Below are 66,541 nucleotides of genomic sequence, written 5' to 3' on the forward strand. Positions count from 1 at the left end.
GATACTGGCAGTCGGGTTGCAACTGAGCTGAACTAATGTTAGACCGTGGAACACACTGCAGGTCAGGTAGCATCCATGGAGGGAAACGGACAGATGATGTTTTGGGTCAGTACATTTCAGTCTCAACTTACAACAGCTGCTTTACAGCTCTAGTGATCCATCACCCTGAGCCGGGGGGGGGGGGGGGGGGTGGTATTGTCTGTGTGAAGTTTGCACGTTCTCCCTGCGACTGTGTGGGTTTCCTCCAGTGTTCCAACCCAGTTGTGTGAATACGGATTTTGCTAACTTCAAGTAACCCTTGCATCCCCTCTCTCTCCGTCCCTTCCACACCCTGTTTGTATCACTCTTTATCACCTTCCCCACAGCCAACAATGGACCATTGTGGGCTCCACCTTTCCTTGATCGTGGTTGATGGCGTTGAATTGTCCTTATCTATTTGTTCTGTGCCCCTTTTCATATCTCTCGTTACCCACTCCCCTGACTCTGTATGAAGAAGGGTCTCGACCCGAAACACAACCTATTCTTCTCTCCAGAGATGCTGCCTGACTCGCAAAGTTACTCCAGCTTTTTGTCCTTTTCCAATTTGGTTAGTTTAGTCTTTTGTCGCGTGTACCGAGGTACAGAGAAAAATTTTTGTTGTGTGCTAACCAGTCAACTTGGAAAGACTATCCATGATTACAATCAAGCCATCCAGTGTACAGATACAGGATAAAAGGAATAACGTTTAGTGCAAGATAAAGTCCAGTAATATCTGATTAAATATAGTCAGAGGGTCTCTAATGAGATAGCTGGGAGGTCAGGACCACCCTCTAGTTATTGATAGGATGTTTCAGTTGTCTGATAACAGTCCATTCCCAAAAGCGAGCTGGTTAGAAGTTTAATTGGCCACTGTAAATTGTCCTTAGTGTGTTGATGAATGTGCAGAGAATAAAATGGGATCAATGCAGGATGGATAATCGATGATCAGTATGAACCCGAAGGGCTGAAGGGCCCATGGCTCTCTGATTTTAAAACACTTGCTTGCTCACTTCAATAGACAATAGGTGGAGTAGGCCATTCGGCCCTTCTAGCCAGCACCGCCATTCACTGAGATCATCGCTGATCATCCACAATCAGTACCCCGTTCCTGCCTACTCCCCATATCCCTCGACTCCGCTATCTTTAAGAGCTCTATCTAACTCTCTCTTGAAAGCATCTAGAGAATTGGCCTCCATTGTCTTTGGAGGCAGAAAATTCCACAGATTCACAACTCTCTGGGTGAAAAAGTTTTTCCTCATCTCCATTCGAAATGGCCTACCCCTTATTCTTATACTGTGGCCCCTGGTTCTGGTCTCCCCCAACATTGGGAGCATGCCTCTCGCGTGTCCAATTCTTTAATAATCTTATATGTTTCAATAGGATCCCCTCTCATCCTAAACTCCACTGTATACAAGCCCAGTCACTCCATTCTATCAACATATGACAGTCCCGCCATCCCGGGAATTAACCTCGCGAACCTACGCTGCACCCCCTCAATAGCAAGAATGTCCTTCCTCAAATTTGGAGACCAAAACTGCACACAGTACTCCAGGTGCGGTTTCACCAGGGCCCTGTACAACTGCAGAAGGACCTCTTTGCTCCTATACTCAACTCTTGTCATGAAGACCATCATGCCATTCGCTTTCTTCACTGCCTACTGCACCTGCATGCTTACTTTCAGTGACTGATGAACAAGGACCCCCAGATCCCGTTGTACTTCCCCTTTAGAAACTGTAGAAACAAGGGTCAGCAGATGCTGTTTTAGTTGCTGTGATGCGGTGTTTAATTGGCTTCTGTAAATTGTCCCGAGAGTGTATGATGCAAAAGTGGGATAATTAGTGTGAACGGATGATCGATGGTCGGCAAAAACTCGGTGGGCCGAAGGGCCTGTTTCCATGCTGTGACACTAAACTAAAACAATCAAATTAGATATACCACACGTAGATATAATCAGTTCAAACTCAAGTGTAATAGATAGAGCAAAGGGGAAGATACAGAGTGCAGAGCAAAGAGATTTAGAAGAGTACAGCGACTGTATTGGATGGTAGTAGATCCCTCTCTGGAAAGAGCACAAAAATAAGTCGCCATGCTCCAGCGACATCTTTAAAGAAGTTATCTAAGGTTACAACAGGTTATTAATTAACTGGGAAAGGGGTCAAAGGAGTAATAGAAGGAATTTAACTTGGACAAGTATGAAGCGGTGCCCTTTGGGACGTTAAACCAGGCCACGACAGAGTGAATAGCCTGGCCCAAGGAAGAACAGAGACACCGGTTCCCGAAGGGTGTATAACTGCCTGAAAGTGGCAACACAGGTAGGTAAGGTAATGAATATGGCATATGCCATGCTTGCTTTCATCAGCCGTAGTGCTGAGTACAAGAGTGGGACCGAGTTACCGTTATACAAATTGTTAGTTAGATCTGCAGTTGGGAAATATTGTGTGCAGTTCCGAAAACTAGAGGCAGGATGTGATTAAGCTATAGATAATGCAAACGTTTCCCAAGGATATTGCCAGGAAGACTTGAATTTATAAGGAGAGGGTGGATCGACTATGAATGCTTTACCTGGAACTAAGGAAGCTGAGAGTGACCTTATAGAGTTGCATAAAAGTATGAGGGGCATAGATAAGGTAGATACACACAGTAATTCTACTGGGGAGTCTAGAGGATAGGTACAGGGAAAGATTTAAAGGTGTAGGAAGGAACTGCAGGTGCTGGTTTAGACTGATAGTCAATTTGTGCCTTCCACCACAGTGAAGAATGCTGTGGTGGATCTTTGTGTTAAATCTTATTGTGTATTGTGTGTTCTTTTTTAATGATACCGCTGCTGGCAAATTCATTTCACTGCATTTTTATGTATATGTGACGAAAAAAATTGACTATTGACTAAACACAAAATTCTGGAGTAACTCAGCGGACAGACAGCATCTCTGGAGAATAACCATATAACAATTACAGCACGGAAACAGGCCAACTCGGCCCTTCTAGTCCGTGCCGAACACTTATTCTCCCCTAGTCCCATCTACCTGCGCTCAGACCATAACCCTCCATTCCTTTCCCATCCATATACCTATCCAATTTATTTTTAAATGATAAAATCGAACCTGCCCCCACCATTTCCACTGGAAGCTCATTCCACACAGCTACCACTCTCTGAGTAAAGAAGTTCCCCCTCATGTTACCCCTAATCTTCTGATGGGTGACTTTTCGAGTCGAGACCCTTTGAGGGGCAGGCCACACACACACATGGTGGGGCATACAAAGGGTACTACATTTATAAAACTATGATTGTTACAGTCTTTTTTCCAGAGTAGTGGAGTTTACGACGAGCATTGGCAAAGGGAAAGATTTAAAGGGATCTGAGGGCAGATGTAAATTTCCCCACATAGTGGGCGGTGCGTGCACAGGGTGCTACACATAAGTATTTGAGGCAGGTACAATATACATTTGAAGGACATTTGAACAGGTAGATAGATAGGAAAGGTTTAGAGGGATATGGGCCAAATACAGGCAAATGGGATACGCTTAGATGGACATTTTGGCAGGCATGAAAGGGACATTTTCTGTGCTGTATGTATGACCATGGATCTAAAAATCAAATGCAGATGATGCATGCTGCAAGCATTACAATATACACCAAATATGCGTGAAACTCACCCGATTTCCCCACCCCTCTCCCAACAAATCTTCGTCAAAGTTTTTGTTATCTTTCACAAGATCATTCTATCTCCCAACAGCAACTCATTTCTACAATCACAGATCTCCACATAAATCATTATCAATGTACTAGAAAACTAAAAATCTAGACAGGGCAACGCTCATATTATTGAATACGACAAAATATTGAATTTTCCACTCACTGTGATTGCCATTACTAGCAATTTTGGGCTTTGGAGGTAAACAACAGCTTAGTTTTGCACGGGCATGCAGAAAAATTATAGCATAGTACTAGGTAGCTCCAACTTCAAAACTTGTAAAACTAAAAATATTGCGTTTAAAAAATTCAACTATTAAAATGACACTGAGCTGACTGTGTTGGTTAAAAAGACTGGAATGTCAGACTTCAGGACTCTGCATCAACCAACAGAATGTGTAGGAAGGAACTGCAGATGCTGGTTTAAACCAAAGATAGACACATAAAGCTGGAGTAACTCAGCGTGTCAGACAGCATCTCTGGAGAAAAGGAATAGGTAACAGTTTGGGTCGAGACCCTTGTTAGATCCTTCTCCAGACTCTTCTGAAGAAGCGTCTCGACCCGAAAGACCACCAGAGATTCTGTCTGACATGCTGAGTTACTCCAGCTTTTATACATAGTCCCCCCATTTCAGGGCACATAAACATTTGCGACATGGCTTCACAACCATTGTTATAAAGGTTATAAAGATGCGTCCGAGATGGTGCTGGTGCATAGCAACTCGTTGCGTGCTGGTCCCAGAACACGGTCTACTGTCATCTGATACAATGGCCCCACTTTTAAATATCTTTCCCATCTGAGAAACTATATTCTGTACTCTGGCCACACACTCGTTTCACTTCTGTCACTGGGGAGAAGGTGCAGGAGCCTGAAATCGGTAACGTCCAGGTTCAGGAGCAGCGTCTTCCCAACAACCTTCAAATAAGCTCCAAACTACACAGACTTGGGGGGCATTGTTTTTTAATCTTTGCACTATTATTGCTTGGTTTAACACTAAATCTGTGTGTGTGCGTGTGTGTGTGTGGTGCACATACATTACCCTCCATAATGTTTAAGACAAAGACCCATCATTTATTTATTTGACTCTGTACTCCACAATTTGAGATTTGTGGTAGAAAACATCACATGTGGTTAAAGTGCACATTGTCAGATTTTAATAAAGGCCATTTTTATACATTTTGGTCTCACCATGTAGAACTTACAGCAGTGTTTATACATAGCCCCCCCCATTTCAGGGCACCATAATGTTTGGGACACAACAACGTCCTGTAAATGAAAATAATCATGTTTAGTATTTTGTTGCATACCTGTGATGTATATGTAAATGCCAGTGCCCCTTCAATATAAAGGGCTGTGCCTCGTGATCGAGAGCAGGTGACATAGAAACATAGAAATTAGGTGCAGGAGTAGGCCATTCGGCCCTTCGAGCCTGCACCGCCATTCAATATGATCATGGCTGATCATCCAACTCAGTATCCCGTACCTGTCTTCTCTCCATACCCTCTGATCCCCTTAGCCACAAGGGCCACATCTAACTCCCTCTTAAATATAGCCAATGAACTGGCCTCGACTACCCTCTGTGGCAGAGAGTTCCAGAGATTCACCACTCTCTGTGTGAAAAAATTTCTTCTCATCTCGGTTTTAAAGGATTTCCCCCTTATCCTTAAGCTGTGACCCCTTGTCCTGGACTTCCCCAACATCGGGAACAATCTTCCTGCATCTAGCATGTCCAACCCCTTAAGAATTTTGTAAGTTTCTATAAGATCCCCTCTCAATCTCCTAAATTCTAGAGAGTATAAACCAAGTCTATCCAGTCTTTCTTCATAAGACAGTCCTGACATCCCAGGAATCAGTCTGGTGAACCTTCTCTGCACTCCCTCTATGGCAATAATGTCCTTCCTCAGATTTGGAGACCAAAACTGTACGCAATACTCCTGGTGTGGTCTCACCAAGACCCTGTACAACTGCAGTAGAACCTCCCTGCTCCTATACTCAAATCCTTTTGCTATGAAAGCTAACTTACCATTCGCTTTCTTCACTGCCTGCTGCACCTGCATGCCTACTTTCAATGACTGGTGTACCATGACACCCAGGTCTCGCTGCATCTCCCCTTTTCCTAATCGGCCACCATTTAGATAATAGTCTGCTTTCCTGTTTTTGCCACCAAAATGGATAACCTCACATTTATCCACATTATATTGCATCAGCCAAACATTTGCCCACTCACCCAGCCTATCCAAGTCACCTTGCAGTCTCCTAGCATCCTCCTCACAGCTAACCCTGCCCCCCAGCTTAGTGTCATCCGCAAACTTGGAGATATTGCCTTCAATTCCCTCATCCAGATCATTAATATATATTGTAAATAGCTGGGGTCCCAGCACTGAGCCTTGCGGTACCCCACTAGTCCCTGCCTGCCATTGTGAAAAGGACCCGTTTACTCCTACTCTTTGCTTCCTGTTTGTCAGCCAGTTCTCTATCCACATCAATACTGAACCCCCAATGCCGTGTGCTTTAAGTTTGTATACTAATCTCTTATGTGGGACCTTGTCGAAAGCCTTCTGGAAGTCCAGATACACCACATCCACTGGTTCTCCCCTATCCGCGCTACTAGTTACATCCTCGAAGAATTCTATAAGATTTGTCAGACATGATTTACCTTTTGTAAATCCATGCTGACTTTGTCCAATGATTTCACCACTTTCCAAATGTGCTGCTATCCCATCTTTAATAACTGACTCTAGCAGTTTCCCCACTACCGATGTTAGACTAACTGGTCTGTAATTCCCCGTTTTCTCTCTCCCTCCCTTCTTAAAAAGTGGGGTTACGTTTGCTACCCGCCAATCCTCAGGAACTACTCCAGAATCTAAAGAGTTTTGAAAGATTATTACTAATGCATCCACTATTTCTGGAGCTACTTCCTTAAGTACTCTGGGATGCAGCCTATCTGGCCCTGGGGATTTATCGGCCTTTAATCCATTCAATTTACCCAACACTACTTCCCGGCTAACCTGGATTTCACTCAATTCCTCCAACTCCTTTGACCCACGGTCCCCTGCTATTTCCGGCAGATTATTTATGTCTTCCTTAGTGAAGACGGAACCAAAGTAGTTATTCAGTTGGTCCGCCATATCCTTGTTCCCCATGATCAACTCACCTGTCTCTGACTGCAAGGGACCTACATTTGTTTTAACTAATCTCTTTCTTTTCACATATCTTCTCTTTCTTTTCACATATCTTGGACCTTGGAGAAGTGTCCGTGGGTGGGGCAGAATAATTTATACTTACAAGATATCGGACGTGTTTTCCTTCTGCTTGTGCTAGTCACAACAGGGCCTTACGTCGTCTAAAATATTACATGGTGTCAGAAGTGGGATGCTTCAATGTGAAGGCAAGCGTCGAGCCGCTGCCGCGCCTGGAACAACAACAACAGGTATGGTTTCATGCCAAACCAACTGAGTGGCAATGCGGCCGTATTGCAAGAGAAAACCTGTCCCCTCGGAGCTACGTCATCTCTACACCGTGTGGTACTGAGTTCCGCAGGAACAGGAAGGACATACGACCTGCGCACGAAGCAGCTGAGCCATGCCCTGGCAACACGCAGCAGACAAGTGCGAACACTCTCCCACAAGGAGGAACCCCTCACCCAGAAGGAGCTAGTCTCCCAAACTCAAGCGAACTATCACAAGCCGCATCACAAGGGTCTGTGGTGGGGGAATCGGCTCAAAGCGAGCCAAGCCACACTCGCACACAACAGAAATACCACACAGAATGAGTTGGAAAGACGACTTGCACGAGAAGTGGGCGATTGTCACAACCCCCAACTCGACTTGTTATGTAAAATTGTTGGGCAATTTTTTTTATAGTTTTGTAGTATGACGAGCACTGTGTTATTTGTGGTACTTTATCCACATTAAATTCATTAAGGTTCAAGTTATTAATTTTGACCAACGTTGAAGGGGGGGGGGGATGTAAGGTAGTTTAAGGGAAGGGGGAGAATTGTAATTAAAGTAATGGGGGAGATGTGATGTATATGTAAATGCCAGTGCCCCTTTAATATAAAGGGCTGTGCCTCGTGATCGAGAGCAGGTGACCTTGGAGAAGTGTCCGTGGGTGGGGCAAAATAAATCATACTTACAAGAGGTTGGACGTGTTTTCCTTCTGCTTGTGCTAGCCACAACAGGGCCTTACGTGGTCTCAAACATTACAATACCCTTTGCATGCAACGACTGCGTGAAGTTTGCGATTCATGGACATCACCAGTTGCTGGGTGTCTTCTCTGGTAATGCCTGCCAGTCCCTTTGTGATTAGTAAGCTCACCAGTGCTCTCTTTCTTCTTAATGATGTTCAAAACGTTTGATTTTGGTAAGCCTAAGGTTTGGTTGATGTCTCTAACAGTTTAATTCTTGTTTCTCAGCTCATAATGGCTTCTTTGACTTTAATTGGAACAACTTTGGTCCTCATGTTGATACATGATAAACAGCCATAAAAGGTTCCAACGGTGACGGAAAGACGGGAGGAAAGACTAGGTGCTGAAAGCTCTCTTATACCTGCATTAAGGAGGCAATTAAACACACCTCAGCAATTACAAATGCTTGTGAAGCCATGTTGCAAACATTATGGTGCCCTGTAATGGGGGGGACTATGTATAAACACAGCTGTAATTTCTACATGGCGAAACCAAAATGTATATAAATGGCCTTTAATGAAACCTGACAATGTGCACTTTAACCATATGTGATTTTTTTACTATTGCAAATCTCAAATTGTGGATTAGAGAGGCAAATAAATAAATGATGGGTCTTTGTCCCAAACATTATGAAGGGCACTGTACATTTATCTCTATGTACACACATTTATCTCTATATACACGTACACACATCTATATACACACACGCATGTCTTTATATACACACATGTGCACATACACACTAATATATACAGTGAAAAGACAAAATCCATGCCCCCTAAGTCTATGTAGTGAGGAGCTTACAATTTTGTACTTGCGTTTGGCTTGATTGTATTCATGTACAGCACTATCTGATTTGTTTGGAGCATGTAAACATGTTTTCATTGTACCTCAGTACACGTGACAGCAGTAAACATAAGCCGTAACACCGTCCATATGCAACATTTGCACGCGAGCCAATTATCACTATTTTCTGGCTAATACAATCTGAAATATTAACTTTCTCGATCTTGCCACAGATGTGTGGTCTGACTTAGAAGAACTTAAGTATGAAATCATTGAAAAGCACGATTTTGTTTACGTACATACACAGTCAATATTTCTACATAACTGGAAGGGACTAAATCGACTAAAATAACTTGAGCAAAACACAAAGTTCTGGAGTAACATGACAGGTCAGGCAGTATAACGGAACGGAAAGGCAATGTTCCAGGTCAGAATCCTACTTCAGTCTAAAGGGACCTGACCCGAAACGGCACCTATCTATGCTGAATTACTCCAGCACTGTGTGTTCTGCTGGAGATTCCAACAACTGTACTTCCTCGTGTATCATTAGGCTATGGAGACACTTGCAAGGAACTGCAGACATTGGAAATTGACAAAATGTAATTGAACTGAAACATTTTCTCCCCAGATGGTTGGAATCTTGAGCAAAACACACAAAATGCTGGAGTGACTAAGGTGGCATCTGACCTGCTGAACTACATCACTTTGTGTTTCTCATTATATTATAATCGGTTCATAAATCGATTACACAGAGAAAAGAGAGTCACTTTAAACAAAAGTTTGATGAAATGACACAGATCTGAAGCATTTTCTCCACAGATTTTGTCTGTCCTGCTGAGTTTCCAACATTTTGTTCTAATTTCAGAATCATATCTGAAATATTTTATTTTTTTTAGAAAGTTAACCGTCTGGTGGGAAACACGCAACTGACGAAAGGCGGTCATGACCTCGGATAAAGCAATCAAGGGGTGGAGAAGAACACGAGGGAGGTTAAAATGAGATAAATAGAAAGGAACACAAAAATAAAATTGCCCGTATTCTTCTAAAACTTTCCTGTTTCTAAAAATGTTGGAAACCCTTCAGCTGGTCAGGCGGATGGGGAAATAATAACAGCAACGTTAATGGGATAAGTAAGAGGTGGCCAGGGATTGAGGGCAGAGCCATGATCACATTGAATGGCGGTGCTGGCTCGAAGGGCTGAATGGCCTACTTTCGTGGCTATGTGCCGAGGGAGGGGGGGGGGAAGAAGCGGGGAGCCCGAGGCGAGCGGGATAGAGGGTTGAGGGAGCGGGGAGGCGGGTTTGTGAACGGTGAGAAGAGGAGAGCGGGAAGCCCGGGAGCCGGATCCCGGGGGGGGGGGGAGAGATCGGGAGCCGGTGTCGAGGCAGAGGACAGCGGGGAGAGCCCGAGGCCGGGCCTCGAGAGGAGCCCGGGCCGGGGGAGAGGGCAGCCTGAGGCGGGCCGGGCTGGGCTGGGCCGGGGGAGAGGGCAGCCTGAAGCGGGCCGGGCCGGGGGAGAGGGCAGCTTGAGCCGGGCCGGGGGAGAGGGAGGGCCGCCGCGCTCCCCACACGAGGGTCGGTGGATCAGCCTCCCCGCCGCCGCCATCTCCCTCCTCCCCTCAGCTTCACACCGCCCGCGTCTCCCCCCTTACTCTTCCTGCGCCGCGGTGGCCACCAGGCGCTCGTTGCGGCTCCAGTCGGCCTCGGTCGCCGCCGCCTCCTGCTCCTGGCTCTCAACGTCCGCCATTTCGCCGGGGCTGCGCTCTGACCCTCGCTCCGGTCCTCCACGATCCCAGCCTGCAGCGCGGCGCCTCAACCCGGCCCGGCCGAGCTGCCAGCCAGCGGGAGCACTGCGCATGCTCCGTATGGCGGGCGGGCGGGCGGTGGGGGGGCCGGAGCAACAGGCGTACTACGCATGCTCCGCACGGCCGGCTCGATGAGAGCCGGCGCACTGCGCATGCTCCTCACGGCGGGCGGTTGGGGAAGCAACCGGCGCACTGCGCATGCTCCACACGGCCGGCACGATGAGAGCCGTCCCACTGCGCGTGCTCCGCACCGACCACGCTGAAGAGCCGTCGCACTGCGCATGCTCCAATTGAGCTGCAGGGAACCGACGAACCCGCGGGGGGGCGGGGGGGTGGGCATCGCACTGCGCATGCTCCAGTTGTGCTGAAGGAACGTTTCACTGCGCATGCTCCTATTGGGCTGCAGGCGACGACGCACTGCGCATGCTCCAGGTGTGCAATCAGTCCAAAGTATAATCTTTGGTCCAAAGGCCAGGTATTGTGCTCTATTGAGGATGCAGTTTAATGTAGAGATACCACAAATGTACACGCCATCCCCTACTCACAATTCCTCCATCTTCGCCGCAACTGCTCCGAACACAACAAAAAATTGCAGAGAGTTGTGGATGCAGCCCAGACAATCAAAAAGGTTTCAAATGTTCAAGAAGGAACTGGAGATGATGCAAAATTGAAGGTAGACAAAAGTGCTGGAGAAACTCAGTGGGTGAGGCAGCATCGATGGAGCGTAGGAAATAGGCAACGTTTCGGGCCGAAACCCTTCTTCAGACCTTCTTAAGAAGGGTTTCGGCCCGAAACGTTGCCTATTTCCTTCGCTCCATAGATGCTGCTGCACCCGCTGAGTTTCTCCAGCACTTTTGTCTCCCAAAGGTTTAAACGATCTGTTTATTGTCACGTGTACCAATTAAGGTACAGTGAAACTCGAATTACCATACACCCATACGGAAAAAAAGCAACTAGACACACAACTAAATTAAAGTTACCATAAACATTCACTACAGCAGATTCCCCACATTCCTCACTGTGATGGAAGGCAATAAAGTCTTATCTTCTTCCCTCTTTATTCTCCTGTCGTCAGGGCAGTCGAACCATCCGCAGTCGGGGCGATCTAAGCTCCTGCGGCTTGGAGCTCCCGAAGTCGCTCCCTAACCAGCTACAATCCAACATAGAAAACATAGAAAAATAGGTGCAGGAGTAGGCCATTCGGCCCTTCAGGCCAGCACCACCATTCAATATGATCATGGCTGATCATCTAAAATCAGTACCCCATTCCTGCTTTCTTTCAATCAATCAATCATTTAGAAATACATCGATATATGATTATTTGATTATATGATTGATTGATTGATTGATTATTGATATATGCAATTCTAAACGAGATTCCGTTGCATTTGGCTCCCCGTGCAACACAAAAATAAACAAGGATAAAATGATAAAATGGATTAAAAGATAAAATAGATAATGGTGGCGGCCCATTACACGGCATTCAAGAGTCTGATGGCTCGTGGGAAGAAGCTGTTGCAAAACCTTGAGGTTCTGTTCCTTATGCTACGATATCTTTTGCCCGAGGGCAGCAGAGTGAACAGTCCATGATGGAGATGTGTGGGGTCCTTTATAATACTGCTGGCCTTGGACAAGCAACGTTTGCTCGCAATGTTCCCGATTGAGGGGAGAGAAATCCCAATGATTTTTTTCAGCCGTCCTCACCACTCTCTGCACGGACTTCCAGTCGGAGGCTTTACAGTCCCCAAACCAGACAGAGATGCAGCTGGTCAAAATGCTCTCTATGGTTCTCCTGTAGAAAGTGGTGAGGATGGGATGGGGGAGGTGAGCTCTTCTCATCCGGCGCAGAAAGTGCAACCGCTGCTGCGCTCTCTTAACTATTGATGTGATGTTATTTGGCCAGGTCAGACTGTCAGTGATCTGCACCCCCAGGAACTTAGTGCTACTGACCAACTCCACATCGCTGTCATTAATGTGTAGTGGTGTGTGACTGTGCCGGTTTTTCCTGAAGTCGACGATGACCTTTGTTTTTTCAACATTCAGGATCAGATTGTTCGTATTGCACCAGTCCACCAGTTGTTTCACCTCCTCCCTGTAAGCCAGTTCATTGTCGTCCCGGATAAGGCCCACCACTGCTGTGTCATCTGTGTACTTCATGATGTGGTTTATACTAAACCAGGAACAACAGTCGTGGGTCATCAGGGTAAACAGCAGTGGACTCAGGACGCAGCCCTGAGGGGAACCGGTGCTCAGAGAGATGATGTTGGAGGTGTTGTTTCAGGCCAGCACCACCATTCAATATGATCATGGCTGATCATCTAAAATCAGTACCCCATTCCTGCTTTCTCCCCATATCCCTTGATTCCTTTAGCCATAAGAGCTAAATCTAACTCTCTCTTGAAAACATCCAGTGAATTGGCCTCCACTACCTTCTGTGGCAGAGAATTCACAACTCTCTGGGTGAAGAAGTTTTTCCTCATCTCAGTCCTAAATGGCCTACCCCTTATTCTTAAACTGTGACCCCTGGTTCTGGACTTCCCCAATATCGGGAAATTTTTTCCTACATCTACCCTGTCCAATCCTTTAAGAATTGTATATGTTTCTAAAAGATCCGCTCTCATGCTTCTAAACTCCAGTGAATACAAACCCAGTCGACCCATTCTTTCATCATACGTCAGTCCCGCCATCCCGGGAATTAACCTGGTGAACCTACGTTGCACTCCATCAATAGCAATAACGTTGTTTCTCAAATTAGGAGAACAAAACTGCACACAATACTCCAGGTGTGGTCTCACCAGGGCCCTGTACAACTGGAGTAGGACCTCCTTGCTCCTAAACTCCTCTCGCAATGAAGGCCAACATGCTTGTTGGAGAATGCTGGAGAAACTCAGTGGGTGAGGCAGCATCAATGGAGCGAAGGAAATAGGCAACGTTTTGGGTCAAAACCCTTCCTCAAACCTGAAACGTTGCCTATTTCCTTCGCTCCATAGATGCTGCCTCACCCGCTGACCTTCTCCAGCATTTTTGTCTACCTTCGATTTTCCAGCATCTGCAGTTCCTTCTTTTGATACCATTAGCTTCATTCACTGCCTACTCTATCTGCATGATTACTTTCAGTGACTGATGTATAGAGCCAGGATGTTCAGGCGCTAAAAATCTGATAGGCAGGCAAAAAGGCATAATAAAATTGCAAAAAAGGCACACAAAAGGCATTTATTGACAAAAAGGGCATAAAAAGGCATTTATTTCCACCATCAAAATATGATTAAAAATGATAATTATAAAGGTATACTACATTAAATGACCAAAGTTCCCTGGGTACACATAATTACTAGCATTTCTTTCAAATAATCTGGTGTTAAAATATGCCGTCTATCAGACAGAATATGCTTCAGATGTGAAAAACTTCTTTCTACCCCAGCTGAGGTCACTGGTGCATACCCAAAACAAGCTACAAACTCTATATTCATGTTGATATCTTGTGCATAACAACAACCTTTGAGAACTTTAGCTATGTTTTGTATTTTTTCAAGTCAGCTAAAATCACTCTCTCACATTTTCCTTGTATGTCTTTACCTACATCGGCAGGATCTTTACGAATATCGTCAGTTACTTTGTTGGAAACCTGCAAGTTATTCACTGTTTCGCCGCGTTTCTCAAGGGAAGTAATAGCTTGTGGGAAGTTTGCAAAGTTGGAAGTAATAAACACAAGAGGGACTTTTGCTGCATGATTTCACTGACTGTAGCAGATTCTTCTTCTTCAAAACAGTTGACGATTTATTTTATCTTTTCAAAATTTGCAGCATAGTAGATTAAATGACCAGTTAAGAGCCAAGTACCCCACCTAGTCAAAACAGGCCGAGGAGGTAGCGGAATCTCAGGTGCAAATTCCTTGAACAATTGCACACGTGACGGTGCTTTGAGGAAGATTTTCTTGACATTGGAAACTAGGCGATCGACATTTGGAAACAAGCTACGTATGTACTCAGCAATTCTATGGAGTCCGTGAGCTAAGAATGTCAAATGCAACATTTTGGGAATAAAGGTTCTTTAGTAACTTGTCAGTTTCTTTGTTGAACTAAATTAAGGCGCATGTTGCAATCAAAAGCGCTTGAACAATTGGTTTTTTCATGTGCGGAGCTGCATCAGTCACAAACAGAAGAACATTCTTGTGTTTTATACCTTCTGGACAATGTACAGCAAGTGAAGATGTAAACAACTGAGCAATAGTTGAGCTATTTGACTTCTCCAATACTTCCAACGTCAACAAATAGTTCTTTGATGGTTGACCTGTCTCCAGTGTACCGATGACCACATTGGCAACATATCTCCCCACAGCATTGGTTGTCTCGTCTATTGAGATCCATATTTTGTTGCGTGCAACTTCATCTCTAATTTTCTGCATAACAATGTTGAAGTTGCTGTCAACATAATTTTTCCGTAATGATGACTCGCTCGGTATATGTTCCTCTGTGTATTTCTCTAAAAAAACCTCTGAGAGATTTGTTTTCCAATTTCCACAGTGGAATTCCAGCATCAATGAATGCTTTGCACAGATCACTCGAAAACTCAAATTTGCGACTGGAGCCAGCAGTAAATGTTGTGAGGAGACAAGCTTGCGTATTTCCTTCCTTCAGTTTCTCTGCCGCCGACTTATGTTTAAGTGTCTGTACATGCTGGGAGACTAAATATTTCTTCTCCTGATTCACTGCTTTCTCACATGCTTTGTAAATCAGCACACAGTTGGCTGTAGAGAATATATCACTCCCTTACACTCTGACCAAATCGTTCATTTTTTTACAAGGCGTTGACTCGACTTTAGGCATTTTGACGTTTGCAGGGGTAGATCCCACAGGAGCAGGGATGCAGATCTCTACAGGCAGGCCAAGAACAAGCTGAGAAGAGGAATCAGAGCTGCCAAGGAAAGGTACTCTGAGAAGTTGAGGAGCACGTTCTCAGCAATGCCCTTCAGTGTGGAAGGGCTTGCAAGTAATCATAAGCTACAAGAGGAACCCCCCCCCCCCCCTTCCTTGGACAATCATCAGCTGACCAATGACCTGAACGAGTTCTACTGCAGTTTCGATAAACAGAAACTTAACCCAGGTACCCCCATACCCCATCCCCAACCAACACTTCACACCTACTCACAGCCTGACCAGTTTGAAAAGACTAGATCCTTCCCCACCTACACCTCCCCAATCACCACTTCACACCTACTTAAAGCATGACTCTAGTCTGCAAAGACTGGACACCCACTCACAGCCGGGTTTTGCCCAGGTAGTGTAAATTTTCTTGTAAGTTACGTTAAAATGGCAAAGAAAGGCTGATTTAGGCACTCAATCGTGAAAAAGGCATTATCTTCCTGAAATCATCAAAAAAAAGGCATGAAAAGGCACATGGCATTCATGGCAAAATCCTGGCTCTACTGATGTACAAGTACACCCAGGTCTCGTTGAACCTCCCCTTTTCCTAATCTGACACCATTCAGATAATTATCTGCCTTCCTGTTCTCGCCAAAGATCCTATAGCGGAGCCTGCTATAAGATCTTTGGTTCTCGCCACCAAAGTGGATAACCTCACATTTATCCACATTATAATGCATCTGCCATGCATCTTGGCTATTTCACGGTTCTACCCATACCAATTCTCCGTAATTCCAACTATATCATATCCCTTAACTACTAACAGCGCGTTCAATTCATCCACCTTATTACGAATACTCCTCACATTAAGACACAAATCTTTCAGATTTGTTTTTCTTATCTCCCTTCTACCTTTTGCTTCTGTCCTCCCCTCCTCTGTCTCCTTGCATTGGTTCCCATCCCCCTGCCCTGTTAGTTTAAACGTGACCTTTCCTACAATCTCTTTTCCGTTAACTGCACGCACACGCTTCCACATTGTTGACACCACCCCCCCACTGTTCCGTTTAAACCCACCCGTGTAGCACTGTGGAGGAATAGAAACATAGAAACATAGAAATTAGGTGCAGGAGTAGGCCATTCGGCCCTTCGAGCCTGCACCGCCATTCAATATAATCATGGCTGAATGAACTACAGATGCTGGTTTAAACCAAAGATAGACACAAAATACTGAAGTAATTCAGCGGGTCAGACAGCATCTCAGAAGAAAATGAATAGGTGACATTTCGGGTCGGGTCTGAAGAAGGGTCTCAGCCCGAATCGTCACCCATTCCTTCTCTCCAGAGATGCTGCCTGTCCCGCTGAGTTACTACATTCGTGTCAATCTTCCACACAAACCAACCAACTTTCCATTGACTCCATCGACACCTCACGCTGCCTCGGCAAGGCCAGCAGCATAATCATGGATGAGTCGCACCCCGGTCACTCCCTCTTCTCCCGTTTCCCATCGGGCAAGAGGTACAGAAGTGTGAAAACGCACACCTCCAGATTCAGGGACAGTTTCTTCCCAGCTGTTATCAGGCAACTGAACCATACTATCACCAACTAGAGAGCGGTCAATAGACAATAGGTGCAGGAGTAGGCCATTCGGCCCTTCGAGCCAGCACCGCCATTCACCATGATCATGGCTGATCATCTCCAATCAGTACCAATCAGTACAGACGACAGATGGCACAATGGGCTAAGTGTTCGGCTGGCAACCGGAAGGTAGCTGTTTCGAATCCCGCTTGGAGTGCATACTGTCGTTGTGTCCTTGGGCAAGACACTTCACCCACCTTTGCCTGTGTGTGTCCTTGGGCAAGACACTTCACCCACCTTTGCCTGTGTGTGTGGATGTAATTATGTGAAGCACTTTGGGGTCAATGCAAGTTGACTAAAAATGTGCTATATAAATAAAGAAATTTAATTTAATTTAATTTACCTCATTCCTGCCTTCTCCCCATATCCTCTGACTCCGCTATCTTCAAGAGCCCTATCAAGCTCTCTCTTGAAAGCGTCCAGAGAACCTGCCTCCACCGCCCTCTGAGGCAGAGAATTCCACAGACTCACAACTCTCTGTGAGAAAAAGTGTTTCCTCGTCTCCGTTCTAAATGGCTTACTCCTTATTCTTAAACTGTGGCCCCTGGTTCTGGACTCCCCCAACATCGGGAACCTACCACATTGACCTCCCAACTAGCTCATTGGAGGACCCTTGGACGATCTTTAATCGGACTTTACTGGACTTTATCTTACATTAAAATGTATTCCCATTATCCAGTGTCTGTATCATATGTCATGTACAGTCTTTTCTCTGAATGGAAAGCTCACAAACAAAAGCCTTACGGTATACGTCACAATAATAAAGCAAACAAAACTAAACTAAACTAAAATTAAATACCAGTCATTGGAGATGTCCTCATTCTTTAGGGAACATGGGTTGCTCCATTCTCTCAAAGATGGGGCCCTCACACGTGTCTTTTCTGTGTCCTTAGTTTCTCTCTTGCTCCCCGTCCCATAGAAACATAGTGCAGGAGTAGGCCATTCGGCCCTTCAAGCCAGCACCGCCATTCAAAGAGGTCCTTCTGCAGTTGTACAGGGCCCTAGTGAGACCACACCTGGAGTATTGTGTACAGTTTTGGTCCCCTAATTTGAGGAAGGACATTCTTGCTATTGAGGGAGTGCAGCGTAGGTTCACAAGGTTAAATCCCGGGATAGCGGGACTGTCATATGCTGAGAGAATGGAGCGGCTGGGCTTGTACACTCTGGAGTTTAGATGGATGAGAGGGAATCTCATTGAAACATATAAGATTTGTTAAGGGCTTGGTCACGCTAATATGTTCCCGATGTTGGGGGAGTCCAGAACCAGGGGCCACAGTTTAAAAATAAGGAGTAAGCCATTTAGAACGGAGACGTGGAAACACTTTTTCTCACAGAGAGTGGTGAGTCTGTCTCAGAAGGCGGTGGAGGCAGGTTCTCTGGATGCTTTCAAGAGAGAGATAGATAGGGGTCTTAAAGATAGTGTAGTCAGGGGATATGGGGAGAAGGCAGGAACGGAGTACTGATTGGGGATGATCAGCCATGATCACATTGAATGGCAGTGCTGGCTCGAAGGGCTGAATGGCCTACTCCTGCATCTATTATCTATTGTCAATATGATCATGCCAGATCATCCAAAATCAGTACCCCGTTCCTGTTTTTTCCCCAGATCCTCATATCCCACCAGACAGAGAAAGGATGGAGTTTCTCTAGTCCTCACCTTACAGCAACCAGCCCCCACATCCAACACAGCATCCTCTGACATTTCCCTCACCTCCAACGTGATCCCATCACCATTCCCATCTTCCCATCTCCACCCCATTCCTCCTTCCACAGAACCGCTCCTTCTGCAACTCCTTGGTTCACTCATCCCTTCTGACCCAAACAACCCCCTCCCCAGGGAATTTTTCCCAGCACAACCTGTCCCTATACCCCTCCTCCCTCACAACTCCGGACTTTGACCAATGTTCTACCTATCACTTGCCAAACTTTATCCGTCCCCACATGCCTTCCACCTTTCTCACCCTCACCCAGTACATTCAGTCTGAAGCAGGGTCCAGACCCAAAACGCCACCTATCCATTTTCTCCAGAGATGCTGCCTCACACGCTGAGTTACTCCAGCACTCTGTGAAACATCACCTATCCATGTTCTCCACAGATGCTGCCTGACCCGCTGAGTTACTCCAGCACTCTGTGAAACGTCACCTATCCATGTTCTCCACAGATGCTGCCTGACCCGCTGAGTTACTCCAGCACTCTGTGTCGGTTTTAATTGAATGATCAAGCACAGTAGAGGCCCTTCGGCCCGCCATGCCCATGCCGATAATCTATTCTCCAGTGTGTGCACTTATCAAGAAGGTCATGGCGCCGTCGCAGTGGGTTTTGCTAAAGTTGAGCCTGGACAATTGCGTAACACAGCACAGTGCTCAGTGGACTGATAGCAGGACACGCATTGAACCAAAGAACAACTGCTACTGAAAGATCATTAACTCAGACAAAGGCGTCTCATGATCTGCCCGAATCATGCTGATCTTTCACTGCAACACTTTCCAAGGTTGACTGTGTGCTGTAGAGAGCTTTGATGTTGTTCTTCTTCTTGCGTATGGCGTGCACGGCCTAACGTTGGAAGACCACTTGTTCTGTTTGATCATTTTCTCACTTTTTCTCACAGAGAGTGGTGAGTCTGTGAAATTCTCTGCCTCAGAGGGCGGTGGAGGCGGGTTCTCTGGATGCTTTCAAGAGAGAACTGGATAGGGCTCTTAAAAATAGCGGAGTCGGGGGATATGGGGAGAAGGCAGGAACGGGGTAATGATTGGGGATGATCAGCCATGATCACATTGAATGGCAGTGCTGGCTCGAAGGGCCAAATGGCCTATTCCTGCACCTATTGTCCATTGTCTATTGCTTATCTGTTTGTGCATGCCAGGTTGATTGCATTCGTCGAAACAGGGTGGACCACGTGAAGGTTAACGTTTCCGTTCGAAGACGTTGAGCTTAGTGGTGGTAAGGCCTTCAACATTGAGCTGCAGTAGCACTTGACAGTTGGTGGCATTTAATGGTGCCGCCTGGCCTGGGGAGGCATGGCTCTTAGCGGTCTGTAGACGCCGTAAAGACAATAGACAATAGACAATAGGTGCAGGAGTAGTCCATTTAGTCCATGAGCCAGCACCACCATTCAATGTGATCATGGCTGATCATCCCAAATCAGTACCCCGTTCCTGCATTCTCCCCATATCCCCTGACTCTGCTATTTTTAAGAGCCCTATCTACCTAAGAGAATTCTATCTACCTAAGAGCCCTAAGAGAATTCCACAGACTCACCACTCTCTGTGAGAAAAAGTGTTTCCTCGTCTCCGTGCTAAATGGCTTACTCCGTATTCTCAAACTGTGGCCCCTGGTTGTGGACTCCCTCAACATCGGGAACATGTTTCCTGCCTCTAGTGTGTCCAAGCCCTTAACAATCTTACATGTTTCAAGACATTGGTTTCGCTTTGTGGGCTTATGAGACTGCAAGCTACTCGTGGAGGAGGTCGCGTAGAAGCTGTCTTTGTCTCCCCCCCACATATTCACCAGTTGCCCCAACACCGGCCACCAAATGGTGAACGAGGTCTGATTGACCTGGACGATGACACGTTGGCCTGGCTCGTCTCAACGGAGCTGCAGGTCTAAAAGACATACGACAGACGAAGACATGAAGGTTGCAATCTCCCACCCTGCCTTGATGTTTAACAACCATCAGGCTATTAAACACTGCCAGCTCCAGCTGTTCATGTTCATAGGTGATAGGAGCAGATTTAGGCCATTCGGCCCATCAAGTCTACTCTGCCATTCATTCATGCTAATTATCTTTCCCTCTCAACCCCATTCTCCTGCGTACTCCCCATAGCCCTTTGCACCCGTACTATTCAACGATCTGTCAAACATCCGCCTTAAAAATATCCAATGACTTGGCCTCCACAGCCTAATGTAGCAAAGAATTCCACAGTTTCACCACCCACCAACTAAAGAAATTCCTCCTCATCTCCTTCCTAAAGTAGTGTCCTTTTATTCTGAGGCTGTGCCCTCTGATCCTAGACTCTCCCACTAGTGGAATCATCCTCTCCCCATCCACTCTATCAAGGCCTTTCACTGTTGGGTAAAGTTTCAATGAGGTCCCCCCCTCCTCATCCTTCTAAACTCCAGCGAGTACAGGCCCAGTGCTGACAAATGCTCATCATATGTTAACCCACTCATTCATTGGATTATTCTCGTAAACACAGTTTAAGAATAAGGGGAAAGCCATTTAGAACGGAGACGAGGAAACGCTTTTTCTCACAGAGAGTTGTGAGTCTGTGGAATTCTCTGCCTCAGAGGCCGATTCTCTGGATACTTTCAAGAGAGAGCTAGATAGGGCTCTTAAGGATAGTGTAGTCAGGGGATATGGGGGGAAGGCAGGAACGGGGTACTGATTGGGGATGATCAGCCGTGGTCACATTGAATGGCTCGAAGGGCCAAATGGCCTACTCCTGCCGGTATTGTCTATTGTCTATAAACCTCCTATAGACCCTCTCCAGAGCCAGCGCATCCTTCCTCAGATATGGTGCCCAAAGCTGCTCACAATGTCATGTTACAGTTCGCTGTAAAGCATCAACTACGCCACTGTGTTGCCTCATTTACAAAGTGAGACACAGCGTGCTGGAGTAACTTAGGAGCTGCAGGTGCTGGTTTATTGTCTTAATACATATTTGCAAATACAATGTATAATGCATATGTTTAAAACTATAAGAATAACCTGATGTAGACAAAGACTTGCTGTGAAGTTGCAAAGGAGCTAAAAGTAAATTTTTAATTTTGTAAACTAACCAAGTGGAACACCAATATTCTCCAGGGACGCTGCCTGACCCTTTGACTTAGTCCCGCACATTGTGCCCATCTTAGTCAGAGAGTCATAGAGTGATACAGTGTGGAAGCAGGCCCTTCGGCCCAACTCGCCCACACCAGCCAACAATGTCCCAGCTACTCTAGTCCCACTTGCCTGCGCTTGGTCCATATCCCTCCAAACCTGTCCAATCCATGTACCTGTCTCTATGGAGCGAAGGAAATAGGCTACGTTTCGGGTCGAAACCCTTCTTTAGCAGAAGGAGGGTTTCGACCCGAAACGTTGCCTATTTCCTTCGCTCCATAGATGCTGCCTCACCCGCTGAGTTTCTCCAGCATTTTTGTCTAACTTCGATTTTCCAGCATCTGCAGTTCCTTCTTAACCATGTACCTGTCTAACTGTTTTTTAAACAATGGGATAGTCCCAGCCTCAACTTGTTCCATGCACCCACCACCCTCTGCGTGAAAAAGTTACCCCTCGGATTCCTATTAAATTTTTTCCCCTTCACCTTGAACCTATGACCTCTGGTCCTCGATTCCCCTACTTTGGGTAAAAGACTCTGTGCACCTACCCGATCTATTCCTCTCATGATTTTATATACCTCTATAAGATCTCCCTTCATCTTCCTACGCTCCATGGAATAGAGACCCAGCCAACTCAACCTCTCCCTGTAGCTCACACTGGGAATTATACCCTTGGCATCAACGCGAAAAATGCAAACTAATTTGAAATCTTCGGTTCAAACCAGCATCTTCAGTTCCTTCCTGCACTAAAAGTTTCTAAGATAAACACAAAAAGCTAGAGTTACTCAGTGGGACTGGGACAGACAGCATCTCTGGACAGAAGGAATGGGTAACGTTTCGGATCGAGCCCCTTCTTCAGACTGAGAGTCAGGGGGAGAGGGAGACACAGAGATAAGGAAAGGTGAGGTGTGATAATGAGACATCAAAGGGGATTGGGATCAAGGAATTATTTTTTATTATTAAAGCTTTATTACAGACACAGGTCCATATAACACATCAAACAGAAAAACAAGAAGATACAAAAATACATTAAAAAAATTGCATATTAGCCTATAAAATATACAAGCTATTGCACCAATGCAGTCTTAGCCTAGAAGTGAATCTATAGCAGCTTTTCTGAGGGCTGACTAGGGCTTCAATTATATGGTTCTCTGACTTGTCCAGTCGACACATAAAACTAAACATCAGCTGTCTTAAGAGTGCCTCACAGGTTGGCACTCTAGTGGACACGAACAATTGACTGGCACTATGCCACCTAGGGACACAAAGCAGCATCCTCATTGCATCATTGTATGCTACCTTGAGTCTTTGCATACTGTAGATAGATCATTGTTAGCTAGGGGAAACTGACACAAAGGATACAGAGATAAAATTTAATCAGGAGGACAGTCACAGTGGTCAGAGAACTAGGCAGGGGGAGGGATGAAGAGGGAAGGTTACTTGAAGTTAGAGAAGTCGATAAAGCTTCTAACTTGTATAGGAAGGAACTGCACATGAAATGTGTATGAAGGAACTGCAGATGCTGGTTTAAATCGAAGATTGACACAAAATGCTGTAGTAACTCAGCGGAACAGGCAGCATCTCTGGAGAGAAGGAATGGGTGACATTTCGGGTCGAGACCCTTCTTCAGACTGGTTAGAGATAAGGGAAACGAGAGATATAGACGGTGATGTGGAGAGATAAAGAACAATCGAATGAAAGATATGCAAACTGCAGATGCTGGTTTAAACCGAAGATAGACGCAAAAAGCTGGTCCTTTTCTCCAGAGATGCTGCCTCTTCTGCTGAGATTCTAGCTTTTTGTGTCGATCTGTAGAAACATAGAAAATAGGGTCAGGAGTGGACCATTCGGCCCTTCGAGCCAGCACCTCCATTCAATATGATCATGACTGATCATCCAAAATCAGTAGCCCATTCCTGATTTTCCCCCATATCCCTTGCAGTTCCTTCCTACACAAGTATTGCATTCCATCCCATTCCATCGTAGAGCCTGTCCTCACCTTCTCCATCATGGTCTGGTTTGGCTCAGCCACCAAGCACGACATCCGGAGGCTGCAGTGAATCGTCCGATCAGCTGAGAAGGTTATTGGCTGCAACCTTCCCTCCATTGATGAACTGTACACTGCAAGGGCCAGGAAGTGAGTGGGCAAGATCATCTCTGACCCCTCTCACCCTGGCCACAAACTCTTTGAATCACTTCCCTCTGGAAGGCGACTCCGGACTGTCAAAGCTGCCACAGCCAGACATAAAAACAGCTTTTATCCACGAGTAGTAGCTCTACTCAATAACCAAAAATCTGTAGCCTCTTTTTGCTCTGGTATTTTATTTAATTCACATGTTTAATCAATAATGTTTTATTATTAATGTTTTAATGTTGTGTTTTATTCTTAATTGTTTACTGTATGTCGTGTTGTTACTTGTGAGCGGAGCACCAAGGCAAATTCCTTGTATGTGTCCTTACTTGGCAAATAAACGTATTCATTCATTTATTCCCATTCCATTCCATTTGATTCCACTCCATGCTTTGAGAGTTGCAGGCAGCATCAGCGAGAGAGGAGAGATGGAGACTACAATTCCCAGAGTGCAGAGCGGGAAGTATGGGCCGCTTCCGGGCAATGGGAAGTGGTGACGTTTCCACCGGCGTGAGGACGCGAGCGCAGGCGTCGTGACGCCATCGCAGGCGCGGTGACGCAGCGGGAGCGGGGGAGGGGAAGGGTCGCCCAGGTGGGTCAGGTGTTGTTGTTGTAGTTCCAGGTGTTGGCTCCAATTACTGAGGCTGACAAAGAGCCAGCCTCCCTCCCTCCCTCCCTCCACCACTCTCCCCCTCCCTCCCTCCCTCCCTCCCTCCCTCCCTCCCTCCCTCCCCACCTCCCTCCCTTCCTTCACTCCCTCCCTTCCCTCCCTTCACTCCCTCCCCCCCCTCCCTCCCTTCCCCCCCCCCCCTCCCCCCCTCCCTCCATCCCCCTCACCTCCCTCCCCCTCCCCTCTCTCCCTCCCTCCCCCCCTCCCTCCCTCCCTCCCTCCCCCTCTCCCTCTCCCTCTCTCCCTCCCCCCCTCCCTCCCTCCCCCCCTCCCTCCCTCCCTCCCCCCCTCCCTCCCTCCCTCCTCCACTCTCTCCCCCCCTCTCCCCGTCCATCCTTCCACCCTCCCCCACCCCCCCCCCCCCCCCCCCAGTTATGTAGAGGTGTTTAACCTCCTGCCTTGGTTTCTGCGGATCTTTTCTCCTCACTTGCTCCGGAAGGATTTTGCCCACCCCCTCAGTTGTTGAGGGATTGTCAACACTCCTGATAGGTCTCCCAAGAGTTCCCGAAAGAGAGAATTAACCTGCCTTGGTTTGCTAATAGCGTGTACTAGTTATGAAGAGTTGTGTTTAGTTATAAGTTTATTGTCACGTGTACAGAGGTACAGTGAAAAGCTTTTGTTGCGGGCTAACCAGTCAGCGGAAAGACAATACATGATTATAATCGAGCCGTCCACAGTGCACTGATGTATGATAAAGGGAGTAACTTTTAGTGCTTCAAGTGTCTCCAATGAGGCCTGGGTTACTGAGGATGTTCTGTAACCCCTGTCTCGGTTTCTGTGGAAGTTTTCTCCTCACTTGCACCAGGCGGGCTTTACCCACCCCATCAGTTGTAGAGGGATTGTCAATACTGCCCTCCCCCTCATACAGACGGCTCCCCACCCCCTACCCTGGGGAAATAGGTGCCCCAACAGAGATTTAACCCCCTTGCCTTGCTTACTATAGGTTTTAATAACTTTAACTCTGTTCTGAAGACATTTTGTACCTCCCTGCTTTTGGATACTGAGCGTGTTCTATTAACCTTGTCCCAGATAATGGTGAGATTCTACCATAGACAAAAGTGCTGGAGAAACTCAGCGGGTGCAGCAGCATCTATGGAGCGAAGGAAATAGGCAACGTTTCGGGCCGAAACCCTTCTTCAGTGAGATTCTACCTCCTGGTTATAAGGTTTAAAAAAAAATCTTATCCCATTTATGCAGAGATGTTGCCTCCCGTCTTGGTTACTAAAGAGTTAATAAGCATGTACTAGTTATGAAGAGATTTGTTTAGTTTAAGTTTATTCTCAGGTGTACCGAGGTACGGTGAAAAGCTTTTATAGCAGTCGGCAGAAAGACAATAAGTGATTACAATTGAGCCGCCCACAGTGTACAGATACATAAATGGAATAATGTGAATAAAGTTTAGTGCAAGATAAAGTACTTTAGTTCCTGAAAAAATAAAGCAAGGAAACAGGTCCTTCAGCCCACCGAGTCCATGCTGACCAATGATCCCCGTACACTAACACTATCCTACACACACTCGGGACAATTTATTATTTTTATTGAAGCCAATTAATCTACAAACCTGTACGTCTTTGGAGTGCGGGAGGAAACTAGAGCACCCGTACAAAACCCACGCAGGTCACGGGGAGAATGTACAAACTCCGTATAGACAGCACCCGTAGTCAGGATTAAACCCGGGTCTCTGGCCGCTGTGAGGCGGCAACTCTACCGCTGCGCCACCGCGCCACACCACCTTTTGTTTAGTTTAGATTAGTTTAGAGGCACAGCCCACCGAGTCCACAGTGACCAGCGATCCCTGCACACTAACACTATCTCACACTTTTTCTCACAGACCTGGGTGTCATGGTACACCAGTCATTGAAAGTAGGAATGCACATGCAGCAGGCAGTGAAGAAAGCAAATGGTATGTTAGCATTCATAGCAAAAGGATTTGAGTATAAGAGCAGGGAGGTTCTACTGCAGTTGTACAGGGTCTTGGTGAGACCACACCTGGAGTATTGCGTACAGTTTTGGTCTCCTAATCAGAGGAAAGACATTCTTGCCATAGAGGGAGTACAGAGAAGGTTCACCAGACTGATTCCTGCGATGTCAGGACTTTTATATGAAGAAAGACTGGATAGACTCGGCTTGTACACGCTAGAATTTAGAAGATTGAGGGGGGATCTTATAGAAATTTACAAAATTCTGAAGGGATTGGACAGGCTAGATGCAGGAAGATTATTCCCGATGTTGGGGAAGTCCAGAACTAGGGGTCACAGTTTAAGGATAAGAGGGAAGTCTTTTAGGACCGAGATGAGAAAATCATTTTTTACACAGAGAGTGGTGAATCTCTGGAATTCTCTGCCACAGAAGGTAGTTGAGGCCAGTTCATTGGCTATATTTAAGAGGGAGTTAGATGTGGCCCTTGTGGCTAAAGGGATCAGGGGGTATGGAGAGAAGGCAGGGATGGGATACTGAGTTGGATGATCAGCCATGATCATATCGAACGGCAGTGCAGGCTCGGAGGGCCGAATGGCCTACTCCTGCACCTATTTTCTATGTTTCTATGTCTATGTTTCTATGGTGAGTCTGTGCAATTCTCTGCCTCAGAGGGTGGTGGAGGCAGGTTCTCTGGATACTTTCAAGAGAGAGTTAGATAGGGCTCTTAAAAATAACGGTCAGGGGATATGGGGAGAAGGCAGGAACAGGGTACTGATTGGGGATGATCAGCCATGATCACATTGAATGGCGGTGCTGGCTCGAAGGGCCAAATGGCCTACTCCTGCACCTTTCTTCTATTGTCTATCCTACACACACTAGGGACAGTTTACAATTATACCGAAGCCAATTGACCTACAAACCCGCACGTCTATCCTACACGCACTAGTAGACAGAATGGGAGGTAGGAAGCAGAAAAGGGAAGCACTCGGGCACAAAAGGAGAAAGAAAAAAAAGGAAATAAACAGAGAATAAGAGGCGGGGAGTTTCTTAAATGTGCATATTTTAATGCTAGGAGCATTGTAAGAAAAGTGGATGAGCTTAGAGTCTGGATAGACACCTGGAAGTATGATGTTGTGGCGATCAGTGAAACATGGTTGCAGGAGGGCTGTGATTGGAAACTAAATATTCCAGGATTCCGTTGCTTCAGGTGTGATAGAATTGGAGGGGCAAGAGGTGGAGGTGTTGCATTACTAGTCAGGGAAGATATTACAGCAGTGCTTTGGCAGGATAGATTGGAGGGCTCATCTAGGGAGGCTATTTGGGTGGAACTGAGAAGTGGGAAAGGGGTAGCAACACTTATAGGGGTGTATTATAGACCGCCAAATGGGGAACGAGAATTGGAAGAGCAAATATGTAAGGAGATAGCAGATATTAGTAGTAAGCACAAAGTAGTGATTGTGGGAGATTTCAACTTTCCACACATAGACTGGGAAACGCATTCGGTAAATGGGCTGGATGGTTTGGAGTTTGTAAAATGTGTGCAGGATAGTTTTTTGCAGCAATACATAGAGGTACCTACTAGAGGAGGGGCAGTGTTGGACCTCCTGTTAGGAAATGAGACGGGACAGGTGGCGGAGGTATGCGTTGGGGAGCACTTCGGGTCCAGTGATCACAATACCATTAGTTTCAATATAATTATGGAGAGGGTCAGAACTGGACCTAGGGTTTGAGATTTTTGATTGGAGAAAGGCTAACTTTGAGGAGATGCGAAAGGATTTAAAAGGAGTGAACTGGGACATTTTGTTTTATGAGAAGGATGTAGAAGAGAAATGGAGGACATTTAAAGGGGAAATTTTAAGAGTACAGAATCTTTATGTTCCTGTTCGGTTGAAAGGAAACAGTAAAAATTGGAAAGAGCCATGGTTTTCAAGGGAAATTGGACATCTTGTTCGGAAAAAGAGGGAGATCTACAATAATTATAGGCAGCATGAAGTAAATGAGGTGCTTGAGGAGTATAAGGAATGTAAAAAGAATCTTAAGAAATAAATTAGAAAAGCTAAAAGAAGATATGAAGTTGCTTTGGCAAGTAAGGTGAAAGTAAATCCAAAGGGTTTCTACAGCTATATTAATAGCAAAAGGATAACGAGATATAAAATTGGTTCATTGGAGAGACAGAGTGGACAGCTATCTGCAGAGCCAAAAGAGATGGGGGAGATATTGAACAATTTATTTTCTTCGGTATTCACCAAGGAGAAGGATATTGAATTATGTGAGGTAAGGGAAACTAGTAGAGTAGCTATGGATACTATGAGGTTCAAAGTAAAAGAAGTACCTGTACTGACACTTTTGAAAAATATAAAAGTGGATAAGTCTCCAGGTCCTGACAGGATATTCCCTAGGACATTGAGGGAAGTTAATGTAGAGATAGCCGGGGCTATGACAGAAATATTTCAAATGTCATTAGAAACGGGAATAGTCCCCGAGGATTGGCGTACTGCGCATGTTGTTCCATTGTTTAAAAAGGGTTCTAAGAGTAAACCTAGCAATTATAGGCCTGTTAGTTTGACTTCAGTGGTGGGCAAATTAATGGAAAAGATACTTAGAGATAATAAATATAAGCATCTGGATAAACAGGGTCTGATTAGGAACAGTCAGCATGGATTTGTGCCTGGAAGGTCATGTTTGACTAATCTTCTTGAATTTTTTGAAGAGGTTACTAGGGAAATTGACGAGGGTAAAGCAGTGGATGTTGTCTATATGGACTTTAGTAAGGCCTTTGACAAGGTTCCTCATGGAAGGTTGGTTAAGAAGGTTCAACTGTTGGGTATAAATGCAGGAGTAGCAAGATGGATTCAACAGTGGCTGAATGGGAGAAGCCAGAGGGTAATGGTGGATGGTTGTTTGTCGGGTTGGAGGCAGGTGACTAGTGGGGTGCCTCAGGGATCGGTGTGGGGTCCTTTGTTGTTTGTCATGTACATCAATGATCTGGATGAAGGTGTGCTAAATTGGATTAGTAAGTATGCAGATGATACCAAGATAGGGGGTGTTGTGGATAATGAAGAGGATTTCCAAAGTCTACAGAGTGATTTAGGCCATTTGGAAGAATGGGCTGAAAGATGGCAGATGGAGTTTAATGCTGATAAATGTGAGGTGCTACACCTTGGCAGGACAAATCAAAATAGGACGTACATGGTAAATGGTAGGGAATTGAAGAATACAGTTGAACAGAGGGATCTGGGAATAACCGTGCATAGTTCCTTGAAGGTGGAATCTCATATAGATAGGGTGGTAAAGAAAGCTTTTGGTATGCTAGCCTTTATAAATCAGAGCATTGAGTATAGAAGCTGGGATGTAATGTTAAAATTGTACAAGGCATTGGTGAGACCAAATCTGGAGTATGGTGTACAATTTTAGTCGCCCAATTATAGGAAGGATGTCAACAAAATAGAGAGAGTACAGAGGAGATTTACTAGAATGTTGCCTGGGTTTCAGCAACTAAGTTACAGAGAAAGGTTGAATAAGTTAGGTCTTTATTCTCTGGAGCGCAGAAGGTTAAGGGGGGACTTGATAGAGGTCTTTAAAATGATGAGAGGGATAGACAGAGTTGATGTGGATCAGCTTTTCCCTTTGAGAATAGGGAAGATTCAAACAAGAGGACATGACTTCAGAATTAAGGGACAGAAGTTTAGGGGTAACATGAGGGGGGTCTTCTTTACTCAGAGAGTGGTAGCGGTGTGGAATGAGCTTACAGTGGAAGTGGTGGAGGCAGGTTCGTTGGTATCATTTAAAAATAAATTGGATAGGCATATGGATGAGAAGGGAATGGAGGGTTATGGTATGAGTGCAGGCAGGTGGGACTAAGGGAAAAAAGTTGTTCGGCACGGACTTGTAGGGCCGAGATGGCCTGTTTCCGTGCTGTAATTGTTATATTATATTATATTATAACATAGTAATCAAAACTTGACCAAATGTCATTCATTCAACTTTTTTTTTTCATTTTGAATTTGTCGTTTGAAATTGTTTGCAGGTATGATCATCTTAAAGAAGATGAACGACTCAGGGTTTGACTTCCAGAACATTCCGCCGGTGTCGTTGCGCTTGTCGGACGAGACCACCACGGCGAGATTGTGCACAGGCCTGACGGAGGGGATTGAGGACGAGTTTAAGAGCCTGGTGGAAGTGTTCCTGGTGGAGGTTTACTGCTGCAAGATTTGTGCCTTCACCAGCAGCCTGAAGGTGAAGATGAACACCCACATGGAAGGTCTTCACAGGCGCAAGGCCGGAGACGGGGGTTCCAAGATGGCGGGGGCGAGTGGAGGCGGCGAGGAAGGGGATGTGTCGTACGTCTCTGAGCTGGAGATGGAGTCCAAGGCGAACATTGAGGAGGACAGCATGGGGGACAACTTGGAGAGGATGTCCTTCCTCCTTCCCATGTACGGGATGCTCCACAACATCAGCCCCGTCTCCTGCGAGCTGGCAGCTCGGGGCGATCGCCTGCACGCCCCCGAGCCGTCGTTCGAGGGAGAGACGGCGGAGGAGGCCGGGGACGAGGCCCAGTCCGAGCACCTCATGTCGCTGGGCCTCTGCCGCATCTCCGGCGGCGGCGGCAGCAGGGTCGAGTCGACCGGTCCGGGGAACGCCGGTGGCGACCATCGCAGGAAGCTCGGGAAGAAGAGACGGAGCGAGGCGGGGACCCGGAGCGGAGGCGGCCGCTACCTCTGCCGCTCGTGTGAGCTGGAGCTGGGGTCCAAGGTCACCTACAACCTCCACATGGACTGCCACGACGAGGCGGGGTCCTTCAGGTGCGTCCACTGCCCCTGGCTGGCCTCGGAGTGGCCGGCGATGCAGAGGCACCTGGACACCCACGGTGCCCAGAGATGGCCGTACCGCTGCCCTACCTGCAGCAAAGTATTCACCAGGCACAGCTCCTGGAAGTCGCACCAACTCACCCACACGCACCAGGTCGCCCCTTACCACTGCCCAAAGTGCCCGGCCTTCTACCCCTCAGAGCTGCTGAGAGATTCACATGCTGCCTGCCATGCTGAGGGAGCTTTCAAGTGCACACAGTGCGACTTCACAGGTGGGTGAAGAATTCAGCTCTGCCTCTCTGCAGAGTTAGCACGGCACGGTGGCGCAGCGGTAGAGTTGCTGCCACACAGGTTGGTTACTTCCTACCACATCCAGAGCGCAGTGCTGAACTACTATCTACCTCTTTGGTGACCCTCAGACCACATCCAGTTTAAATTCTATTTGGAATTGAAATATTGGAATATTTGGAACATATGCTGAGAGAATGGAGCAGCTGGGCTTGTACACTCTGGAGTTTAGAATGATGAGAGGTGATCTCATTGCAACATATAAGATTGTTAAGGGCTTGGACACGCTAGAGGCAGAAAACATGTTCCCGATGTTGGGGGAGTCCAGAACCAGGGGCCACATTTTAAGAATAAGGAGTAAGCCATTTAGAACGGAGACGAGGAAACACTTTTTCTCACAGAGAGTGGTGAGTCTGTGGAATTCTCTGCCTCAGAGGGCGGTGGAGGCAGGTTCTCTGGATGCTTTCAAGAGAGCTAGATAGGGCTCTTAAAAATAGCGGAGTCAGGGGATGTGGGGAGTGGGGGCCTGGAATGCGCTGGCAGGGGTGGTGGAGGCAGATACAACAGTGGCTTTTAAATGCCTGTTGGATAGGCACACGGATGTGCCGGGGGGGGCTCGAGGGATGTGGGTCACGTGCAGGCAGAGGAGATCAGTCTGTCTTGGCATCGGGCTACGCGCAGACATTGTGGGCCGAAGGCCCTATTCCTGTCTGCTGTTCTGCGTTTTGATCACGGTTGAAAGTATGGAAATTCAGAGTGTCTCTGAGGATCCTCCAGTGCATCTACTCGGGGGCTGTAGAAAGGGTCTTGTCCGGCAAAATCTCAATCTGGTTTGGGAACTGCTGTGCCCAGGACAAGAAGGCTCTGCAGAGAGTAGTGTGTTCGGCCGAACGCACTATGGAACTACACTCGCCCCCCCCCCCCCTGCAGGACCTATACACCAGGAGGTGCAGAGCCAGCAAAATAATGGGAGACCCCTACCACATATAAGATTGAAACATATAAAATTGAAAATTGAAACATGTAAGATTGTTAAGGGCTTGGACACGCTAGAGGCAGGAAACATGTTCCCGATGTTGGGGGAGTCCAGAACCAGGGGCCACAGTTTAAGAATAAGGAGTAAGCCATTTAAAACGGAGACGAGGAAACACTTTTTCTCACAGAGAGTGGTGAGTCTGTGGAATTCTCTGCCTCAGAGGGCGGTGGAGGCAGGTTCTCTGGATGCTGTCAAGAGAGAGCTAGAAATTGCTCTGAAAAATAGCGGAGTCAGGGGATATGGGGAGAAGGCAGGAACGGGGTACTGATTGGGGATGATCAGCCATGATCACATTGAATGGCGGTGCTGGCTCGAAGGGCCGAATGGCCTACTCCTGCACTTATTGTCTATTGTCTATTGACTGTTCCAGCTGCTACGGTCAGGCAAACGCCTTCGCTGTCACGCTGTGAAAACAAAGGATGAGACGGAGTTTCTTCCCACAGGCCATTGGGACTGTAAACTCTGATCTTACCAGGGACTAATTTACTGTTGTGTTGTGTTTTTTTTAAATTGCTGTTTTTTTTCCTAATATGTAAATACTGATTCTGTTCTATTCTGATCTGTAGTTTTGGGCAAAATCCGCAGGCATTGCCACTTTCATTTCACTGCACATCTTGTATGTGTATGTGACAAATAAAGTTGACTTGACTTGAAAGATTGTGTTTATCTTTTCACCAGATGAATCATGGAGTGTAGTTGACGCTCATCTCCGCAGCCATGACAGCAGTTTGAAGACACACATGTGCCTGGAGTCTGGTCAGAGCTTCCTCAGAGGGTAAGTCTTGTATGACATACAGTGAGACGTTGACGCCCAACATGTGTTGTCAATGTGTGGGAAGGACTTTATTCCTTGGAGCATAGAAACATAGAAAATAGGCGCAGGAGTAGGCCATTCGGCCCTTCGAACCAGCACCACCATTCAATCTGACCATGGCTGATCATCCAGAATCAGTACCCCGTTCCTGTTTTCTCCCCATATCCCTTGATACCGTTAGCCCCAAGAGCTAAATCTAACTCAGAGAACAGGAGAATGAGGGCTGATCTTTTTTAGTTTAGTTTATTGTCACGTGTACCGAGGTTCAATGAAAAGCTTTTGTTGCGTGCTATCCAGTCAGCGGAAAGACTAATACATGATTACAATCGAGCCGTCCACAGTGTACAGATACAGGATAAAGGGAATAACGTTTAGTGCAAGGTTAAGCCAGTAAGGTTCGATCAAAGATAGTCCGAGGGTCACCAATGAGGTATATAGAGCAGTTCAGCACCGCACTGTGGTTGTGGTACGATGGTTCAGTTGCCTGATAACGGCTAGTAAGAAACTGTCCCTGAATCTGGAGGTGTGTGCGTTTTCACACTTCTGTACCTCTTGCCCAATGGGAGAAGAGGGAGTAGCCAGGGTGCGACTGGTCCTTGATTATGCTGCTGGCCTTGCCGAAGCAGCGTGAGTTGTAGATGGAGTCAATAGAAGGGAGGTTGGTTTGTGTCATGGTCTGGTCTATATCCACAATTCTCTGCAATTTCTTGCGGTCTTGGATGGAGCTGTTCCCAAACCGAGCTGTGATGCATCCCGTTAAAAGGCTTTCTACAGCGCATCTGTAGGGGTTGGTGAGAGTTGTTGGGGACATGTTGAACTTCCTAAGCCTCCTAAGGAAGTCGAGGCGTTGGTGTGCTTTCATGGTCATTGCTTCAGTATGGGTGGTCCAGGAAACGTTGTTGGTGATGTTGACTCCTGGGAATTAGAAGTTTTTGACCATCTCTACTTCAGCACCGAGGTGTATAAAATCATGAGAGGAAGATGATGCACAGAGTATTTTACCAAGAGTAGGGGAATCGAGAACCAAAGGACATAGGTTTAAGGTGAGCGAGGAACGATTTGATAGGAACCTGAGGGGCAACTTTTTCACTCAGACTCTGGTGGGTGTTGACACTCTGTGTTTATCTTTGGTGGTGAATCTGTTGCCACAGAAATCTGTGAAGACCAAGTCAATGGATATTTTTTGGGCAGAGGTAGATAGATTCTTGATTAGTACGGGCGTCAGACGTTATAGAGAAAAGGCAGGAGAATGGGGTTAGGAGGGAGAGATAGATCAGCCATGATTGAATGGCAGAGTAGGCCTGATGGACCGAATGGCCTCATTCTGCTCCTATCACTTAGAAAAATAGAAAATAGGTGCAGGAGCAGGCCATTCAGCCCTACGAGCCAGCACCGCCATTCATTGTGATCATGGCTGATCGTCCCCAATCAATAACCCGTGCCTGCCCTCTCCCCATATCCCTTGATTCCACTAGCCCCTAGAGCTCTATCTAACTCTCCCTTAAATCCACCCAGTGATTTGGCCTCCACTGCCCTCTGTGGCAGGGAATTCCACAAATTCACAACTTTCTGGGTGAAAAAGTTGTTTCTCACCTCAGTCTTAAATGGCCTCCCCTTGGTTCTAAGACTGTGGCCCCTGGTTCTGGACTCGCCCAACATTGGGAACATTTTTCCTGCATCTAGCTTGTCCAGTCCTTTTATAATTTTATATGTTTCTATAAGATTGCCCCCTCATCCTTCTGAACTCCAGTGAATACAAGCCTAGTCTTTTCAATCTTTCCTCATATGACAGCCGCACCATTCAATCTTTTCTCATATGAACATACACTAACAACGGCAGTTCCTTTGAATTACGTTTGATTACATTTTCTGGATTGTTGGATAATATATCATATTTATACCCTAACAGACACAAAATGCTGGAGTAACTCAGTGGGTCAGGCAGCTTCTCTGGAGAAAAAGAATAGGCGACGTTTTGGGTCGGAACCTGTCTTCAGACTTATACCCTGAAATGTTTTTTTGATATTAAGCAGTATTATTAGATTAGATTAGATTAGATTAGATTAGATAGCCTTTATTGTCATTCAGACCGAAGTCTGAACGAAATTGAAGCAGTCATACATACAATACAATACAATAAAAAACAACAATAAACACATATTAACATCCACCACAGTGAGTCCACCCAACATCTCCTCACTGTGATGGAGGCAAAAGTCTTAGGTCTCCAGTCTCTTCCCTCCTCTTCTCCTTCTGCGCTGAGGCGATACCCCCCGGGCGATGTTACAACTGTCCCGCGGCTCAAACACCGCGGCCCGGGGTGGTCGAAGCTGCCGCTCACCAGTCCTGCTGACACAGCCGCTGGCCCGCGGCCGAACTCCGGACTCAGGCCACCGCCGCCAGAACACCGTGCAAGCCACTGGAGCATCGTTCCAGCCCCGAGCCGGATCGCCCTCACGTGAGTGCCGGTTACCGTCTCACCTCGGGCTGGGCCGCCCCGACCGGCACCGCTTCTCCCTCGGGCGGGCCGGCCCGACCGGCACCGCTCCTCCCTCTGCTGGCCGCCCCGACCGGGCGCCGCTCCTCCTCGGCTGGGCCGCCCTGACCGGGCGCCGCTTCCCCTCGGGCTGGGCCGCCCCGACCGGCGCCGCTCCTCCCTCGGGCTGGGGCCCCACCGGGCGCCGCTTCCCCTCGTTGGCCGCCCCGACCGGGAGCCGCCCTCCTCGGCTGGCCGCCCCGACCAGGGCGCCGCTCTCTCCCTCGGGCTGGGCCCCCGACCGGGCCCCTCTCCTCCCTCGGGCTGGGCCCCCCGACCGGGCACCGCTCCTCCCTCGGCTGGGCCGTCCCGACTGGGCCCGCTCCTCCATAGGGCTGGGAACCGCACGTACTCCCCGAGCTCGGCCACTCCGACGGGAGCACCGTTCCTTCCTCGGGCCGGCCGTCCTCACGGTAGCGTCACAGCCCCTCACGGAAGCCCTGTTCCAGCCCCGAGCCGGGCCGTCCTCACGGGAGCGAGCTCAGTGCGAGTCCTGGCGGGCTCTGCCTCCTGAGCCTCGAGGTCGCCAGCTCCGCCATTAGGCCTCAGCGCAGACGGAGGCAGAGAAGGGGAATACGACATAAAAGTCGCATTCCCCCGCAGGGAGAGACAGCAAGCCCCGTTTCAACCCCCCCCCCCCCAAACAGAAACTAAAAACCAAAACTAGACTAACCAAAACGAAAATAAACAACCCAAAAAACACAAAACAAACAGGACTGCCGGAGAGCCGCTGCAGCCAGAGCCGCGCCGCCATAGGACAATATAGTTTAAAGGCACTGTGGTAAATATGAGGGGAATAGTGGAAACGAGAACCAGACGTCATAGGTTTAAATTGAGGGGTGAAAGATTTGATAGGAACCTGAGGGGAAACTTTTACACGCAGAGGGTGGTGGGTGCATGGAACGAGCTAACGGAGGAGTTGTTGATGCTGGGACTATAACATTGAAAAGACATTTGGACAGGTACATGGAAAGGAAAGCGTTAATGTAGGAAGGAACTGCAGATGCTGGTTTGCACCGAAGGTAGACATAAAACGCTGGAGTAACTCAGCGGGACAGGTAGCATCTCTGGAGAGCAGGAATGGGTGACGTTTAGGGTCGAGATCCTTCTTCAGACTGAGAGTCCGGGGAAACTAGAGACATGGAAGGACAAGGTGTGAAAATGACAGATCAAAGCAGGCTAACCGTCACCCTAACGTAGACTGGGCGATCGTTCAACACCTTCGCTCAACCCGCCTGAACCAACCTGATCTCACGATTGCTGGACATTTTAATTCTCCCACACTGACCTTTCTGTCCTCGGTCTCCTCCATTGATCGATTGAGGCTAACCGCAAATCGGAGTAACTGCATCTCATATTTTACTTGGGCAGCTTACAGCCCAGTGGTATGAATATTGATTTCTCTCACTTCAGGTAGCCCGGCATTCCCTCTCTCTCTATCCCTCCCCCACCCAAGTCACACTAGCTTCTCATTTTCACCCGACAAACAGCTGACCATGGCCTGCTTCCTTTATCATCGTAACTTTTTTCCACACCTTTCATTCATTGTTCTTTGTCTCCCCACATCACCGTCTATATCTCTCGTTTCCCTTATCCCTAACCAATCTGAAGAAGGGTCTCGACCTGAAAGGTCACCCATTCCTTCTCTCCAGAGATGCTGCCTGGCCTGATGAGTTATGCCAGCATTTTGTGTCTTATCTTCAAATCAAAGCAGACGATGATGAAGGAAATGTCGACATGGTTCATAGTCAACTGAGGGGAAGGTGACAATGAGGCAAACAATCAGTCAATTTCATCAAGATGAAACTAGTTGGAGAACTAGGGTGTGGGAGGGACGGAGAGAGAGGGAAAACTTATGGTGTGGTGTCATCTGCAGACTTGCTAATCATGCCTTGTACGTTCTTATCCGTGGAGGGGGGGTTTAGTAACTTCGTTGGTGCCCTTTGTGTGGCCCCTCTTTGCATACCTTGGGTATGCAAAACAAAGGATATCATGTTTATGTGATGGGAACAGAATTACGCCATTCGGCCCATCGAGTCTACTCCGCCATTCAATTATGGCTGATCTATCTCTCCCTCCTGAGCCCATTCTCCTGCCTTATCCCCATAACCTCCGACACCCGGACTTATCAAGAATCTATCTATCTCTGCCTTCAGAATATCAGTTGACTTGGCCTCCGCAGCCGTCTGTGGCAATGAATTCCACAGATTCGCCACCCTCTGACTAAAGAAATTCCTCCTCATCTCCTTCTTAAAGGAACGTCCTTTAATTCTGAGGCTGTGCCCTCTGGTCCGAGACTCTCCCACAAGTGGAAGCATCCTCTCCACATCCACTATCCAAGCCTTTAACCTTTACTAGACCTAGTGGGACCCATTGGGCCCCGTCCCCCTATGCGGGTGGGGGGGGGGTGCACGGGGGATGCGCGGGGGATGCGCGGGGGGGTGGGTGCTTTGGAGGGGTGAGGGGGGGCCGATGAGAGTAACACATACTCCCCCTCCCCCCCCCGTGCTTGGCCCTCCCCTTGTGCCCAAACACCAGAATCGTGGGATCAAAATGCAATCCGAACTTAATGAGCAGCCCTTCAGATATTGGTAGAGGGGCAGCAACCTCGTTACCCTTGGCAACGTCCCATTGTGATGTCATTGTGGCAGTTGGCAACTAGCTTGAGAGCCCATTGTGATTGGTGCACTGTAAGAGGCATTGTGACATCATCACTGTGAGAAGGCTGGAAGCTGTCCGTGAGAAGGCGGTTTTGGCTGTTTTTAAAATTTCAACGATTAATAACATCTGAAATATAGGTGGAAATGCGATGGGAATATGTTTATCGCCACCAGGGGAAAGATATGAGTAGGATGTGTGAAAATGGGAAGGCTGTGGCCTAGCGTTTGGAAGAAGATAGGAATTAACCAGGTGGGCGCGCGCACACACACACACACACACACACACACACACACACACACACACACACACACACACACACACACACACACACACACACACACACACACACACACACGACACACACACACGACAAAGACTTTAGTTATATAGAGATGAGTCTTTGCATACGGTGTCGCAGCGGTAGATTTGCTGCCTCACAGCGACAGAGGCCCAAGTTAAATCCCGACTACGGGCGCTGTCTGTACGGAGTTTATACTCCGTGACCCGCGTGGGTTTTCTCCGTGATCTTCGGCTTCCGCCCACACTCCAAAGACATACAGGTTTGTAGGTTAATTGGCTTGGTGTAAATATAAATTGTCCCTTGAGTGTGTAGGATAACGTTAGTGTGCAGGGATCGCAAGTCCTTGTGAACTGGGTGGGCCGAATGGCCTATTCCCATGCAGTATCACTAAACTACACTAAACCTTGGGTGTGAAAAACAAAGGATATCTCTGTGACTTGTCATATGTTTTTAGTTTAATCCAGAGATACAGCATGGAAACAGGTCCTTCGGCCAAGCGGGTCCGCGCCGACCAGCGATCCCCGCATATTAACACTATCCTACACACACTAGGGACAATTTTTACATTTACCGAGCCAATTTACCTACAAACCTGTACGTCTTTGGAGTGTGGGAGGAACAGGAGATCCCGGAGAAAACCCACGCAGGTCACAGGGAGAACATACAAATTCTGTACAGACAGCCACCCTTGGTCGGGATCAAACCCGGGTCTCTGGCGCTGCATTCGCTGTAAGGCAGCGACTCTACCACTGCGCCACCTGTGACAATAAAGTATTTTTCATTCATTCATACAATAGATAATAGGTGCAGGAGTAGGCCATTAGGCCCTTTGAGCCAGCACCGCCATTCAATGTGATCATGGCTGATCATCCCCAATCAGTACCTCGTTCCTGCCTTCTCCCCATATCCCCTGACTCCGCTATTTTTAAGAGCCTATCGAGCTCCCTCTTGAAAGCATCCAGAGAACCTGCCTCCACCGCCCTCTGAGGCAGAGAATTCCACAGACTCACCACTTTCTGTGAGGAAAAAGTGTTTCCTCGTCTCCGTTCTAAATGGCTTACTCCTTATTCTTAAACTGTGGCCCCTATGTTTCTATATTTCTTTGATTCTGGACTCCCCCAACATCGGGAACATGTTTCCTGCCTCTAGCGTGTCCAAACCCTTAAAAATCTTATATGTTTCAATTAGATTGCCTCTCATCCTTCTAAACTCCAGAGTGTACAAGCCCAGCTGCTCCATTCTCTCAGCATATGACAGTTCCGCCATCCCGGGAATTAACCTTGCACTCTGCACTCCCTCAATAGCTCCCGACCAGCGATCCCCGCAAATAAACACTATCCTACACACACTAGGGACAGGAGACCCCGGAGAAAACCCATGCAGGTCACGGGGAGAACATACAAACTCCGTACAGACAGCCACCCTTAGTCGGGATCGAACCCGGGTCTCTGGCGTTGCATTCGCTGCAAGGCAGCGACTCTACCGCTGCGCCACCTGTGACAGTAAAGTATCTTTCATTCATTCATACACGACTTCACAACTTCTGAACTCAATATTTTTTCCCAGGGCTGCACTGAAGGACCAGGAGTCAGAGCACAAAGACAGTCTGCTCTTTCCCTGCCACTTCTGCGGACAGGCCTACAAGAGTAGGCGGCAGAGGAATAAGCACCGTCGCCAAGTCCATCGGAAGGTTCCGGAACGGAGGAGAGTGAAGGAAAACAACCCGGCCAGTGGAAGGCGCGAGGAGAAAGGGCCTCATGCGAAGGAAAGGAAAGTAAGCAAAGGATTTTCCTGCAGCATTTGCACCAGGTAATAATACAGTCAATTAGGATATATTGAGTGACAATTTCCCTTCATTGCAAAATTAATACATGCGGGTAAAGATTATGAACTCCCAGACCCCTTGCTCAGTTCAGTTCAGTTTAGTTTACAGATACTGCACGGTCCCAGGCCCTTCGGCCCACCGACCTGTGATCGCCCATTCACTAGCACTATCCTACACACAAGAGGGACAATTTACAGAAGCCAATTAACCTACAAACCTGCACGTGGGAGGAAACCGGAGCACCCGGACAAAACCCACACTGTCTGTAAAGAGTTTGTACATTCTCCCCATGATCTGCGTGGGTTTTCTCCGGGTGCTCTGGATTCCTCCCACACTCCAAAGACGTGCAGGTTTGTAGGTTAATTGGCTTCAGTAAAAATTGTAAATTGCCCCTAGTGTGTGTAGGATAGTGTTAGTGTGCAGGGGGATCGCTGGTCGGCGCGGACTCGGTGGGCCGAAGGCCCTGTTTCCCCTCCGTGACATTTCACAGAGTGCTAGAGTAACTCAGCGGGTCAGGCAGCATCTCTGGAGAACATGGATAGGTGGCGTTTCACACAGTGCTGGAGTATCGCAGCGGGTCAGGCAGCATCTGTGGAGAACATGGATAGGTGACGTTTCACAGAGTGCTGGAGTAACTCAGCAGGTCAGGCAGCATCTCTGGAGAGAAGGAATGGGTGATGTTTTGGGTCGAGACCCTTCTTCAGACTGAGAGTCAGTGGAGGGGGAGATACAGAGATAAGGAAGTGTAAGGTGTGAGACCAAGACATCAAAGGGGATGGAGTTCAAGGAAAATGTAGAATAGATCATTGTTAGCTGGGAGAAGATAAACAACAAATCAAACAGATAAAATGTAATCAGGGACAGTCAGACTGGTGGGAGAACTGGGAAGGGTGGTGGAGAGAGGGGGAAAGTAAGGGCTATTTGAAGTTAGGGAAGTCAATGTTCATACCGCTGGGGTGTAAACTACCAAGCGAAATATGAGGTGCTGTTCCACCAATTAGCTCTGTGATATGCAACATCCTCGCCTCTAGGGGTTTACTGAGAGATGTAGCACGGAAACAGGCCCTTCAGCCCACCGAGTCCGCGCCGACCAGCGATCACACCATATGCTAGGGACAATTTACAATCTTTTCTGAAGCCAAATTAACCTACAAATCTGTACGTCTGTGGAGTGCGGGAGGAAACCGGAGCACCCGGAGAAAACCCACGCAGGTCACGGGGAGAATGTACAAACTCCGTACAGACAGCGCCCGTGGTCAGGATGGAACCGGGGTCTCCGGCGCTGTGAGGCAGCGGATCTACTGCTGCGCCACCGTGCCACCCTAATTTGCTTCCACTATTTTTTGCTTCACTTTTTTTTGCTTTTATTATGTTATCTATTTAGTACAGTGCGTACAAACATGTTGTGCTGCCTCAAGTACCAATCTCATTGTCCTGTCCAGAACACATAACAATTAAACACTTCTGACTCTTGGTTGGAACAGCAGGGAGTGGTGATGGAACAGTGTCGGGCTCTTAAAGTAATACTTTGCATCGCCAGTGGATGGCAGCAGCACCCTCATTAGCTGTGGAAACATGGAACTGCAGACTGCTTGCTGGTTTACAAAAAAAGACAACTGCAGATGCTGGTTTAAATCGAAGATAGACACAAAATGCTGGAGTAACTCAGCAGGTCAGGCAGCATCTGTGGAGAACATGGATAGGTGACGTTTCACAGAGTGCTGGAGTAACTCAGTGGGTCAGGCAGCATCTGTGGAGAACATGGATAGGTGACGTTTCACAGAGTGCTGGAGTAACTCAGCGGGTCAGGCAGCATCTGTGGAGAACATGGATAGGTGACGTTTCACAGAATGCTGGAGTAACTCAGCGGGTTAGGCAGCATCTGTGGAGAACATGGATAGGTGACGTTTTCACAGAGTGCTGGAGTAACTCAGTGGGTCAGGCAGCACCTCTGGAGAAGGTACACAAAAATGCTGCAGAAACTCAGCGGGTGCAGCAGCATCTATGGAGCGAAGGAAATAGGTAACGTTTCGGGCCGAAACCCTTCTTCAGACTGATAGGGTGTGGCGGGGAGAAGGAAGGAAAAGGGAGGAGGAGGAGCCCGAGGGCTGGGGGATGGGAGGAGACAGCCCGAGGGCTAAGGAAGGGGAAGAGACAGCAAGGGCTAACAAAATTGGGAGAATTCAACGTTCATGCCGGGCGGATGCAGGCTCCCCAAGCGGAATATGAGGTGCTGTTCCTCCAATTTCCAGTGTTGCTCACTCTGGCAATGGAGGAGACCCAGGACAGAGAGGTCGGATTGGGGATGGGAGGGGGAGTTGAAGTGCTGAGCCACCGGGAGTTCAGGTAGGTTCTTGCGGACCGAGCGGAGGTGTTCGGCGAAACGATCGCCCAACCTCCGCGTTCTCCATGTTCTCCAGACAGCATCTCTGGAGAACATGGATAGGTGATGTTTCGGATCGTGGCCCTTCTTCAAGATCCAATGTTCCTACTGAGGGTAGACAGAAAATGCTGGAGTAACTCAGCGGGTGAGGCAGCATCTCTGGAGAGAAGGAACGGGCGACGCTTCGGGTCAAGACCCTTCTTCAGACTGATGTCAGGGGAGGGGACGGGACAGACATAGAATGTAGTCGGAGACAGTGGGAGAACTGGGAAGGGAAGGGGATGGAGAGAGAGGGAAAGCAAGTCTTATTTGAAGTTAGAGAAGTCAATATTCATACCGCTGGGATGTAAACTACCCAAGCGAAATATGAGGTGCTGTTTCTCCAATTTGCACCGGGCTTCACTCTGACAATGGAGGAGGACCAGGCCAGAAAGGTCAGATTGGGAATGGGAGGGGGAGCTGAAGTGCTGAGCTACCGGGAAATCAGGTAGGTTAAGACTGACTGAGTGCAAAATCCCCTTCCACTTCCCAGTTCTCCCACCAGTCTTACTGTCTCCGACTACATTCTATCTTTGTCCCGCCCTCTCCCCTGACATCAGTCTGAAGAAGGGTCTCGACCCGAAATGTCGCCCATTCCTTCTCTCCAGAGATGCTGCCTCACCCGCTGAGTTACTCCAGCATTTTGTGTCTACCTTCGATTTAAATCTGCAGTTCTTTCTTACACATCCAATATTCATACTGTTGGTTTGGAAGATGCCCAAGCGGAAAATGATGTGCTGTTTCTGGCAGAGGGCGGCATAGGTCGTTTTCCAGAGATGCTGCCTGACCCACTGAGTTACTCCAGCATTTTGTCTATCTCTCCCTCATAACCCCATTCTCCTGCCTTCTCGCTATAACCTCTGACACCCGTACTAATCAAGAATCTATCCATCTCTGCCTAATGAATATCTACTGACTTGGCCTCCACAGCCTTCTGAAGCAAAGAATTCCACAGATTCACCACCCTCTGACTAAAGAAATTCCTCCTCATCTCCTTCCTAAAAGAACGTCCTTTAATTCTGAGGCTGTGGCCTCTAGTCCTAGACTCTCACACTAGTGGAAACATCCTCTCCACATCCACATCCACATCCACACTCACATTAGGATGATCAGCCATGATCATATTGAATGGCAGTGCAGGCTCGAAGGGCCGAATGGCCTACTCCTGCACCTATTTTCTATGTTTCACTCTATCCAGGCCTTTCACTATTCGGTGATGTTTCAATGAGGTCCCCCCCCTCATTATTCTAAACTCCAGCGAGTACAGGCCCAGTGCCGACAAACGCAAACAGAGGTTAGTTTAGTGTGACGGTCTGGGCTGCGTCCACAACTCTCTGTGATTTCTTGCGGTCTTGGACCGAGCTGTTCCTAAGCTGATTCTGCCGTCACTGATTCCCCGATGGGCAGTGGGAGGGAGTGTGGATGGAATGTGGGCCTATGCCAGGCTTCCAGAGTATTCGCAGTGCAGATCAGCTCTGACATTCCACCCAGTGTTGCTTTTGGAGCCGGCTTGTCCAACACATGTGATGGTGGCTGAGGTCATTTACTTGGAAGATCAGTTTGCAGTTCAACATCAGAACGAGCGACAAGAAGCACGGGTGGCGCAGCGGTAGAGTTGCTGCCTCACAGCGCCAGAGACCTGTGTTCCTAGACACATTAGAGGCAGGAAACATGTTCCCGATGTTGGGGGAGTCCAGAACCAGGGGCCACAGTTTAAGAATAAGGAGTAAGCCATTTAGAACGGAGACGAGGAAACACTTTTTCTCACAGAGAGTGGTGAGTCTGTGGAATTCTCTGCCTCAGAGGGCGGTGGAGGCAGGTTCTCTGGATGCTTTCAAGAGAGAGCTAGATAGAGCTTAAAAATAGCGGAGTCGGGGGATATGGGGAGAAGGCAGGAACGGGGTACTGATTGGGGATGATCAGCCATGTTCACATTGAATTGCGGTGCTGGCTCGAAGGGCCAAATGGCCAACTCCTGCACCTATTGTCTATTGTTCTATCCCAAATACGGGTGCTTGTCTGCACCGAGTTTGTGCCTTCTCCCCGTTATTCCCTTTACACTGTGGACGGCTTGATTTGGACAATTTTTACATTTACCAAGCCAATTAATCTACAAACCTGTACGCCTTTGGAGTGTGGGAGGAAATGAATTAACGGTGCAATTAAGTATATATAGTTATGATATCGTGGCCATTACGGAGACATGGCTGCAAGGAGATCAGGACTGGGAGTTAAATATAGAGGGGTACTCGACAATTAGGAAAGATAGACAGGAAAGAAAGGGAGGAGGGGTGGCCCTTTTAATAAGGGAGGGAATAACGGCAATAGAGAGGAAGGATATTGCGTTGAAGGATCAGGATAGTGAAACAGCTTGGGTACAGATAGAGAATAATAAGGGGAAAAAAACACTAGTGGGTGTAATTTATAGACCTCCAAATAGCTGTGACGCTGTTAGTCAGAACATAAATCTGCAAATAGTTGACGCATGTAAAAAGGGAACTGCTGTAATCATGGGGGACTTCAATTTTCATATTAATTGGGCAAACCAAACTGGGCAGGGTAGACTAGAGGAAGAGTTTATAGAATGTATTAGAGACGGGTTCCTAGAACAGTATGTCACCGAACCGACAAGGGGGGAGGCAACCTTGGATCTGGTCCTGTGTAATGAAGCAGGATTAATTAAAAATGTCATAGTTAGGGACTCGTTGGGAACAAGTGACCACAATATGGTCGAATTCCATATTCAAATAGAAGGGGAGCAGGTTGAAACTCAGGCTAGGGTGCTTAGTCTAAATAAGGGGGATTATGAAGGTATGAGGACTGAGCTGATCAAAGTTGACTGGGATAGCAGACTCAAGAATAAGACGGTACATGAGCAGTGGTGTACGTTTAAGGGTATACTGTATAACCTTCAAGAAAAATTTATTCCTATGAAGAAAAAAAAGGGGTAAGGGTAAGAACAGTCAGCCATGGCTCAGTAAAACTATAAAGGATAGTATTCGGCTGAAGGCAAGGGCATATAAGGTAGCCAGAGATAGTGGGAGGGTAGAGGATTGGGAAGCATTTAAAGGTCAGCAAAAAATAACTAAGAGATTAATTAAGACGGGGAAAATAGACTATGAAAGGAATTTAGCGAACAACATAAAAACTAATAGTAAGAGTTTTTATAGCTATATAAAAAGAAAAAGGGTGGCTAAGGTGAACGTTGGTCCATTGGAGGGTGAGACTGGAGAGTTGTTGGTGGGGAACATGGAAATGGCAAAGGCATTAAACGAGTATTTTGTATCAGTCTTCACCATAGAAGACACAAAAAATATTCCAACGCTGGATAAACAGGGGGCGGTAGGAATGGAGGAGCTAAATACTATTAAGATCACCAAGGAGGTGGTATTAGGGAAATTAATGAGACTGAAGGAGGATAAATCCCCTGGGCCTGATGGATTACATCCAAGGGTCTTGAGGGAGATAGCGGTGGGGATTGTGGATGCATTGGTGATAATTTTCCAAAACTCCCTGGAGGCAGGAACGGTCCCAGTGGATTGGAAAATGGCCAATGTATCACCTATATTTAAAAAAGGAAGTAAACAGAAGGCGGGTAACTATAGACCGGTTAGTCTAACATCGGTGGTGGGTAAAATGTTAGAGACAATTATTAAAGAAACACTAACGGGGCACTTGGATAAACATGACTTCATCGGACAGAACCAGCATGGTTTTGTGAAGGGGAAGTCCTGTTTAACGAATCTGCTCGAATTCTTTGAGGAAGTAACAACCCGGGTGGATAAAGGGGAACCGGTGGATGTGGTATACTTGGACTTCCAAAAGGCTTTTGACAAGGTGCCACATAAGAGACTATTGCTAAAAATAAAAAATTATGGGATTGGGGGTAATATATTAGCACGGGTAGAGGATTGGCTAACAAATAGGAAGCAGAGAGTGGGGATAAATGGTTCATACTCGGGATGGCAACCGGTAACTAGCGGGGTTCCGCAAGGGTCGGTGCTGGGACCCCAGTTGTTCACAATTTATATAAATGATTTGGAGGAGGGAACCAAGTGTAATATATCAAAATTTGCGGACGATACAAAAATGGGAGGAAAAGTAGGGGATGAGGAGGATAGGAAGAGTCTGCAAAAGGATATAGATAAGCTAGGTGAGTGGGCAACAACTTGGCAGATGAAATTTAATACTAATAAATGTGAAGTCATTCACTTTGGGAAAAAAAATGATAGGGCAAGTTATTTTCTAAATGAGGAGGAGCTGCGTTGTAATGCAACGCAAAGGGATCTAGGGGTATTAGTACATGAATCACTAAAAGTTAGTATGCAGGTGCAGCAAGCAATCAGGAAGGCCAATGGAGTTTTGGCCTTTATTGCTAGGGGGATTGAGTATAAAAACACGGAGGTCTTGCTGCAGCTGTACACAGTATTAGTGAGACCACATTTGGAATACTGTGTACAGTTCTGGGGTCCATACTTAAGAAAGGATGTACTAGCCCTGGAGGCAGTGCAGCGAAGGTTTACAAGATTAATTCCTGCAATGAGGGGATTGACATATGAGGAAAGGTTAAGTAGGCTGGAACTCTACTCTTTGGAGTTTAGAAGAATGAGAGGCGATCTCATTGAAACATATAAGATCGTGAGGGGCCTTGATCGGGTGGATGCACCGAGGATGTTCCCAATGATCGGGGAAACTAGAACTAGGGGACATAGTTGCAGAATAAGGGGGGGCTCTTTTAAAACTGAGATGAGGAAGAACTTCTTCACCCAGAGGGTGGTTAATTTATGGAATTCACTGCCCCAGGGAGCAGTGGAAGCAGAAACTTTAAATATATTTAAGACTAAAATAGATGGTTTTTTAGCTGCCAAGGGGATAAGGGGCTACGGGGAGAGGGCAGGGATATGGACCTAGGTATGGTTAGTATAGTAAGACCTGAGTGATCTCCTGGACAAGTGTCGATCGCCTGGATTGGGGTCGGAGAGGAATTTCCCGGATTTTTTTCCCGAATTGGACCTGGGTTTTTATCCGGTTTTTTGCCTCCCCCAGGAGATCGCGAGGTTCTTGGGGTGGAGAGGGGTGATAGCGGTATAAAGGGGAGGGTAGTGTCTTGTGTTCTGTGTCTTGTGTCTACTGTTTGTGGGTAAGTGTGTCTGTTTAGTGTTCAGCCATGAGCGAATGGCGGTGCGGGCTCGACGGACCTGGTGGTCTACTCTCGCACCTACTTTCTATGTTTCTATGTTTCTAAACCGAAGATCTCGGAGAAAACCCACGCAGGTCACGGGCAGAACGTACAAACTCCGTACAGACAGCCCCCGTAGTCGGGATTGATCCCGAGTCTCGGCGCTGCATTCGCTGTCATGGGCCTGTCCCACTTAGGCGGCTTTTTAGGCGACTGCAGGAGACTATGCAATCAATACATGGTCGCCACATGTTCGCGGGTGGTTGCCGGGGAGTCGCCTTCATGGTCGCGAGGAGATCCCACATTATGGGACCTAGTCGCGGCCTCACTATGGTCGCCGCGAATTTATCAACATGTTGAAAAGTTAGCGGCGACTAGAATGAAGCCGCCATGGAGAGTAGCGAGAATTCTCGTGCCGTAGATGGGTCGCCAGGAGGTCGAAGGTTGCCGGTGCTGAAAGTTTTCAACATGTTGAAAATCCAGCGGCGACCAGAAACACGCTACGACTCTTTGGGCGACTGAGGAGACGACTCACGACCATAGTGACGACACCCTGGAGACATGTCGCAGGGGTGACGCCTGTATGTTCGTGAGCAGTCGCCCAAAGAGTTGTACCTTGTTCTGGTCGCCGCTGGAATTTCAACAGGTTGAAAATTTTCGGCGACCTGCGACGACCTATGACGGGTGCCGGCAGTCGCCGAAAAAGTTGCGTAAGTGGAACAGGCTAATTAGGAATGAAGTCCCAGCCTGGACATCCTCGCCCTCGAGCTCCAAGAAATAAAGTCCTAGTCTGCCCAACCTATCCTGATAGTTCCAAGGAATAGAGTCCTGGTCTGCCCACCTCTCCCCATAGCTCAGAGTCCTGGCAACGCCCTCGTGTATGGTCACAAGCTGATGCGTTACACTATGCAGTGAGGGTCCAAAGGTGATCATGAGATGATTATTTGCATCGTTGGGACATAAAGAAATCGGCAGTTGCAAAGTTATTCGCCTCCAGTTCCTGAGAAGATTACGGAGAGTCGGTTTGTCAAGAAGGACTCTCTCTAACTTCTACAGGTGCACAGTAGAGAGCATGCTGACCGGTTGCACCGTGGCTTGGTTCGGCAATTTGAGCACCTGGAGCGAAAAAGACTACAAAAAGTAGTAAACACTGCCCAGTCCATCATCGGATCTGACCTCCCCACCATCGAGGGGATCTATCGCAGTCGCTGCCTCGAAAAGGCTGGCAGCATCATCAAGGACCCACACCATCCTGGCCACACACTCAACTCCACGCTACCTTCAGGTAGAAGGTACAGGAGTCTAAAGACTGTAACGACCAGGTTCAGGAATAGCTACTTCCCCACAGCCATCAGGCTATTAAACTCAACTCAAACAAAACTCTGAACATTAATAGACCATTTTCTGTTTATTTGCACTTGATCTGTTTATTTATCCATGTGTGTATATATTTATATAATGGTATATGGTCACACTGATCTGTTCTGTATTCATGCCTACTATATTCTGTTGTGCTGAAGCAAAGCAAGAATTTCATTGTCCTATCTGGGACACATGACAATAAACTCTCTTGAACTGTTGAATCTTGAATATGTGAAGGTGAAGGTTGTTTCTTCCACACAGGCGATGCTCCTCGAAGCTGGCCCTCCAACGACACATGGGCACACACACGGGCATCAAACCATTTCACTGCCAGCACTGCGATTACAAAACCAGACTCAAAGCATCTCTGGTCCAGCACATGAGAGTCCATACAGGTGAGATCACCGCACATCAGTCTGAAGAAAGGTCTCGACCCGAAACGTCACCCATTCCTTCTCCCCACAGATGCTGCCTGACCCGCTGAGTTACTCCAGCACTCTGTGAAACGTCACCTATCCATGTTCTCCACAGATGCTGCCTGACCCGCTGGAGTAACTCAGCGGGTCAGGCAGCATCTGTGGAGAACATGGATAGGTGACGTTTCAGGTTGGGACCCTTCAAATCCTTGCGGGCTCAACCTCTCCCTATAGCTCAGGCCCTCGAGTCCTGGCAACATCCTTGTAAATCTTCCCGATATTCTTTCCAGCTTGACAACATCGCTCCTATAATGGGTGTCAATGGTGCGTTTATTCTTACATACAGTCCAGTAAAGTGTAGCCATACCTATACTTCACAGCTTGGTCTGAGAACAGCTCCATCCAAGACCGCAGGGCATTGTGGACGCAGCCCAGACCATCACACAAACCAACCTCCCTTCCACTGAAACATTGAAACATCGGTGCAGGAGTAGGCCATTCGGGCCTTCGAGCCAGCACCGCCATTCAATATGATCATGGCTGATCATCCAAAATCAGTACCCCGTTCCTGATTTTTTTTTTTCCCATATCACTTGATTCCTTTAGACCTAGGAGCGAAATCTAACTCTCTCTTGACTTAGCAAGGCCAGCAGCATAATCAAGGACGAGTCGCAACCTGGCCACTCACTCTTCTCCCCTCTCCCATCGGGCAAAAGGTACAGAAGTGTGAAAACGCACACCTCCAGATTCAGGGACAGTTTCTTCCCAGATGTTATCGAATTGGTAGTAAGGAAAACAAATTCAATGCTAGTATTGAGAGAGTCCAGAGGAGGTTTACAAGAATGATTCCAGGAATGAGTGGGTTAGCATATGATGAGCTTTTGATGGCACTGGGCCTGTACTTGCTGGAGTTTAGAAGGTTGGGGGGGGGGGGACCTCATTGAAACTTACAGAATAATGAAAGGCGTAGATAGAGTGGATGTGGAGAGGATGTTTCCACTGGTGAGAGATTCTAGGACCAGAGGTCACAGCCTCAGAATTAAAGGGCGCTCTTTTAGAAAGGAGGTGAGGAGGAACTTCTTTTCATAGAAACATAGAAACATAGAAAATATGTGCAGGAGGAGGCCATTCGGCCCTTCGAGCCAGCACCGCCATTCATTGTGATCATGGCTGATCGTCCCCAATCAGTAACCCGTGCCTGCCTTCTACCCATATCCTTTAATTCCACTAGCCACTGGAGCTCTATCTAACTCTCTTAAATCTATCCAATGATTAGTCAGAGGGTGGTGAATCTGTGGAACTCATTGCCACAGAGGGTGTGCAGGCCAAGTCAGTGGATATTTTTAAGTAGAGATATACAAATTCGTGATTAGAACGGTGTCAAGGGTTATGGGGAGAAGGCAGGAAAATTGGATTAGGAGGCAGAGATCAGCCGTGATTGAATGGCGGAGCAGACTCGTAGGGCCGAATGACCTAATTCTACACCTATAACTGGTGATCTTGTGACTCCACTGAAAGGCCGTGACCTCAGGACTCTGTTTAGAAGGATGAGAGGAGATCTCGTTGAAACATATAAGATTGTTAAGGTCTTGGACACGCTAGAGGCAGGAAACATGTTTCCGATGTTGGGGGAGTCCAGAACCAGGGGCCACACAGTTTAAGAATAAGAGTAAACCATTTAGAACGGAGACGAAGAAACACTTTTTACTCACAGTGAGTGGTGAGTCTGTGGAATTCTCTGCCTCAGAGGGCGGTGGAGGCAGGTTCTCTGGATGCTTTCAAGAGAGAGCTAGATAGGGCTCTTAAAAATAGTGGAGTCAGGGGATATGGGGAGAAGGCAGGAACGGGGTACTGATTGGGGATGATCAGCCATGATCACATTGAATGGCGGTGCTGGCTCGAAGGGCCGAATGGCCTACTCATGCACCTATTGTCTATTGTCTATTGTCTCTGTCGGTCCAGCAAAACGGAAAATCCAGAGAGGCTGTGGAACCAAGGGTGCACGTGACAATAAACTAAACTGAGCTGTTGAGGGCTCTGTGTTATAGATGATACACAACTAGTAGGGTGGGGGGGGGGGGGGGGGGGGGGGGGGAATGGTGGCAATTGTACACCGAATGCCCGACTGATGTTCCATTCTTCTCCTATCTCCCAAGGTGAGAAACCCTTCAGGTGCACAGTCTGCCAGTACGCCTCCATCGACGGCAGCTCCCTGAAACGGCACTCCCGCACCCATTCCACCGAGAAGCCTTACAAATGCCAGCTCTGTTCATATAGTTGGTAAGTGTCTCTTCCCCCCCCCCCCCCTCCTCTCTCCCCCCAACATCACCGTCTTCCCCGCACACTAGGATTTAGCTTAGTTGTGTCAGTTCCAACTGCAGATGCTGGTTTAAAGTAAAGATAGACACACAGTGCTGGAGTAACTCAGCGGGCATCACACATCGCGCGAGCGTCACGACGCGAGCATTGTGCGTCGTGACACGTAAATGATGTAGTGTAAATGACGCCTAAGTGGGACAGGCCATGTACTCCAACACTCTGTGAAACGTCACCTATCCATGTTCTCCACAGATGCTGCCTGACCCGCTGAGTTACTCCAGCACTCTGTGAAACGTCACCTATCCATGTTCTCCACAGATGCTGCCTGACCCGCTGAGTTACTCCAGCACTCTGTGAAACGTCACCTATCCATGTTCTCCACAGATGCTGCCTGACCTGCTGAGTTACTCCAGCACTTTTTATCTATTTAGTTTAGTTTACGGTGGTACAGTGAAAAGTTTTGTTCCGTGCTCACCAGTTAGGGGAAAAGATGAAACGTGATTACAATCGATCCGACCACTGTGTTCAGATACATGATAAAGGGAATAACGTTTAGTGACATCCTGGGATGTCAGGACTTTCATGTGAAGAAAGACTGGATAGACTCGGCTTGTACTCGCTAGAATTTAGAAGATTGAGGGGGGATCTTATAGAAACTTACAAAATTCTTAAGGGGTTGGACAGGCTAGATGCAGGAAGATTGTTCCCGATGTTGGGGAAGTCCAGAACAAGGGGTCATAGTTTAAGGATAAGGGGGAAATCTTTTAGGACCGAGATGAGGAAAACATTTTTCACACAGAGAGTGGTGAATCTGTGGAATTCTCTGCCACAGAAGGTAGTTGAGGCCAGTTCATTGGCTATATTTAAGAGGAAGTTAGATGTGGCCCTTGTGGCTAAAGGGATCAGGGGGTATAGAGAGAAGGCAGGTACAGGATACTGAGTTGGATGATCAGCCATGATCATATTGAATGGCGGTGCAGGCTCGAAGGGCCGAATGGCCTACTCCTGCACCTATTTTCTATGTTTCTATGTACAAGATAATGTCCAATGGAGTCCAATCAAAGATAGTCTGAGGGTCACCATTGAGGTAGTTAGTAGTTCAGGACCGCTCTCTGGTTGTGGTGGGATGATTCAGTTGTCTGATAACAGCTGGGAAGAAACGGTCCCTGAATCTGGAGGTGTGCGTTTAATAATAATAATAATACATTTTATTTATGGGCGCCTTTCAAGAGTCTCAAGGACACCTTACAAAAATTGAGCATGTATAGGAAAAACATGTAAGGGGAATGAAATAAATAGTAGAGACATGACTAGTACACAAAGTAAAGACAGAATTCAATACAAAACACAGCATGAGGCAATTAATGCACAGATGAAAAGGGACGGGGACGTGGGGCTAAGGATAGGCAGAGGTGAAGAGATGGGTCTTGAGGCGGGACTGGAAGATGGGGAGGGACACGGAATTGCGGATCAGTTGGGGGAGGGAGTTCCAGAGCCTGGGAGCTGCCCTGGAGAAGGCTCTGTCCCCAAAACTGCGGAGGTTGGACTTGTGGATGGAGAGGAGACCGGCTGATGTGGATCTGAGGGACCGTGAGGGTTGGTAGGGGGAGAGGAGGTCAATGAGATATGTGGGGGCCAGATGGTGGAGGGCTTTGTAGGTGAGGACCAGGATTTTGTAGGTGATCCGGTGGGAGACGGGAAGCCAGTGAAGTTTTTTGAGGACTGGAGTGATGTGATGCCAGGATTTGGTGTGGGTGATGAGTCGGGCGGCTGCGTTCTGGACCAGTTGGAGTCGGTTGATGTAGGTGGAGCTGATGCCAAGGAGAAGTGAGTTGCAATAGTCCAGTCGGGAGGAGATGAAGGCATGGATGAGTCTTTCAGCAGCAGGCGGTGTGAGAGAGGGTCTGAGTTTGGCGATGTTGCGGAGATGAAAGAAGGAGGTTTTAATGACATGGCGGATGTGAGGCTCAAGGGAGAGGGTGGAATCAAAGATCACGCCAAGGTTGCGGGCCTGGGGAGATGGGGAGACAGTGGTGCCGTCGATGGTGAGAGTGGGGTTATTGATTTTGCTAAGTGTGGCTTTGGAGCCTATGAGGAGAAATTCTGTCTTATCGCTGTTGAGTTTGAGGAAATTATGTTGCATCCAGGTTTTTATTGCTGACAAACAGGAGTTGATATGGGAGAGGGGGGGGTTGTGGGGGGATTTGGTGCCAAGGTAAATCTGGGTGTCATCAGCGTAACAGTGGAAGTCCAGATTGAAGTGGCGGAGTATCTGACCAAGGGGGAGGATGTAGATGATGAAGAGGAGGGGGCAGAGTACGGAGCCTTGGGGAACGCCTTGAGTGACTGCGGCTGTAGCAGAGGTGTGGTTGTGGAGAGAGATGAAGTGGGATCTGTTGGAAAGGTAGGAACGGAGCCAGCTGAGTGCAGAGCCTTCAATGCCGAGGTCCTTGAGTCTGATGAGCAGGATGTTATGGTTCACTGTATCGAAGGCTGCGCTCAGGTCGAGGAGGATGAGGATGTTGAGGGAACCAGTGTCAGCAGAGGTGAGGAGGTCGTTGAGGACTTTGAGGAGAGCAGTTTCTGTGCTATGGAGGGGGCGAAAGCCAGATTGGAGGGGTTCAAGTAGGTTATATGCAAGGAGGTGGGAATGAAGTTGTGACGCAACGATACGCTCCAGGGTTTTTGAAAGGAAGGGGAGGTTTGAGATTGGGCGGTAGTTAATGAGAGAGGAGGGATCAAGACCAGGTTTCTTTAAGATTGGTGTAACGGCAGCAGTTTTGAAAGCGGAGGGGACAATTCCTTGGGACAATGAGGAGTTGAAGAGATTAGTGAGGTAGGGGCAGAGTACGGGGAGGCAGGACTTCAGCAGGGGAGTGGGGAGAGGGTCGAGGGAGCAGGTGGTGGGTTTGGAAGAGCTGATGAGTTTGGAGATTTCAATAGGGGTGACCAGGTCAAACTCCTATACCTTCTCTTTGGTGCTTTTTGATGCGGGTTCTCCAGTCAGTTTCAAGAATGGTTCCGAAACATAGCCCATCCTTTTTCTCCAGGGATGCTGCCTGACCTGAATTACTCCAGCACTTTGTGACCATTAACGGAAAAAACTATATGAGATGGTGGCGGCACCGTGGCGCAGTGGTAGAGTTACCGCCTCACAGCGCCAGAGTCCCGGGTTCGATTTAGACAACGGGTGCTGTCTCTACGGAGTTTGTACGTTCTCCCCGTGACCTACGTGGGTTTTCTCCGAGATCTTCTGTTTCCTCCCGCACTCCAGAGACGTGCAGGTTTGTAGGGTAATTGGCTTGGTAAATGTAAAAAATTGTCCCTAGTGGGTGTAGGATAGTGTTAATGTGCGGGGATCGCTAGTCGGCGCGGACACGGTGGGCCGAAGGGTCTGTATCCAGTCCGATGTCCATACTTTGGTGCACATAACAGTAATAAACATACATAAACCCAGAGGACGTAGGTTTAAGGTGAGGGGGGAATCTAAGGAGTAACCTTTTACACACAAAGGATGGTGGGTGTATGGAACGGTTCAGGCACGGACTATTACAACGTTTAAGAAACAATTAGACAGGTACATGGAGAGGACAGGTTTGGAGGGATACAGGCCACACACAGGCAGGTGGGGCTAGTGTAGATGGGGCATGTTGGTCAGTGTGGGCGTTGGGCCGAAGGGCCTGTTTCCACACTGTATCACTTTGACTCTCTAAGTGAGATGGGACAAAATCAAGCCAATTAACCTACAAACCCGCACGTTTTTAGAGTGTGGGAGGAAACCGAACCACCCGGTGAAAACACAGGCAGCTCACGGGGAGACCGAACAAACTCCGTATAGACGGCACCCGTAGTCAGGATCGAACCCGGGTCTCTGGCGCTGTGAGTCAGCAACTCTACCGCTGGGCCACCACGCTGCCCGCATTTTACACAAAAAGGTGGTGTGCGTGGGCATGTTGTGCCAGTGGGCCTGATACCATGCTCAAGACCAAGTCAAGTCAAGAGAGTTTATTGTCATGTGTCCCAGATAGGACAATGAAATTCTTGCTCGTATGTCTATATGACTCTATTGGTACGGGGATAGGGTAGATTTGGAGGGATATGGGCCAAGCACAGGCAGGTGGGACTATTGTGGACGGGGCATGTTGGTCGGCATGGGCACTTTGGGCCGAACGGCCTGTTTCCACGCTGTATCACTCTATGAGTTTGAGTTCCAGCTGAATGACTCAACCTATGGCTCAAAGAAGCTAAAACTCCCAAGAAGTTAAGTTGCAAATCAAATCGGTAGTAAGGAAATTCAATGTTTGCATTTGACAATAGACAACAGGCGCAGGATTAGGCCATTCGGCCCTTCAAGCCAGCACCGCCATTCAATATGATCATGGCTGATCATCCACAATCAGTACCCCGTTCCTGCCTGCTCCCCATATCCCCTGACTCCGCTATCTTTAAGAGCCCTAACTAGCTCATCCCCAATCAGTACCCCGTTCCTGCCTTCTCCCCATATCCCCTGACTCCGCTATCTTTAAGAGCCCTAACTAGCTCTCTCTTGAAAGTATCCAGAGAGTCGGCCTCCACCGCCCTCTGAGGCAGAGAATTCCACAGACTCACAACTCTGTGTGAAAAAGTGTTTCCTCATCTCTGTTCTAAATGGCTTGCCCCTTATTCTTAAACTGTGACCCCTGGTTTGGACTCCCCCAACATCGGGAACATGTTTCCTGCCTCTAGCCTGTCCAAATCCTTAATAATCTTATATGTTTCAATAAGATCCCTCTCATCCTTCTAAATTCCAGAGTGTACAAGCCCAGCTGCTCCATTCTCTCAGCATATGACAGTCCCACCATCCCTGGAATTAACCTTGTAAACCTACGCTGCACTCCCTCAATAGCAAGAATATCCTTCCTCAAATTGGAGACCAAAACTGCACACAATACTCCAGGTATGGTCTCACTAGGGCCCTGTACAACTGCAGAAGGACCTCTATTTATATCAAGAGGACTGGAATACAAAAACAGAGATGTAATGCCGAGGTTCTTGTCAGGCCACATTTGGATTACTGTGAACAAATCTGGGCCCCATATCTGAGGAAGGATGTGCTGGCTCTGGAGAAGGTCCAGAGGAGGTTTCCAAGAAAATTCCCAGGAATTAGTGGGTTAGCATATAATGAGCGTTTGATGGCACTGGGCCAGTACTCGCTGGTTTAGAAGGTTGAGGGGGGATCTCATTGAAACTTACAGAATAATGAAAGGCCTGGATAGAGTGGATGTGGAGAGGGTGTTTCCATTAGTGGGAGAGTCTAGGACCAGAGGTCACAGCCTCAGAATTAAAGGATGCACTTTTAGAAAGGAGGTGAGGAGGAACTTCTTTAGTCAGAGGGCAGTTAATCTGTGGAACTCATTGCCACAGACGGCTGTGGAGGCCAAGTCAGTGGATATTTTTAAGGCAGGGATAGACAAATTCTTGATTAGTTCGGGCGTCAAGGGTTATGGGGATGGGATTAGGAGGCAGAGATCAGCCACGATTGAATGGCGGAGTGGGCTCGATGGGCCGAATGGCCTAATTCTACTCCTATAACTTGTGAACTTGTGACTCTTCTCGGAGGCCGTGACCTCTGTCGCTCCGGCAAAATGGATAATCCAGAGAGGCTCTGGAACCAAGGGTGCCGGAAAACCGGCGGTACTGCCCTAGTGACTCGACTGTTCCATTCTCTCAGCATTTGACAGTCCTGCCATCCTGGGAATTAACCTTGTAAACCTACGCTGCCCTCCCTCAATAGCAAGAATGTCCTTCCTCATTCTTCTCATTCTGTTCCATTCTTCTCCACTCTCCAAAGGTGAGTGACCCTCCAGGTGTATAGTGTGCCAGTACCTGCGCACTAATCGGTTGCGTTTGATTTCCCTCCTGTGTGTCGCAGCATCCAGAAGAAGAGCCTGGACCTCCACGTGCGCCGGCATCACACGGGCGAGAGATTCGGCTGCGGCTCCTGCGACTACTCCTCCGCGGACAAGCAGCTGCTGCACAAGCACCTGCGCAAACACCAGTAGGAGCCGGGAGAGTCGGCGAGGAGCGACACGGCCAGCTCACGACAGACGAGAGCTTCACAGCCGAAGCTGCAGTCACATCTCCTGGCCTCCTGCAGTCCGTCTCATCTCATGCTGCCTGCCCCACTGAGTTACTCCAGCATTTGGTGCCGATACATGATTACAATCGAGCTGTTTACTTTGTCCACAGGGTCTCGACCCGAAACGTCACCCATTCAATAGACAATAGACAATAGATGCAGGAGTAGGCCATTTGGCCCTTCGAGCCAGCACCGCCATTCAATGTGATCATGGCTGATCATCCCCAATCAGTACCCCGTTCCTGCCTGCTCCCAATATCCCCTGACTCCACTATCTTTAACTCTATCTAGCTCTCTCTTGAAAGTATCCAGAGAACCTGCCTCCACCGCCCTCTGATTGAACTTGAGAACTTATGAACTATACACACCGTCCACAGTTTAGTTTAGTGTAGTTTATTGTCACGAGGTACCGAACGGTAATGTTGCTGCCTTACGGCGCCACACTGCAAAGACATACAGGTTTGCAGGCTAATTGGCTTCTGTAAATTGTCCCTGGTCTGTGGTATAGCAGGGATTGACGGCAGAAGGCAAAGAGTGGCAATAAAGGGGGCCTTTTCAGATTGGCTGCCGGTGACTAGCGGAGTTCCGCAGGGCTCGGTGCTGGGGCCGCTACTCTTCATGTTGTATATTAATGATTTGGACGAGGGGATCGAAGGCTTTGTGGCCGAGTTTGCGGATGTTACGAAAACTGGTGGAGGGGCAGGTAGTGCAGAGAAAACATGGACGCTGCAGAAGGACTTGGACAGGTTGGGAGAGTGGGCAGAGAAGTGGCAGATGGAATATAGTGTAGCAAAGTGTGGAGTCATGCATTGTGGTAGTTGGAAAAAAGGCGTAGACTATTTTCTAAATGGGGAGAGATTCCAGAAATCGGAGGAGCAAAGGGACTTTGGAGCGCTGGTGCAGGATTCCCAAAGTTAATCTGCAAGTCTAATTGGTCGTGAAGAAAGCAAACTCAATGCTAGCATTTATTTCGAGAGGACTTGTATACAAAAACAGGGATGTAATGCTGAGGCTCTATAAGGCGCTGGTCATGCCGCATTTGGAATATTGTGAGTAATTTTGTGCACCATATCTGTAGGTTTTAGTTTAGTTTAGAGATACAGTGCGAAAACAGGCCCTTCGGCCCACCTAGTCCGCGTCGACCAGCACATTAACACAAGCTTACACACACTAAGGACAAGTCACACTTTTACCAAGTATACGAGCCGATTAACCTATATACCTGCACGTCTTTGGAGTGTGGGAGGAAACTGAAGATCTTGGAGAAAACCCACGTGGTCACGTGGAGAACGTACAAACTCCGTACAGACAGCACCCGTAGTCAGGATCGAACCTAGATCTCTGGCGCGGCAAGCGCTGTAAGGCAGCAACTCTACTGCTGCGCCACCGTGCGTCTGAGGAAGGATGTGCCGGCTCTAGAGAGGGTCCAGAAGAGATTTAAAAGTATGATCCCAGGAATTAGTGGGTTAACCTATGATGAGCGTTTGTCAGCACTGGGCCTGTACTCGCTGGGGTTTAGAAGAATGAAGGGGGGGACCTCATTGAAACCTACAGAATAGTGAAAGGCTTAAATTGAGTGGATGTGAAGAGGATGTTTCCACTAATGGGAGAGTCTGGGACTAGAGGTCATAGCCCCAGAATTAAAGGATTTTCTTTTAGGGAGGAGGTGAGGATGAATTTATTTAGTCAGAGGGTGGTGAATCTGTGGGATTCTTTGCCACAGACGGCTGTGGAGGCCAAGTCAGTGGATTTTTAAGACAAAGATTTTGCTCCTGTCACTTATTTGATTTTTTTGATTTGAATCAATTTATTGATTTACAGGGAGGTTCTACTGCAGTTGTACAGGGTCTTGGTGAGACCACACCTGGAGTATTGCGTTGAGTTTTGGTCTCCAAATCTGAGGAAGGACATTATTGCCATAGAGGGAGTGCAGAGAAGGTTCACCAGACTGATTCCTGGGATGTCAGGACTGTCTTATGAAGAAAGACTGGATAGACTTGGTTTATACTCTCTAGAATTTAGGAGATTGAGAGGGGATCTTATAGAAACTTACAAAATTCTTAAGGGGTTGGACAGGCTAGATGCAGGAAGATTGCTCCCGATGTTGGGGAAGTCCAGGACAAGGGGTCACAGCTTAAGGATAAGGGGGAAATCCTTTAAAACCGAGATGAGAAGAACTTTTTTCACACAGAGTGGTGAATCTCTGGAACTCCCTGCCACAGAGGGTAGTCGAGGCCAGTTCATTGGCTATATTTAAGAGGGAGTTAGATGTGGCCCTTGTGGCTAAGGGGATCAGAGGGTATGGAGAGAAGGCAGGTACGAGATACTGAGTTGGATGATCAGCCATGATCATATTGAATGGCGGTGCAGGCTCGAAGGGCCGAATGGCCTACTCCTGCACCTAATTTCTATGTTTCTATGTTTCTATTGTCATTGCACTTTTCAGTGCAACGAAATGGTTTAGCCTGCAGTCATAACATAGAATAAATAACAAACACTCAACACAGTTTAAAGTCCCAAAGTCATTGTCTCTTCCCTCCTTGCTCTCCCTCTGCGCTGAGGCAATCCAAGCCTCCGATGTTATGACCCCGCCGGGTGATGGTAGGTAAGTCCCGCGGCTGAACCCGTGCTCCGCAAACGGGCCGGTTCAAACTCCGCGGCCCGGGGCGGTCGAAGCTGCCAAAGCTGCCGCCCTCCAGTCCAGCGGACGCAGCTGTAGTTGCGGGAGATCCGGAAAACAGAACCCGAGCTCCCGATGATGTCGTCCACTGGCCCGCGGCCGAACCTCCAAGGCTCCAAAGTCGGGTCGGAAGTTGGGTTGCACAGCAACCACAGCCCCGAAGTCGGCCAGCCTCGCGTTGGTAAGTCCTGGCTCTGCCTCCGCAGCCTCGAGGTCGGTCGCAGTTGGAGGCCGCCAGATCCGAGATAGGCCTCAGCGCAGACGGACACGGAGACGGGGGATACATCAGGAAAGGTCGCATCCCCCCCCGAAGGAAGAGTCAAAAAACATGTTACACCCACCCCCCCACACATACACAACTAAATAAACCGAAATAAACTAAAAACGGGACAAAAGAAAACAAAAAACAGAAAAGACAAACGGACTGCAGGCGAGCCGCAGCTGCAAGGCAGCGCCACCACTTCCGGATATGTGATCTTATGATAGTGCTAATGTGCGGGGTGATCGCTGGTCGACGTGGACTCAGTGGACAGGGGGACTGAAGGCCTGGATAGCTTGCAACAGTAAAGCTTTTCACTGCACTGTGGTAAATATGACAATAATAAACTAATCGTTGAGGTGTAAGCTGCCCGAGCGAAATATGAGGTGCTGTTCTTCCAACTTGCGCGTGGCCTCACTCTGACAATGGAGGAGGCCCAGGACAGAAATATATTCAACGCTCTGGCCCATGAAGGTACGATACGATACGATAGAACTTTATTCATCCCAGGAGGGAAGTTGATCTGCCAACAGTCATGAAACACAAAATACATGAATCATGTAATTAAAGTGACCAGTGCAAAGATTGGGTGGGGGGGGGGGGGGGGGGGGGGGGGGGATGAAGGGTAGTCAGTCTACCCCACGACAGAAAGGGGAGGAGTTGTACAGTTTGATAACCACAGGGAAGAAGGATCTCCTGTGGCGTTCTGTGCTCCATCTTGGTGGGACCAGTCTGTTGCTGAAGGTGCTCCTCAGGTTGACCAGTGTGTCATGTAGGGGGTGAGCTAGTATTGTCCAGGATGCTCCGCAGTTTGAGGAGCATCGTCTCCTCCAAGACCAACTCCGGTGAATCAAACTCCAACTCCGCCCCCAGGACGGAACCGGCCTTCCTGATGAGTTTGTTGATCCTGTCGGAGTCCGCAGCCTTCGCCCTTCTGCCCCGGTACACGGCAGCGAAGAATATTGCGCTGGCTACCACCTATTGGTAGAACGCTATATGGTAAGCATACCAGACGTGCCTTCTTAACCTCTATCCAGCTGTGTTGTCAATTATAAATGTACTTGCAAACAAGTTTGTTTGAGTGAACAACAGTCTGCCACCGCCATCTTTTAGTAACATATTAGAAACAGAAAATAGGTACAGGCGTAGGCCATTCGGTCCTTCCATACACCCACCACCCTTTGTGTGAAAACGTTACCCCTCAGATTCCTATTAAATCGTTCCCCCTTTCAACTTAAATCCATGTCCTCTGTTCTTCGATTCCCTTACTCGAGGCAAGAGACTCTGTGCATCTACTCGATCTATTCCTCTCATGATGTTATACACCTATAAGATCACCCCTCATCCTCCTGCGCTCCAAAGAATAATGTCCCAGGCTACTCAACCTCTCCCTATAGCTCAGACCCTCTAGAAACAGAAAGTAGGCCATTCGGCCCTTCAAGCTAGGACTGCAATTCAATATGATTATGGCTGATGACCATCCACAATCAGTACCACGTTCCTGCTTTTGCCCCCATATCCCCTGATTCCATTAGCCCTAAGAGCTCTATCTTACTCTCTCTTGAAACATATAAGATTGTTAAGGGCTTGGACACGCTAGAGGCAGAAAACATGTTCCCGATGTTGGGGGAGTCCAGAACCAGGGGCCACAGTTTAAGAATAAGGAGTAAGCCATTTAGAACCGAGACGAGGAAACACTTTTTCGCACAGAGAGTGGTTAGTCTGTAGAATTCTCTGCCTCAGAGGGCGGTGGAGTCAGGTTCTCTGGATGCTTTCAAGAGAGAGCTAGATAGGGCTCTTAAAAATAGCGGAGTCAGGGGATATGGGGAGAAGGCAGGCACGGGGTACTGATTGGGGATGATCAGCCATGATCACATTGAATGGCGGTGCTGGGTCGAATGGCCTATTCCTGCACCTATTGTCTATTGAAAACATCCAGTGAATTGGCCTCCACTGCCGCCTGTGGCCTCCATTAGTAGCTGGAAGCTGTGAATACAGAAGCAGGGCTGGTGAGATGTCCAGCTGGCTTCAGCAGCAGTTTTGGGGCCTTGTTTACACCCTGGATCGTCTCTCCGTCCAACACTTTGTCCAACATTCCATGTGTTGCATCATTCCCAGCTCTGAAGCCAGCCCGGGGCTGAATAACAACTGCTGCTGGCAGAACAGACAGCATTACATTCTTCTCATTACACTGCTATCTGAAATGCAGTGAATCTCTCTTATTAATATTGTGTGCAGTTTTGGTCCCCTGATTTGAGGAAGGACATTCTTGCTATTGAGGGAGTGCAGCGTAGGTTTACAAGGTTAATTCCTGGGATAGCGGGACTGTCATATGCTGAGCGGATGGAGCAGCTGGGCTTGTACACTCTGGAGTTTAGAAGGATGAGAGGTTATCTCATTGAAACATATAAGATTGATAAGGACTTGGACACGCTACAGGCAGGAAACATGTTCCTGATGTTGGGGGAGTCCAGAACCAGGGGCCACAGTTTAAAAATAAGGAGTAAGCCATTTAGAACGGAGACGAGGAAACACTTTTTCTCACAGGGAGTGGTGAGTCTGAAATTCTCTGCCTCAGAGGGCGGTGGAGGCAGGTTCTCTGGATGCTTCCAAGAGAGAGCTAGATAGGGCTCTTAAAAATAGCGGAGTCAGGGGATATGGGGAGAAGGCAGGAACGGGGTACTGATTGGGGATGATCAGCCATGATCACATTAAATGGTGGTGCTGGCTTGAAGGGCCAAATGGTCTACTCCTGCACCTATTGTCTATTGTTTAATGGTTTAACGTCAGGTAAAAACATTGAAAACAGGTGCAGGAGTTTTCCCGTTCCTACTTTCTCCCCATATCCCTTGATTCCCTTAGCCCTAAGAGCCATATCCAACTCTCCCTTGAACACTTTCAATCAATTATCCTCCACTGCCATTTGTGGCAGAAAATTCCACAGATTCACAACTCTCTAGGTGAAGAAGTCTTTCCTCGTCTCAGTCTTAAATGGCCTACACCTTATTCTTGAACTGTGATCACTGGTTCTGGACTCCCCCGACATCGGGAACATTTTTCTTGCATCTAGCCCTTAAGAATTTTATATGTTTCTATAAGATACCCTCTCATCCTTCTAAATTCCAGTGAATATAAGCTGAGTTGATCCATTCTTTCATCATTTGTCAGTCCCGCCATCCCGGGAATTAACCTGGTGAACCTACGCTGCACACCCTCAGGTTTAGAAGGATGAAGGGGTAATCGGATAAAAACAATAGTATAAGGCCTGGATCGTGTGAAAAGCCAGGATAATGCTGAGGCTTTATTTTAGTTTACTTTAGGAATACAGCACGGAAACAGGCCCTTCGGCCCACCGAGACCGTGCCGACCAGCTATCCCCGCACACAATCGGGACAATTTTGCATTTACACCAAGCCAATTAACCTACAAATCTGTACGTCTTTGGAGTTTAGTTTAGAGATACAGTGTGGAAACAGGCCCTTTGGCCCACTGAGTCCACATCGACTAGCGATCCCCGCACACTAACACTATCCTACACACACTAGGGGCAATTTTACATTTACACCAAGCCAATTAACCAACAAACCTGCACGTCTTTGGCGTGTGGGAGGAAAACGAAGATCTCTGAGAAAACTCACGCAGGTCACGGGGAGAACGTACAGACAGCGCCCGTAGCCAGGATTGAACCCGGGTCCCTCGTGCCGTAAGGCAGCAACTCTACCGCTGCGCCACCATGCCGATTTAGATTTTGATAATTTTGCTGCTATCTGAAATTCAGTGAATCTTTCTGATTAAAGTTAAACAGTTACATTCAGGTTTAGAAGGATGAGGGGGAATCTTTAAATCTTACTGAATAGTGAAAGGCCCGGATAATACTGATACTTTAAACGGCACTGAATCGGTAGTAAGGAAGGCAAACGCAATGTTAGCATTCGTTTTGAGAGGACTAGAATAGAAAAACAGGGATGTAATGCTGGGGCTCTGTGTCAGCCCACATTTGGAGTATTGTGAACAATTTTGGGCCCCATATCTGAGGAAGGATGTGCTGACTCTGGAGAGGGGCCAGAGGAGGCTTACTAGAATGATCCCAGGAATGAGTGAGTTAACATATGATAAGCGTTTGTCGGCACAGGGCCTGTACTCGCTGGAGTTTAGAAGTGGGACATCACTGAAACATACCGAATAGTGAAACGCCTAGATAGAGTGGATGTGGAGAGGATGTTTCCACTAATGGGAGAGTCTAGGACTAGAGGGCACAACCTCAGAATTAAAGGACGTTCCTTTCGGAAGGAGATGAGGAGGAATTTCTTTAGTCAGGGGGTGGTGAATCTGTGGAACTCATTGCCACAGAAGGCCGTGGAGGCCAAGTCAGTGGATATTTTTAAGGCAGAGACAGATTCTTGATTAGCGCGGGTGTCAGGGGTTATGGGGAGAAGGCAGGAGAATGGGGTTGGGAGGGAGAGATAGATCAGCCATGATTGAATGGCGGAGTAGACTCGAAGGGCTGAATGGCCTAATTTTGCTCTGAGAACTTATGACCGTGAGCATAGAGGTGCAGAGAATAGAGGGATATGGATCCTGTTCAGGCAGATGCCTACAGTTTAACTTGGCATCTTGTTCAGCACAAACATCGTGGACCGAAGGGCCTGTTCCTGTCTTGTACTGTTCTATGTTCTATGTTAAATTGTAGAAAGGTTCGACCACACTGTTAATAACTGGGTTAAATGTGTTACCGGACAATAGACAATAGGTGCAGTAGGCCATTCGGTCCTTTGAGCCAGCACTGCCATTCAATGTGATCAGCCATGATCACATTGAATGGCGATGCTGATTCGAATGGCCTAATCCTGCACCTATTATCTATTGTCTATTGATCATGGCTGATCATCCACAATCAGTAGCCCGTTCCTGCCTTCTCCCCATATCCCCTGACTCCGCTATCTTCAAGAGCCCTATCTAGCTCTCTCCTGAAAGTATCCAGAGAACCGGCCTCCC

The 66,541-nt window shown here is 47.7% G+C and overlaps 2 protein-coding genes across 7 annotated transcripts in view; one reads left to right on the forward strand and one right to left on the reverse strand.

Annotated features, from left to right (window-relative positions):
- prpf4b (pre-mRNA processing factor 4B) overlaps nt 1-10,525 on the reverse strand; it is a 72,508-nt gene extending 61,983 nt beyond the window's left edge. For 4 of the 5 annotated variants that reach the window (XR_004410397.1, XR_004410393.1, XR_004410392.1 and 1 more), the window contains exon 1: nt 10,333-10,523. Coding sequence is in view for 1 of the 5 variants with exons in the window: in XM_033014678.1 (XP_032870569.1) it covers nt 10,333-10,427 (95 nt within the window). In the remaining 4 variants the exon portion in view is untranslated. Of the gene's footprint in view, nt 1-10,332 lie in introns of all 5 variants that reach the window. The other variant, XM_033014678.1, reaches the window with a different exon arrangement.
- A 13,941-nt stretch (nt 10,526-24,466) lies between these two features.
- LOC116968060 (oocyte zinc finger protein XlCOF6-like) lies at nt 24,467-58,738 on the forward strand. Of its 2 annotated transcripts, XM_033014697.1 has the most exons (8): nt 24,467-24,524; nt 25,632-25,767; nt 30,550-31,602; nt 33,333-33,429; nt 40,533-40,775; nt 50,016-50,149; nt 52,327-52,450; nt 58,401-58,667. In XM_033014697.1, the coding sequence occupies exons 3-8, from the start codon at nt 30,552-30,554 to the stop codon at nt 58,528-58,530; spliced, it is 1,779 nt and encodes a 592-aa protein (XP_032870588.1). In that variant the 5' UTR covers nt 24,467-24,524; nt 25,632-25,767; nt 30,550-30,551; the 3' UTR covers nt 58,531-58,667. The 2 variants fall into 2 exon arrangements, with proteins under 2 accessions (XP_032870588.1, XP_032870580.1); XM_033014689.1 differs by lacking the exon at nt 52,327-52,450 and having other exon boundaries at nt 58,401-58,738.
- The last annotated feature ends 7,803 nt before the right edge of the window (nt 58,739-66,541 follow it).

Source organism: Amblyraja radiata, chromosome 2 (genome assembly GCF_010909765.2).
Source record: "Amblyraja radiata isolate CabotCenter1 chromosome 2, sAmbRad1.1.pri, whole genome shotgun sequence".
Taxonomy (NCBI): Eukaryota; Metazoa; Chordata; class Chondrichthyes; order Rajiformes; family Rajidae; genus Amblyraja; species Amblyraja radiata.

Coding starts and splice junctions, on each gene's coding strand:
- LOC116968060 (XM_033014689.1), top strand. CDS start 30,552: ATGATCATCTTAAAGAAGATGAACGACTCAGGGTTTGACTTCCAGAAC. Junction 40,776..50,015: donor TCCTGCAGCATTTGCACCAG/GTAATAATACAG, acceptor TCTTCCACACAG/GCGATGCTCCTCGAAGCTGG. Junction 50,150..58,400: donor GCACATGAGAGTCCATACAG/GTGAGATCACCG, acceptor TGTGTGTCGCAG/CATCCAGAAGAAGAGCCTGG.